The 72,089-nt window shown below is 42.3% G+C and overlaps 2 protein-coding genes, 1 long non-coding RNA gene and 2 pseudogenes across 6 annotated transcripts in view; 4 read left to right on the top strand and 1 right to left on the bottom strand.

Annotated features, from left to right (window-relative positions):
- Positions 1 to 4,098, top strand: part of ABHD4 (abhydrolase domain containing 4, N-acyl phospholipase B) — a 12,408-nt gene extending 8,310 nt beyond the window's left edge. For all 3 annotated transcript variants that reach the window (XM_055537111.1, XM_055537109.1, XM_055537110.1), the window contains exons 6-7: positions 1,721 to 1,907; positions 2,707 to 4,098. In XM_055537111.1, coding sequence (XP_055393086.1) covers positions 1,721 to 1,907; positions 2,707 to 2,796 — 277 coding nt within the window. In that variant the 3' untranslated portion in view covers positions 2,797 to 4,098. The remainder of the gene's footprint in view (positions 1 to 1,720; positions 1,908 to 2,706) is intronic.
- Positions 4,099 to 8,036: 3,938 nt separating this feature from the next.
- Positions 8,037 to 13,327, top strand: LOC129620743 (elongation factor 1-beta-like; annotated as a pseudogene).
- Positions 13,328 to 42,124: 28,797 nt separating this feature from the next.
- On the top strand, positions 42,125 to 42,681 carry LOC129621087 (NADH dehydrogenase [ubiquinone] 1 alpha subcomplex subunit 2-like; annotated as a pseudogene).
- A 7,749-nt stretch (positions 42,682 to 50,430) lies between these two features.
- On the bottom strand, positions 50,431 to 53,886 carry LOC129621088 (uncharacterized). 2 transcript variants are annotated; one of them, XR_008699006.1, is made up of 3 exons: positions 53,640 to 53,886; positions 53,173 to 53,238; positions 50,431 to 50,784 (listed from the first exon to the last, which is right to left on the bottom strand). It is a non-coding gene; the product is annotated as an uncharacterized LOC129621088 (long non-coding RNA). The 2 variants fall into 2 exon arrangements; XR_008699007.1 differs by having other exon boundaries at positions 50,431 to 50,779.
- A 6,895-nt stretch (positions 53,887 to 60,781) lies between these two features.
- LOC129621085 (olfactory receptor 49-like) lies at positions 60,782 to 61,887 on the top strand. Its single transcript, XM_055537113.1, has one exon. The coding sequence runs from the start codon at positions 60,782 to 60,784 to the stop codon at positions 61,754 to 61,756; it is 975 nt and encodes a 324-aa protein (XP_055393088.1). The 3' UTR covers positions 61,757 to 61,887.
- Positions 61,888 to 72,089: the final 10,202 nt, after the last annotated feature.

Here is a 72,089-nt window from a genome sequence, read left to right as displayed (position 1 = left end):
CCAAGCTGCTAGGAGGCGTCGCAGGCGAGCCAAGATCACTGGGAGCAGCAGCACTGCCCTGCCTCATTTCAGGCCTGTTCAGCCTGAAGCTGTGAAGCAACTGGGACTTTGCATTCCAGTAGCACTGTCTGAGCATTAACCTCAAATTCAGACTGCTTTCAGGCAGCGTGGGAACTGTCCATCTAGCGTTCCTCAGAAGCTCAACTGATGGAAAGGCCCTGCTTAAACAGCAGTCTAGAAACTCAGTTCAACAGTCAAATCAGCTTTCTGCTCGTGATCCCTCTCAACTGGGCTCGGTGCCAGTCTCATACCCCCTGAGGCCTTGCAGGCCCACCCCTAGTCCTTTCCCCAGAGTGTTCCCCAGTCTCAGTCCTACTTCAGTATAATGAATGGCCTCCCATCTAAGCCACAGAGTATGTTGTCACACAACTCACTCAGGTCCTGGAAGAAGCAGAGATGATATTGGTGATAACCAGCCGCTTCCCCCAAACACCATCACTCAATTTTATAAGCCCCTGAGTCTTTTTGAGTTGTAATCTTGAGTTCATGGTAACTGTTACCATTCCCTTGGAAAACATAATTTAGCCAAAGAATAATATTTGGGGGATGGGATACTTATTTCGCTTCACTAAACTTAGGGACTTTGTACGTATTTTCATTTTCCCCATAATGACCTCAAAAAGTGGGTATAATTTCTCTCCAGTTTGTAGATGAGAGAACTAAGGTGTATTCTGGTTCCACAACTTGCTAAGAAAGTAGAACCAGGATTTATAGGTATGTCTCTCTGACTCGAGAGTCCATGATTGTTCCACTGTGCTGCAGTGTCTTAGAAAAGGACTCTGTTCCTGGTGACCTGTGCAGAACTCAGGCTCCCCTTCATCTCAGGGATGCTAAGGAGACTGGGGACATAACCCCTGAACAGACTGAGCCTGCTGGGTGCCAGTCTCCCCAACCTTTCCTGCTTCCCACAGCAGTGACAGAGCCGTCCGGACAGCTGGCTTCCCCTCCAGCCTTGCAGACCCCTCCTGACACAGCCTCTGAAGGCTCTCCCTCAGGAAATGACCAGGGAGCAAAGTAGATTAGATTGGCCGTCCTTGCTTCTCAGGTAGCACGAACTGCTACTCCCCCTGGGTCCTCGCAAGCCTGACGTCTCATTCCCCAGGCTCCTCAGTTAACCCTCTGTGCTTCTGTAGTCCTTGCCCATCAGAGCCCACCTCAAGGAGCCCTTCGACCCTCTCCTCCAGCCCCAGCCAGCCAACTCCCTAGTCTGTGTTCTCCTAGAACTCCACTACCCTTTCATAATTCTTGGGAAATCTGAAGTTAAGTTAATTCATTATGTGATGCCTGAAGGATGAGGAAAATGGGAACTCTGGGAGGGCAGGCACTGCATGTGTCTTGTTCATATGTGCCCACCCTCCACCCAGGCTGCCACATCAATAGCTGTTAAATACATATTAACCTGTATTACATACAGGTTAATATGGCACTCCTCAGTGCCATGGGGTTTTCACAAGTGTGTCCCTCCTACCTCATCTGTGTGCAGACCCTCTGGAGATTCAGTCCTGTCTCGTAATCTTCCTAATATTTAATAAGCCTAATGCTGAGCTCGGAGGTAAACAAAAAGAGGCCAAAGATGCTGCCCCAGCCTCCGAGAGACCCGCAGATTGACATTTTATGCTGTGGCATTTACTCATCGCCTCACCCTGTTTTGCTTTTCCAGTGGGGAGACGGCATTCAAAGCCATGATGGAGTCCTTCGGCTGGGCCCGGCGCCCCATGTTAGAGCGAATTCACTTGATTCGAAAAGATGTGCCCATCACCATGATCTATGGGGCCAACACCTGGATAGACACCAGCACGGGAAAAAAGGTGAAGCTGCAGCGGCCGGATTCCTACGTCCGAGATTTGGTACGTTGCCACCAGGGCAGACAGACTGAGGTGGAAATCTTGCAACATGCAGCACATGCTGATTTGACTCAGTGTAGCTAAGAGACCAGGTAGCGAAGGGTGATGGGAGAGTCAAGGAGAAAGAGTGGAAAGTTTGAGATAGGGTCATGAATTTGAAAGGGTTGGCTCTCTGTAATATCATAATTCAGGGTTCCTTGCCTCTGTGTAGCCAGTCAAGCTAAAACGAAGGTTCTTGTCCAGTAGTCAGGCCTAGGGAGCATGCTGCCCTCTTCCCCTGTAATTCTCACTCCAAATCAGAGCTGGGTACAATAGAGGCTGCCAAGAAGCCTTCCCACCATTCTCCTGCCTCCACCTTCATTTGCTAAGGAGTGTGCTTACTTATGGCTACCCACTCCAGTATTCTTGCCTGGAGAAGTCCATGGACAGAGGGGCCTGGTGGGCTATAGTCCATGGGATCACAAAGAGACATGACTGAAGAATTTTCACTTCGTGCTTACTTAGACTGGTGCCTCACGGGTCCTGGGTATCGAACCTGTGGATGACATGAGCATGGTGGGACTAGTGTAGAAGGAAAGATACAATCAGGGACCATAGGAGAAGTAAGGATGAGATATTGGGATTCACTGGTTGCCACTGGGAAGTGCCAAGATATGGGGAGAAAGGTGGACAGTTGTCTTAGAGAAAATAAGTGCTTATGGCAGCAGGCGAGCAGGTTTACAAGAAAAATAAATGGTGTGGCCACTTTCCAGTGCCTAGAATAAAGGGCCATCCTGCCCCTGGCGGGGTCCTCCCTCCATAGGAGATCGAGGGTGCCTCGCACCACGTGTACGCAGACCAGCCGCACATCTTCAACGCGGTGGTGGAGGAGATCTGCGACTCAGTCGATTGAGCTGCTCTTCCTGGAGGACGAGGAGAAAGCCAGAGAGTTGCTCTCACCTTCCTGTCTCCTTACTTACCCCTCTGTCCTTTCCTCACCGACTAACATGTGCCAGCCAGGTGGAGTCTCGGGCTGTCCCCAGGGCAGGACCACAGAAGAACAAAGAGCACTATGACCCCACGCTGAAGGCTGGAGGCAAAAGCTGCTAGAGGCCTTGCGCTCCCCACCCCAGGGAAGCATAAAGGGTTGTAGAGTGCCACCCTATTCTCTCCATGCCAGCGTCACCAGGCAGTGGTTGTGAAGGGACTGCACCAAGCCATGCCTCCCTGTGCCAAGGGAGGGCAGCTGCTCCTCCTGGACAAAGGAGAGGCTCTTAACAGCTTGCCCAGGTCTGGAGTGTGTCTGCGGGAGGAGGGGGGAGGTTCCATGCAGGACATCTTTCTCCTCCATCACCCCAGCCCCCCAGCCCATGCCAGTTCTGTTCAGGGGCTGGTTGGGGAGCTACCAAGAGCAGGTCCTGGAGCTCTCATGACCTAAGAGGTCATATCCAAAGCTCTCATTAGCAGAGGAGGCAAAGGGCAGGGCATGGCTGGTCCATGGAGAAACAGCTCAGGGCTCCTGGCGGACTCTGTTTGCTAAGGTTTGAGGCAGGCATGGAGGCCACGGGGCAGGTCCTGGCCAAGGATAAGCCCACCTGGCCGCACATTCCAGCCTCTTTGTACGGGGATTCTGTTTTCCTGCTATGTCTCAGCCCTGGCTGCCTAAGCCGGGAACACTCAAGTGCTTCCTTCCCTGCCCCTTCTTTATCCCATTGGGAGGCCTCTGGGCCTCCCTCTGTGCCTTGGGCCCTGAAGCCCCACCCATAGTACTGAGAACAGTGACCCCTGATGGAGAGAAGGGAAGGCCCTTCGACCCCAAGCCGTGTCTGGATCCCCATCCTCTCTAGTATCTGCAGGGTTTTTTTGCCTGCTCACGTGAACCTCTGCCCAGGACCCAGTGGGGAGCCTCCAGCCAGCAGTTAGTTCCCTGTCCTCATCAGCCACAGGATGGTTCTCACTGCCTGGCCCTCCATCCCTTCTGCCTGTCCTTCTGGTCTCCAGCTCATCTGTCCCCGACCTACCTGTCACTCTCTCCCGGGGACTGGTTCTGGGCAGTAGGCGGGGCCTGGCCCCAGAACTAGGCTAGCTCCCACCTACTTCTTCACTTTTGTAAAGCCAACCCTTTCACCAGAATAGTATTAACTCCTGGTGCTTTGTACTACTGGTCCAGCTGCCTTGGGCTCCTTTTCTATATTAATAAAGAAATGAATAAAAATCGCTCATGGTGATGATGTTTAATATTGCTCTGACAAGAGTGCTGGGGGTGGTGCTGAATTCACAACCTCTCCTGTGATGTCTGAGTCAGAGGAGGGGCCCTGAGAGGTACCCATGCACAAGCCCCCCCGCCCCCATCCCATTTAGTGCATCATCTGCCCTCTGGACCCCGCCCAGTCTCCAGGTCAGCACAGGTCATCTCAGCCAACCACTTGAGAGGATCGATGAGGGGTGGGTGGGCCAAGCCCCAATTCATAAGAGAATTAGGCTGAACCGAGTGCTCCCTACTGTCCATTAAATAGCCCTGTCATCTGAAGTTCACCTTGGCCTCTACCTGGACAGCTCCCTCTGCCCTATTCTGCTTGCCCTCAGTATTAGCCACTCAGTGGTGTCCAGCTCATTCCGACCTCATAGACTGCACCCTGCCAGGCTCCTCTATCCATGGGATTCTCCAGGCAAGAATACTAGAGTGGGTTGCCATGCCCTTCTCCAGGTGATCTTCCAGGCCCAGGGATAGAACCCCAGTCTCCTGCAATACAGGCAGATTCTTTACCATCTGAGCCACCAGGGAAACCACTCATCCTCAACCTCAGTTCAAGTATTCCTTATGCATTATGCAGGGAAGCCTGCCACTGACCCCCTCCCCAGACGAGACCTGCATCCCTTCTTCTGTGTCTCTGTGGCTTACTCAAATGCCCCTTTGTAAAACTTACACTTGTAGTCACTTGTTTCATGTCTGTCTTTCCTCCCCAGACCACAAGCTGCTTAAGCAATAAGGGGCATGTCTGGCACCTAGTTCTTGTTCAGTAAATGTTTATTTTGATTGAGCCAAGAGAAGTGAGGTGTGCCAAGTGTCCAAACATGTTCAAATCATTACCAGCAGTGCCTGCTGTGCTGGCTGACTCCAGCTAGGCACAGAATTCAGCATCTCAAAATGGCACTTAATACTGCATTTGCCATTATGAATGAATAAATAGACAAATTAGTAATCTGTATGTGATTTTATTACATAATGTAATTTGGGTATAATTACAAAGCTCAGGTCCATCCCAGGACCTGCATCTTCTCTGTGACTGAAGATTGCTTGATTGCCAACACCTGCCATATGGAGGCCAGGATGGGGGGGTTGCTTTCTTTTTTTTTGGCCACATCACACTCCTTGTGAGATCTTAATGCCCCGACCAGGGATCGAACCTGGGACCCTGGCAGTGAGAGTACCGAGTCCTAACCACTGGACTGCCAAAGAATTCCCAAGGCAGGTATTTAGTGCTTACTGTGTGCTAAGCACTAGGGCTATGATAATGAAGAAACATGGTCCCTACCTTTATGGGAAATTACATTCTACATGGAAACTTGTGTTTAATCAGATCATTACATCAATCAGTATAAAACTGCAACTAAAAAGTGTGGCCCCTGAGAGGTTGGGAAGGCATACCTGGAGAGATGATGACCTCTGAGCCTGAAGGAAGGGCAGTGAAGGGCGTGGGGGCAGGTCTGTGGATTAGCAGGGACAATGGCTGGGAGATGAGGCTGGAGAGGTGGATGGGGATCTGGGCCTCTGGCTGTGAGAAGAATGTCGTGTTCATCTAAAAGCAATGGGAAGAAATAACCAGAGTGAAGGTCAGAATCTGGGGGAGTGTGACAGAATCTGAGACTAGAAATGACCACTCTCACTGCTGCTATGTGGAGTACTGACTGGTGGGGGGTGAGTCCCTGCAGGGGAAGCTTGGAGGCCACTTCAGTGGTCCAGGCCAGAGATGCTGGCAGCCTGGACTTGGCCAGGGACTAGTGGACACATAGAAGATTCAAGAAATGTTTAGGAGGTAAAGTCAAAAGGGCTTGATGCCAGCGCTGAGTGCTGCTACCATCCCCTTGGAGAAAAGGCCAAGTGAGACAGTAGTCAGCAAACCTGCTCACATCACAAAACAACTTGGGGTACTTTTTAAAATATAGATTCCCAGACTGTATACCCCAGAGTTTGATTCAGTCTACCTGTGTGGAGTTAGACCGTGACATCTGCATTTAAACACATGCCCTGGGAGATTCTGATGCCCCCGTCTGCAGGCACTGATCTAAGGGACTTTGTGTCTCTGACCCTTGATGCAGAAGATCCATGTACAGAAGTAGGGCCTATGGCCCTGAAAGTCCATCCCCTGTGTGCTCCAGAACCACTTCTCTTTGGGAGGCTGCATAACACACTGACCTGATTTTCCAACACAGCGCAAACACATTGCTCAGAAGCAGGTACAAGAAGGATCTGAGGGTATAAATGAACCTACTTACAAAACAGAAACAGATTCACAGAGGTAGAAAACAAACTTATGGCTACCAGGGGAGAAAAGAGGGAGGGGATAAATTGGGAAATTGTAATTGATATATAAAATAGATTGACTAATGTATAGTTATACACTAGTTATACAGGAAACTCTTCTCAATACTCCGTAATAACCTGTATGGGAAAAGAATCTAAAAAAAATGGATACATGTATATGTATAGTTGATTCACTTTGCTGTACAACAGAAACTAACACATTGTACATCAACGATACTCCACTCAAAAAAAATTTTTTTTTAAGTCTGAGGAAGGTCAGTCAGAGTGCCCTGTTTATACTACCACACCCAGCACATGAATGCATGCCAGCGTGTACACACACACACTCTATCTGACAGGGGCCTTCCTAACCTTCCCAGGGTGGGGACTAAGAAATCACTATGACCATACCACCCAATCGGCACCTTTCCTGGTAGGTTCTAAGGATTTATGGTTACAGTTCACGCTATAAATTCAGGCTCCTCACAGGCCTAGCAGTTTATAAGGAGACCGTCCACAGACAGACATAAAGGCCTGTGACTAACTCCAGACTCAGAAGGTCTTGCACTGTTCAGTGGCTAGCAGGAAATGTGCTAAATATAACTTCCTCCTCGAGGATAGACACCAAAATACGTGTGCTAAAAATGCAGTCTGATTTCATTGCCAAAAGGGTGATGAAATCTTGATGAATACCTCTCTTCACTCTGGCATGTCATACTGAAAGCCCACAGCTGCAGGTACAGTTTGTAACCAGATAGAAAATAATCCTACTGACTGATGATAGTGTGCAATAATTGGTGCAAGACACCACTTTTCTCATCATGTGACCTATCAGTTCACACTGAATCCTCCTTAGATGGGGTCTAGAGGGTCTTTTCTCTCTGAGCTCCACCCTCTCTACCAGGGTCCCGGTCTATCTATAACTCTCTCTTTTTAAAAAATATTTATTTGCTGTGTCAGGTCTTAGTTTCAGTACATGGGCTTCTCTTCAGTTATGGCAGTGCATGGGCTTAGTTGCCCCACAGCATGTGGGACCCTAGTTCCCTGACCAAGGATCAGACCCACATCCCCTGCATTGCAAGGTAGACTCTCAACCACTGGACCACCGGGGAAGTCCCCAGGGTCCTGGTCTAGCGGAAAGAAGCAAGTGAGGCACCTGAGATTTTGAGGGTCAGTCCCAACACCATCCAGGGGGAATAGCTCAAGACAAACCATTTCTTTATTTGCTCATGTTGACTGTTTTCCATAGAATAAGTTCACCATTATTATACCAGAGAAGTCTTTACCTTTATCCTACTAAATACCACTCTTCACTAGGGTTGAGGAGGAAAGACAATCCTAGTTTGACACTTGTGAGTATGATGAATTCCTAGATTAAGGAGGATCCGTTAATGCCAATAGATGCACAGAGCCCTCCTCCAACCCAGGAAGACAAGACCCCAGTCTGTTGGTTGGTGATTCTGTAAAAGGGTAGGAGGAACGCTCTGCAGACCTGACCTTGCTAATGATACTCCTTCCTCCAATGTGTTCTGAGGCCTGATGTGGAGTCTGTTATAATTAGGCAATCTCGTATTTGAGTTGATATGTGTGAAAACAAGTTATACAACCTTAAGAAGCCTGGGACAAAGATGACTCTGAAGGACATGGGGTTGTGGATGGTATTTTCATCTCTGTGTGAAGAGTCTGACTTTGGAAAAGAAAGAGCACAAGGCTGACACCCGATAATTGACATGGGGTCAGAGAACAGGATTTGGGGGAGGGCTTGTGACTTATAACAAAAGATTTATGGACCTCTGGTAAATTATATGGTAACTAAAAAAACCAGCATCATGTACTTCCCACAATTTTCAAGGAAAGAGAAGTGTCCAAATAAAGCTGCCTAAATATGTATTACAGGGACTTCCTTGGTGGTCCAGTGGCTAGGACTCTGGGCTCCCAATGCAGGGGGCCAGGGTTCAATCCCTGTCAAGGAACTAGATCCTACCTGCCGCAACTAAGAGTTCACATGCCTCAACTAAAGATCCCAGCCTGTGCGCCGCAATTAAGACCTGTGTGTGTGTGTGTGTGTGTGTGTGTGTGTGTGTGTGTGTGTTCAGTCACTCAGTCGTGTCTGACTCTTTGTGACCCATAGACTGTAGCCCACCAGGCTTCTCTACCCACTGAGTTTTCCAGGCAAGAATTCTGGAGTGGGTTGCCCTTTTCTTCTCCAGGAGATCTTCCCAACCCAAGGATCAAACCTGCGTCTCTTATGTCTCCTGCATTGGCAGGCAAATTCTTTACCACTGGACCACCTGGGAAGCCAAACTAAGACTTGGGAGAACCAAATAAGTAAATCAATATTCAAATGGAGACACAGACATACAGAACAGACTTACGGACATGCGGAGAGGGGAGGAGAGAATGAGATGTATGGAGAGAGTAACATGGAAGCTTACATTACCATATGTAAAATAGATAACCAATGGGAATTTGCTGTATGTCTCAGGGAACTCAAACAGGGGCTCTGCATCAATCTAGAGGAGTGGGATGGGGAGGGAGATGGGAGGGAGGTTCAAGAGGGAGGGGATATATGTACACCTATGGCTGATTCATGTTGAGGTTTGATGGAAAACAAAATTCTTTAAAGCAATTATCTTTAATTTAAAAATAAATAAATTAAAAACAAGCAAACAGGTATTACAGTAGTGGTTTCCTGCATGAATCTGCAGAATGGAGCTGGACCATGATAAAGGATTTCTGGTCTAAAATGAAATATTTTTTCAATACTTTTTAATTCTGAAATTATATCCTTTCTAACCCTACAAAGATTAAGCTATGTTCTTTTATGAAAAAATGGTGACATTCTAAGATTGTTTGGAATAAGAGGGAATATCATTTCTTTTTTATCAATTTCAAGGGATTTTCCTCTGTAATTAGTTAACTTTAATAAAATCCTAAAGCCTGGAAGTGCTGCATCAGAGAAGACCAGAATGGGAAAGGAACTTGAATCTTTTCACAAGAAGACAAATAGTTGATGTAGAACTCATGACTGGAGGATGCCCATGGAAAGATAACAGTGTTCAGAGGAAGCAGATCTAATTAAAGATTCAACAGTTAGTGTACAAGTCCAAAAGGAAATCACAAAACTGTAAGTGAAAGCATTTGGATGACAGGAAAATAACACCTGGCAGGAGTTACAGAATAGATGTTAGGATTAAAGGAAGACATGGAGGGATGATGCTTTTTAAATTCAGGTTGCAAAACTGTTCCAAGGCAAGATACCAAGGTGCCAGAGGTCCCAGAATCAGGGCATCAACTCCAAGTCTCCCTCTGCTGGAAGCAGAGCACCTAGTATATTCTTGCCCTATTGACAGTTTCACTTACTAGAATTTTTTTACATTGAATTATAATTGATATATTATACTAGTTTCAGGTATATGACATAGTGATTGATATTTTTATACATTATATAATGATCACCATGATAAGCCTAGTAACCATCTGTCACCAACACAGTTATTACAATATGATTGACACTAGCCCCTGAGCTGTACATTACACCCCATGACTTGTTTATTTTATAACTAGGAGCCTGTACCTCTTCATCCCATTCACCCATTTCACCTGCTCCCTCAGCCCTGTCCCCTCTGGCTACCACTCCTTTGTCCTCTGTGTCTATGAGTCTGTTTCTATTTTGTTTTTGTCACTTCCTGGAATGTCGAAGAAAGATGGTCAGACATAACTTTTACAGATTTCAAGTCAGATTTCAAAATGTTCCAAGAAAAATTACCTGAGGGGCTCAAAGGGGACAGCTAGTTCTCCCGTGTGAAGCTCCAGTATTTTGTTTCCCCCAAAGGATCCTGCTGAGGAAAAAAAAGAGCCTTCACCAATTACAAAACTGCACTGGTTGTTCTCTGATGTGATCAAACTATGAGCAGGGACAAATGACAAGTCTCTTACACTAAAAAATGAACCAAACAAGTAAAGCAAGGACGCAGTTCATGTGAAAATGTTAAACCAATATGAAGGTTTTAGTGGACTGAAAGGTCAGTTTGAAGTGGTAAAGGATGAGGCTGCCAAAAAAACTAATGCAATGTTAGGGCTCATTCCTTGCATTCCTAGGTAGATGTGATGGTTCCACTGGACTCTGACCTGAGCAGAAGTTCAGTTCTGGGAAATTTTTCCTTTTTTGTGTGAACAGAAAATTTTCATTTTAAAGAAATAAGGAGAAGCAGGACTTTAAAAAAATCATTCAGGGCTTCCCTGGTGGTCCAGTGGATAGGATTCTGCCTGCCAATACAGGGGACATCAGTTAGATCCGTGGTCCGGGAAGATTCCACGTGCCTTGGAGCAACTAAGCCTGTGAGCAGCAACTACTGTACTGAAGCCCGTGCACATAAAAGCAGAGTAACGCAACAAGAGAAGCCACCACAACGAGAAGCCCACGAACCGCAACTAGAGAGTAGCCCCCACTCGCCACGACTAGAGAAAGCTCAAGAGCAGCTGCAAAGACCCAGTGCAGCCAAAAATAAATAAATACATTAATTAATTAAAATATTTTCTAGGCAACATAATTCTCCTATAAGAAAAGGGGGGGATGAGAGAGTCATTTCCTAGGCAGGTTGATAGGGAGTCTAGGCGTCCCCAAGGAGAGAGGGGTCTGGAATTATCAAGGAGGAAGAAAGGACAAACTTTTTTTTTCCTTCTCTACATTCCTTAGGATTATATAACAATAATGTATCCTGCCTAAGGACAGTCTTTAGATTCAACCTTCGGTTATCTTAAAATGTAAATTATGGGAGTAGACCTGGTCTTTACAAGGATGTATCTTTCCTAAGGACAGTGTTATCTTAAAATGTAAATTATGGGAGTAGGTCTGATGAGGTCTTTACAACCTCCAGACATTCTTTGGATTATATAACTTCATTGTTAACACTAGCAAGCGGGTACTCTTTCTGCCCTCTTCTGATGCCTATGTCAGAAGCTTTCTCTATCTCCTTTATACTTTAATAAAACTTTATTACACACACACACAAAAAAAAATTTCTAAATCATCCATAATTACACTATCTAGAAATAACCACATTAAATATTTTAAACATTCTTTAAAATATTCTTTCTTTTAAAGGTTGTTCCCTGCCCCCTTCCCTCCTGTTTCACTTGTAGAACATGCACAATATAAAAGAAAGAAAAGAATACATATATACATATATTCTTTCTATATCAGTAAATATAGAATATAAAAATGCAGCCACCCTGTAATAGGGAAGAAACTTTTATATTCTATTACAAGATAATCAGGGCTTCCCTAGTGGCTCAGCAGTCAGAAATCCTGCCTGCAATGCAAGAGATGCAGTTTCAATCGCTGGGTTAGGAAGACTCCCTGGAGAAGAAATGGCAACCCACTCCAGTGATCTTGCCTGGGAAATCCCACGGACAGAGAAGCCTGACAGGCTACAGTTCATGGGGTTGCAAAGGAGTTGGACACAACTTAGTGACTAAACAACAACAAGAACTAAGAGTAGGAATTTATGCTAATAAATTTTAGCACCGTTAACAATATACTAGAAATCTCAGTGTCCATTGTTTATAAATGTGACATCTAAAAGTAAATTATGTAGTTTTGTTGGTATTGACATGCAATGATATTTTAGAATATCAGTTTGCAGACAATTCATATAATGCCATCCCATTTTTGTAAAATAAAAGTTTGTATAAATAAATATGTGCATGTTCTACAAGTGAAACAGGAGGGAAGGGGGCAGGGAACAACCTTTAAAAAAAAGACACAGCAGTAGGGCATGACAAAAACTGGTTAGAACCACCTTTTTTCCTCAGCGCTTGGCGCTGACCAGTTGCTCGCCTCTTTTCCTCCACTGCCTCCCAGTTCTAGATTAGCCATCGCCATGGGTTTTGAAAAGCCCTGCTGGCCTCCAGGTGCTCAATGACTACTTGGCGGACAAGAGTTACATGAGGGGTATGTGCCATCACAAGCAGATATGGCAGTATTTGAAGCCATCTCTGGCCCACCACCTGCCGACTTATGTCATGCCCTGCATTGGTATAATCACATCAAATCTTATGAGAAGGAAAAGGCCAGCCTGCCAGGAGTGAAGAAAGCTTTGGGCAAGTATGGCCCTGCCAATGTGGAAGACACCACAGAAAGAGGAGCTACAGATAGTAAAGATGATGATGGCATTGATCTCTTTGGATCTGAGGAGGAGGAGGAAAGTGAAGAAGCCAAGAGCTAAGAGAAGAACGCCTTGCCCAGTATGAGTCAAAGAAAGCCAAAAAACCAGCACTTGTCTCCAAGTCTTCCAACTTATTAGACATGAAACCTTGGGATGATGAGACTGATATGGCAAAACTAGAGGAATGCGTCAGAAGCATTCAAGCAGACGGCTTGGTCTGGGGCTCTTCTAAACTAGTTCCGGTTGGGTATGGCATTAAAAAACTTCAAATACAATGTGTAGTTGAAGATAACAAACTTGGAACAGACATGCTGGAGGAGCAGATCACCGCTTTTGACGAGTATGTACAGTCTATGGACGTGGCTGCATTCAACAAGATCTAAAATCCATCATGGATCAGTTCCCTTAAAAGTTTGAAAGACAAAAAAAACCCCACAAAACTGGTTAGAACCAACGCAGCTCAAGATGGCAGAAGATTTGACTTCCAGTGGACCTTGAGACTCATTATACATTCATTATAATTCATTAGCATGCTAAATGACACACCCACCAGTGTCATGACAGTTCTGAGGCCAATCATGAAAGTCCAAAAAGTGGGCAGTGGCCTAATTCCTGGAAATCTCCCACTTATTAGCCTATGAAATTACCCAACCCATAAAAACTTGTGGGGAGCCGCGTTAGGCATTACTGACAAAATGGAGGCACAGCCCCAACCCCCTCTCCTCATCTCGCAGGCACGGCCCCGGGATGAAGGAGTTAGGCCTTGTGATTCTGACTTGTTCTTTCCTTTCTTCAGTTGAGTTGGCTGGAAAGAATGTTAAGGTGCTTGAGAGAAGCATGAGAAAGCACAAAGCCTTCTACAGTTGTGCCCAGAAAATAATCTATAAAATAACCATTGACATTTGTTCAAGGATCTTTACAAAGAATGTCCCAGGATGAGCATGTAGGCTGCAGCTTGAGGCCATGGGAAGGATTGTTATCTGAGACCTGTTTGTGAGGGAAATATTTATGGCAAAAGAAGATTGCTGAGTTTCAGTTCAGTTCAGTTCAGTTTAGTCGCTCAGTCATGTCCGACTCTTTGCAACCCCATGAATCGCAGCATGCCAGGCCTCCCTGTCCATCACCAACTCCCGGAGTTCACTCAGACTCACGTCCAGTGATACCATCCAGCCATCTCATCCTCTGTCATCCCCTTTTCCTCCTGCCCCAAATCCCTCCCAGCAACAGAGTCTTTTCCAATGAGTCAACTCTTCACATGAGGTAACCAAAGTACTGGAGTTTCAGCTTTAGCATCATTCCTTCCAAAGAAATCTCAGGACTGATCTCCCTCAGAATGGACTGGTTGGATCTCCTTGCAGTCCAAGGGACTCTCAAGAGTCTTCTCCAACACCACAGTTCAAAAGCATCAATTCTTCGGCACTCAGCTTTCTTCACAGTCCAACTCTCACATCCATACATGACCACTGGAAAAACCATAGCTTTGACTAGATGGACCTTTGTTGGCAAAGTAATGTCTCTGCTTTTGAATATGCTATCTAGGTTGGTCATAACTTTCCTTCCAAGGAGTAAGCGTCTTTTAATTTCATGGCTGCAGTCACCATCTGCAGTGATTTTGGAGCCCAAAAAAATTAAGTCTGACTCTGTTTCCACTGTTTCCCCATCTATTTCCCATGAAGTGATGGGACCGGATGCCATGATCTTTGTTTTCTGAATGTTGAGCTTTAAGCCAACTTTTCACTCTCCTCTTTCATTTTCATCAAGAGGCTTTTTAGTTCCTCTTCACTTTCTGCCATAAGGGTGGTGTCATTTGCATATCAGAGGTTATTGATATTTCTCCCGGCAATCTTGATTCCAGCTTGTGCTTCTTCCAGCCCAGAGTTTCTCTGCATAGAAGTATGTACTCTGCATAGAAGTTAAATAAGCAGGGTGACAATATACAGCCCTGAGGTACTCCTTTTTCTATTTGGAACCAGTCTGTTGTTCCATGTCCAGTTCTAACTGTTGCTTCCTGACCTGCATATAGGTTTCTCAAGAGGCAGGTCAGGTGGTCTGGTATTCCCATCTCTTTCAGAATTTTCCAGTTTATTGTGATCCACACAGTCAAAGGCTTTGGCATAGTCAATAAAGCAGAAATAGATGTTTTTCTGGAACTCTCTTGCTTTTTCAATGATCCAGAGGATGTTGGCAATTTGATCTCTAGTTCCTCTGCCTTTTTTAAAACCAGCTTGAACATCTGGAAGTTCACGGTTCACATATTGCTAAAGCCTGGCTTGGAGAATTTTGAGCATTACTTTACTAGCATGTGAGATGAGTGCAATTGTGCAGTAGTTTGAGCATTCTTTGGCATTGCTGAGTTTAGGGCTTAGGAATAATTAAGAATAGCTAGAAGCCTTATTTAGGAGATAGTGATCTTAAGATGCTAGGGGCAAACAGGATTTAGAAAGAAAAGAAATAAACTGAGGAATGTAGCATGAGTTACAATGTAATCACAAGTTAAGAACAGTAAATTTGGGTGAAAGTGAAGTCACTCAGTCGTGTCCGACTCTTTGCGACCCCATGGACTGTAGCCTACCAGGCTCCTCCCTCCATGGGATTCTCCAGGCAAGAGTACTGGAGTGGGTTGCCATTTCCTTCTCCAGGGGATCTTCCCGACCCAGGGACAGAATCCAGGTCTCCCGCATTCCAGGCAGACGCTTTAACCTCTAAGCCACCAGGGAAGCCCCAAATCTGGGTGGGGGAAACTAAAAACGTCAGACCTCTGACCTAATGCTTTTTGTCAAAGTATAAAAGAGAAGCTGAAGCTTGAAATAAACATGTAGTTCCGTACAATGAGTCAGAGACTACATCATTGTCCACCAACACCCTCACCCCTTCAGGCTGATTCCCTGGCTGCTGGAGCTGGACTCCAGCAAAAACTAACCACCCCATATTTTAGGCCCCATATTTTAGGGCCTCTCACCTTCTGACAGTCCACAACCTGTCTGTGGAATGTGCTTCTCCTAAGTCCACTCCTTACCTATCACTGTCTCTAACTGAATTCTTTCTGTGACAAGACATCAAGAACCTAAGCTTTATTAAGTCCTAAGACCAAGTGTATAATCTCAGTTAAAAGATGTGGGTTCAAGACCCATCTGAGGTGCATGGTCTCAAAAGCACAAATTGCTTAATTAATAATGTTTGCTACTGGAGAGTAAAATTGGCTGATAAAATTCTCATGGTTTATTTTATGGTTTATTTTCGGTACTGGCTGAAATTTTACAATGAATGTGTATTTTTATAGTTAAAAATTAAAGATCAGAAACAAAAAAGCTCTCCAGTCAAAGGTGATCCTCATTTTGATTTATATTCATCTGTCACTATCAGACGGGAATCAGGTGTGCCCACTTTGATTCCTACCTAGCCCAGCACAGGCATTTACCTAATAGTTGACAAAGCTTGGAGAAGCAAAAAGCATTGCAGGAATGGACTCCCAGAGGGCTGGGTAAGGTCAAATAGAAGTAAAGTAAGAGGCTGTGAGGTAAAATTCATATGTTATAGCAAGACAAGATAAATTTAAACAGAAAAATTTCTTCTCTGCCCTTTAGCCTCCTCTCTTCCCCACTGTGCATTGTGTATCTGAATTATGCATCAACCAAACCTCCCCAGTTGGCAAGAATACCTGCTCAAACATAAAAAGCAACATTCTCTTAGAATCAACAGGACAACTTAAAGGTAGCATTTCTGGACTTCCCTGGTTGTCCAGTGGTTAAGACTCTGGGTTCCCAATGCAGGGGACATGGGTTCTATCCCTGATCAGGGAAGATCCCACTTGCCACTTAGGGAGGCCACACCCTCAAAAGATAACATTTCTTTTTGATCTTATAAGGTGTAACTTGATCTACCATGATGAAGTGTGTGTGTGTGTGTGTGTGTGTGTGTGTGTGTTAGTCGCTCAGTCGTGTCAAATTCTCTGTGACCCAATGGACTGTAGCTTGCCAGACTCCTCTGTCCATGGGATTTCCCAGGCAAGAATACTGGAGTGGGTTGCCATTCCTTTCTCCAGGGGATCTTACCAACCCAGGAAGTGAACCTAGGTCTCCCACATTGCAGGAAGATTCTTTGTCATTTGAGCCACCAGGGAAGCCCATAATGAAGTTTAGATCTGGATTACATAAACTGTCAATAATATGTCATTTGATATACAACCCTTTGTCGTATGTCATATGTCAAGAAACTCATAAAACTGTGTCTTGACTTCTTACTGGTTCAACAGTTCTCAGAGCTTTCTGAGATGCTCCTCCTGGGTTATAATCCTCAAAGTCAGCTCAAATAGAAGTTTCCATTTGTTTATTAGATTGACTGATTAATTTTTCATCTACAAGGCTAAATTCTCCCTGCTGAAAATAAGAGAAGAGCTGTCTCTTACCCTTTTCTGAGATATATACTTTAGAAAACTTGTGAGTTCTGCCTGTTCTTTGAAATGTACATAAATATTAAAGTATGTTTATGTACATAAATCTTAAATGTACATAAATCTTTAGTTTTAATTTTTAAATCAGCCTCTGGCCAGCTTTGTGACCCAGCAAGTCTTTCTTCAGGACCTTGGAACCATCTCTTTGAAGTAGAATCAAGAAAGATGTCACCCTTCCTCCCAGTCTCCATGGGAGAATAGGAACCTAGCTTGGAGGACGCCTCACTCTCAAACTACCTTTGGTCATAAAGATATGAGAAGTTTATTTTTCCTCTGGATAAAGCTAATTAGCTAACAGATGGCTATGCAATTACCAGATGAAGTTAGGATATTACCTGTGACAAATGTAAGAGGTCTTGACCACACCATTTGTCACCATTTGCGTTCTAGTTCCCTGACCAGTGATTGAATCTGGGCCCCCTGCCTCAGAAGCACAGAGTCTTAACCACTGGACCACCAGGGAAGTCCATAGCCCCTATTCTCATTTGAGTGGCCTTTGCTTCCACAGCACTCGACAGAGTTGCCTTAGGTGTGTGTTCCATGAAAAGCACAGGTGTTAATTCAGGCAAGGTGGATACTGCAGTGCTAGAGGTCAGGGAGGACAGGAATGTAAACCCTCGTGTTTCTGGTGACATTGAGAAAAGTCTGGCTTGAACTAACCTGAACCATAGACCTACATGGTGCCAGTCACATATCTCAGGCAGTGTTTGGGCACCAAGAATTCAAAAAGTTTAGTTAGAAATAGGCATCTTTCTAATTCCTCAGAAAGGGGGAAGGGCTACACTTGGTGCAGAGAGAGAGCTTTAGTCAAACTGTTTTTTAGTCATGAGAAATAATGACCTTCTCAAAAGTGCTCAATAAAGAGGGGTTTGATATATGAGTACTGGCAACTTCATCAAATCCAGGAATAGGAAATAAAGCTGTCACTGTCTTGACCTGGGAAGTCATTACAGAGGAGGGCCCTTCACTCTTATGTCTCTGCAACTGAGTTGACTCTCATCCATCTCTTCTCTATTTTCTATTTTCTCTATTATTCTCTATGATGGGCAGACTGGGCTCCTCATTATTCATCAGCTTGTTGCAATAACTTATAATGGAAAGTGTCTGAAAAAGAATATATATTCATATATACACATATGTGAATATACATAGCTGAATATGTATAACTGAATCACTTTGGTGTACACCTGAAACTAACATAAATTGTAAATCAACTACACTTCAATCACAAAAAAAAAAGAAGAGATGGAAGGACCCCTGCCCCCACCAAAGTAATTACTCATCAGCTTGTACCTGCCCCAAATGGCCACTCCAGGCACCAAGTCTCCTTGAGCTTCCAGAAAGAACATCACCATTGTCTGGTAGAATCACTACATCTCTTAGTTCAAACTCTCAAAAAAGAGACATTTGTTTGTATAATTTATCTGTCCTAAAGCCACACAGGTCATAGATCTGTGTGATCTATGAGCCCAAAAAAATAAAGTCTGACACTGTTTCCCCATCTATTTCCCATGAAGTGATGGGACCAGATGCCATGATCTTCGTTTTCTGAATGTTGAGCTTTAAGCCAACTTTTTCACTCTCCACTTTCACTTTCATCAAGAGGCTTTTTAGTTCCTCTTCACTTTCTGCCATAAGGGTGGTGTCATTTGCATATCTGAGGTTATTGATATTTCTCCCAGCAATCCTGATTCCAGCTTGTGCTTCTTCCAGCCCAGCATTTCTCATGATGTACTCTGCATAGAAGTTAAATAAGCAGGGTGACAATACACAGCCTTGACGTACTCCTTTTCCTATTTGGAACCAGTCTGTTGTTCCATGTCCCGTTCTAACTGTTGCTTCCTGACCTGCAAATAGGTTTCTCAAGAGGCAGGTCAGGTGGCCTGGTATTCCCATCTCTTGAAGAATTTTCCACAGTGTATTGTGACCCACACAGTCAAAGGCTTTGGCATAGTCAGTAAAGCAGAAATAGATGTTTTCCTGGAACTCTCTTGCTTTTTCGATGATCCAGTGGATGTCGGCAATTTGATCTCTGGTTCCTCTGCCTTTTCGAAAACCAGCTTGAACATCAAGAAGTTCACAGTTCACGTATTATTGAAGCCTGGCTTGGAGAATTTTGAGCATGAGCATTACTTCACTAGCGTGTGAGATGAGTGCAATTGTGCGGTAGTTTGAGCATTCTTTAGCATTGCCTTTCTTTGGGATTGGAATGAAAACTGACCTTTTCCAGTCCTGTGGCCACTGCTGAGTTTTCCAAATTTGCTGCCATATTGAGTGCAGCACTTTCACAGCATCATCTTTCAGGATTTGAACTAGCTCAACTGGAATTCCATCACCTCCACTAGCTTTGTTCATAGTGATGCTTTCTAAGGCCCACTTGACTTCACATTCCAGGATGCCTGGCTCTAGGTGAGTGATCACACCATCGTGATTATCTTGGTCATGAAGCTCTTTTTTGTACAGTTCTTCTGTGTATTCTTGCCACCTCTTCTTAATATCTTCTGCTTCTGTTAGGTCCATACCATTTCTGTTCTTTATTGAGCCCATCTTTGCATGAAATGTTCCCTTGGTATCTCTAATTTTCTTGAAGAGATCTCTAGTCTTTCCCATTCTGTTGTTTCCCTCTATTTCTTTCCATTGATCGCTGAGAAAGGCTTTCTTATCTCTTCTTGCTATTCTTTGGAAGTCTGCATTCAGATGCTTATATCTTTCCTTTTCTTCTTTGCTTTTTGCTTCTCTTCTTTTCACAGCTATCTGTAAGGCCTCCCCAGACGGCCATTTTGCCTTTTTGCATTTCTTTTCCATGGGGATGGTCTTGATCCCTGTCTCCTGTACAATGTCACGAACCTCAGTCCGTAGTTCATCAGGCACTCTATCTATCAGATCTAGTCCCTTAAATCTATTTCTCACTTCCACTGTAGAATCATAAGGGATTTGATTTAGGTCATACCTGAATGGTCTAGTGGTTTTCCCTACTTTCTTCAATTTAAGTCTGAATTTGGCAATAAGGAGCTCATGATCTGAGCCACAGTCAGCTCCTGGTCTTGTTTTTGCTGACTGTATAGAGCTTCTCCATCTTTGGCTGCAAAGGATATAATCAATCTGATTTGGTTGTTGACCATCTGGTGATGTCCAGATACTATTCTTATACCCCTTATATCGGTAAAGAGTCTGCCTGCAATGCAGGAGACCCGGGTTCAATCCCTGGGTCAGGAAGATCCCCTGGAGAAGGAAATGGCAACCCACTCCAGTATCCTTGCCTGGAGAATCCCTTGGACAGAGGAGCCTGGTGGGCTATATATAGTCCATGGGGTCACAAAAAATAGAAATATGATAAAAACAAATGTTGAAGAGATGGTGAATCCATATAAATTCTTTTTTTTAATTTTTAAAAAATGTTATTGAAGGGGACTCCCCTTCAGTAGGAAGGGAAGTGGTCTGGTGGTTAGGAATCCACCTTGCAATGCAGGGGACCTGGGTTCAATCTCTAGTCCTGGAACCCTGTTCAGGGAGCTCAGGGCCCACGTGCCACATGGGCATGGCCAAATTAGTAAAAAGAAAAAGTTTAATGAAGGCAAAAATACATGCATTAGATTGTAATAGGATCTTCTGTGCTTTAGGCAACCCAGAAATTATGCTACCTCTAAGCTCAGATCTGCTCATCCAGGTTTTGCAGACATCTAGAACCTTCTATAGTAATTACCTTGATTGAAAGCCACAGTGCACTCCACATCAGACCAGTAGCACCTAACAGGGGAAATTAACCCCTCCCTGGTGGCTCAAGTGGTAAAGAATCTGCCTGCAATGCAGGAGAGCCCGTTTCCATCCTTGGGTCGGGAAGATCCCCTGGAGAAGGAAATGGCAACCAACTCCAGTATTCCTGCCTGGGAAATCCCATGGACAGAGGAGCCTGGTGGGCTACAGTCCATGGGGTTGCAAAGAGTCTGACACAACTGAGCGACTAACACTTTCATTTTCCACTCATCTGGACTTCTGTCCTGGCTATAAAGTTGTCTCTAATGAGCATGCACACAGTGTAGACAGCTGAAACGTTTAGTCTGTTGGATTTTTATATTCTTTATGAAGTTACAGGGAGTGGCATCCATTCCAATACTGGGCCCATCCATTCCAGTAAGTAGCCGTCAGTCCAGCTGGGCCATCCATTGACCAACTGGCACCTCCCATGCTGTCTATACATTTGACCCGGCTACTGTCTATACATTTGGCCCGGCTAAGGAGTCAGGGGGTAGCCTCAACAGCAAGCTGCTGGATGGTGGTTTGCCCTCTCTGATGCTGCCATCTTCCTTGCTCCCTCTCCAGTCCACCCAAAGCCTATAGCCCACTCCTAGTTGCTTCTTAAGAAAAGGAACACTGCACTCACCTGATGGGCAGCAATTATTATTCTGCTTCTTTCATTTTCTTCTCTTCTGTCCCCTCAACCCAACACAGACCACCTTCCCATCAGTTGTTTTCGGAGACTGCTAAGCCAAGTATCCCTAGGGCTAAATGTCTCCTAGGATTACTGCAGGACAGCTGAATCCTGTCAGGGGAAATATAGCTAATGTACTCAGAAAAATCTGGACATGGAGCCAAAAGACCTGGTTTCAAATTCTACTTCTTACCACCTTTGAGACTGGACAAATCATCTCACCTTTCCAGACATCTGCACATAAATCCTCACATGATAAGCAGGGCTCTTTTCCCTATCTTTTGCACAGCCTGGTTGAGAAGCTCAAAATGGAAAAAAAGATAATTCCCATGAAGTGCCTTAGGAAATCATAAACATACCATAATCAAATGTTGCTGTTCTTTCAAGAAGCTCTACTACCCTGTAATACTGACAAAGAACAATTCCTGTTTTCCTTGTCTTTTTTGCTATTGTTTCAGTTGCTAAGTCATGTCCAACTCTTGGCAACTCCATGAACTGCAGCATGCCAGGTTTTCCTGTCCCTCATGTCCATTGAGTCAGTGATGCTATCTAACCATCTCATCCTCTGCCTCCCTCTTCTTCTCTTGTCCTCAATCTTTCCCAACATCAGGGTCTTTTCCAGTGAGTCGGCTCCTCACATCAGGTGGCCAAAGTATTGGAGTTTCGGCTTCAGTCCTTCCAATGAATATTCAGGGTTGATTTCCTTTAGGATTGACTGGTTTGATCTCCTTGCTGTCCAAGGGACTCTCAAGAGTCTTCTCCAACACCAGATTTCAAAAGTATCAATTCTTCAGTGCTCAACCTTTTTTATGGTCCAACTCTCACATCCATACATGACTACTGGAAAAACCATAGTTTTGACTATATAGACTTTTGTTGGCAATGTAATGTTTCTGGTTTTTAGTATGCTGTCTAGGTTTGTCATAGCTTTTCTTCCAAGGAGCAAGCGTTTTTATGAGATATTAAACATTCCACCTTGAAACACTGTCACTTCTGGCCCTGGAATACATCTCATCAGATCACAGTTCTGCCTTAATCTATTGTATTCTCCTTGGACAGCATATCTGGTTGTCTACAAACAACCAGAATGAAGACAATAGAAGATGGTTCTCTACATGAGAATTTTGCTGAACCCTTCTTGCCTGGGGTTCCTGAAATGAACTGTCCTCCACTGTCTGCATTCTACAGAGGGGGCTCAGCAATACTCACATTAGCCCAAATGAGGCACGCTGGCCAGTTTCCAGCATGTCCTGCCCACAGGGAAGCCCCAGGCTTGGGCACTGTCATGTGGAGGCTTCTATTGCCACAAATAGACTTGCACAATAAAGGCTGAGAGGGACAATACAATGGAAGGGTCTCATGTATGGGTCCCATGGTTGCTTTCACTGGAGTGGGGCGAGCAGGCTTGGCTCCGGTGACAGCACACACTTTCCAAGGAGGATCCAATCATGGGGGAGTCCTCAGGGGTGCAATTTACCAAGCTGCCCCTGAACACCGAGCCTGAGCCTGATGCCCCTGAAGCCCACTTAGGAAAGGATGCAAACCCAAACATGTCTACACTAGCAAGAACTGGAGTTGGAACACTAGCCAAGGTCAACACCACCAGACACATCTCAGAGAGTCTCAGAGTTCAGAGTCCTCATCTACCACTCTCCAGTCCCATCCTGACAACTGTGTCCACCCCTACCACTCTGTGCTCTGAACACCCCTCCTTTCCAACATCCTAAAGTTCTGCTATAAATAGGCCAAATCATCCATGATCTTCCATGAGCCAAAAGAAGAAACCAAGCTGCTCAGCTAGGTACTCAAAGCCCCCCCCCCCCCCCCCCTTGGTCTTTCCCAGAATTACCTCCCAGCCTCAGCTCCCACCTTACACACTCTGGTACACGTCTTTTACTTCAATCTAACCACTTTCTTCACTCTGTCTGCTGCTAGCCCAACTGGAATGTCTTCTCCACACACCTAATTTCCATAGCTCAGCTCTTGTGCTCCCCTGCTCTCACCTACGCTGGGTTCTCCCTACCTACACATACTTGTCTTGCACTTGGAATCAGGAATCTACCGTGTAGAGCTCAAGCGTTTTTAACATTTAAAACTTAAATATAACACAGACACAGACAAGCACACAAATCACAAGCTCCATGAATTGTTACGAACTGAACGCATGCCTGTAACCACCACCTAGGTCAAGAGATAGAACAATACTAACAACCCAGAAGACCCTCTCTAGCTCCTTCCCTACATTCTAAAGGTAACCTTTATCCTGGTTCTTAACATCATGGGTTAGTTTTGCCTGTTTTTGAAATTCATATAAATGGATCCATGTAGTACGTATTGCTCTATGTCTGGCATCTTCTGCTTAACCTTGTATTTGTAAGGTTGAAGAGTGCTGCATGTGACTTATTTTCATTGCCGTATAATATTTCATTCTTTCACATATGTACACATGACCCTTTAGTCAACTAATTTGAATGGACCTGTTTTTTAAATTCAAAATATCAATGACTAAGAAAACAATATTATTTTTCTAATCAAGAAGTTATTTTTCAAGATCCAAAGCAGAACTGTTACTCTACAGAAATGTACTTAACATGAATAACACATAAATTTATGGATTAAGGCACAAACTTACTATAAAAGCCAATGATCTCAGAACAGTCCCTATATGAAGACAGTCCCTACATAGCCTTCCAGAAAGTTCAAGGCTACCATCTTATCCTGCTTTAATGTCAACTCCTCCCATGCCTGCCTTCCTTTTATCTGAACATGTTACTAGCTCTGGCAACTGGCTAATTATAATAAGTGATAAAGATAAATATTTTCCAGACCAGCAAACAATTTTATGATGTGCTAGCAACCCCCACAAGGATGCTAAATTTTTCCAAAAAATGCATTAGCTTCACTATACAATTGCTGTTTTGTATTAGCCACCACCTTCCTCCAATCGTAAACGATCATAGCATTTTGGAGATGGAAGAATCCAGGTGCTACGACCTTCTTATCCCACAGATGAAGATATTAAGTCCAATACAGGTCAGATGAGTTCCCCAACCTAACTAAATTGAGGAAGGTATAAAACCCAGTTCTCCTGACTAGAACAGTTTGATGGAGAAGAAAATCAGTGAAGGATAGAGGTGTAGGCAAAGGAGTCATGGAAGACGTGAGATTAAAATTGAGTGTGCATGTGTACCTTAGGGTCTTTACACAGAGGGCAAAGAGCACTGGAATGTGTTCAAGACCCAGATACTGAGTCAGGCTACCACTTATTGGTTATATGACTCCCTGAAAGCAGAAACTGGATTTTATTCATCTTGGTGTTCTCTAAGCCGAGTACCACATAAGGGACATGAGAGAGGCTGAGTAATGAGTGAACAGGAGTAAGTGAGTGAGTGAGTGAGTGAGTGAGCAATGGGTAGATACAAATCTGTACACTGTGGAGAAGTTTGTGTAGAGAAGGAAAAACAGACTGGGGCTCAGTGAAAGCCCCTGGAGAATAAAAAGCAAACCAACAGAAGCAGAATCATGCAGGTTTAGCAAGCAGGGGAGGAGAAATTCAAGATGACAGGAGCGTCAACAGTGCCAAATATATGGAAAGGTAATGAAGAACAAGAATGAAGAAAAAGCCATTAGGTAATTTTTACCAATAAGGCATGGGACTTCCCTGGTGGTCCAGGGGTTAAGACTTTGCCTTCCAATTTAGGGGGATCAGGTTTGAACCCTGGTTGAGGAGCTAAGATCCCACATGGCTCATGGCCAAGAAAATAAATTAAGTAAAACAGAAACAATACTGTAACAAGTTAAATACTTTTTAAATGGCCCACATAAAAATTCCTAAAAAAGTAAAATATGGCAAACGTCTATTATTAAGCTAGACCAGCAGCATATTTCAGCTGGGCTAGAGTTGGGGTTTCAGTGCATCTGGGAAAAGCAAATAGCATCTATCTACCTACTGGCACACTTCCTGAGCTCAAACCCCAGAGCATCCATTATGTTAATTAGTGCCTTGAATTCTGTAGCAAATAGAGGTAAGAAGTGCCCCCCTTGTATCTCTTTGCATATGCAAAGTTGCATATAAAATAAGGGCTTTCCCAGGGGTTTAAAGGGATTCATTTTTGATTCAAGGACATAAAAATAGATCTGATAAACACAGGTGGCCCCAGACTGAGGATAACTCTCAGGGAAGGACTCTGGACTCCCTCACAGGGAGCTCACCACCAGGGAAGACGGTGTGTGAATGATGGGCTGTGTGCAGCACCAAACCTTCAGTTCACTGTGTATCTGTCATTCTGGCAGGACTTTGGGAGAATCTGAATTTGTGTACTTCCAAATTGTTAGACCCTTTTCAATTAAGCTTCTGATATTTGGGACTCAGTTCTCTTTACTATGGAGTCCCATCCCTTCCTGAACTTATAGAACTTACCCCTGAGCCAATTATGAGCAGCGTGACTATTCAGCATGGCTCACAGGGTGTCAGTGATATAGAAGTTTCTAAAAATGGCAGTGATAATAATGGTCTCTTGTTGCCTCTCTAGCAGTGGCAGAGGACTTTTAAGTGACCCAGACCAGCTGTTATGGTCATTCAGTCCTCAGCATTTATCAAGCTCAGTAAATGCAGCTGAATGATGACTTTAGAGAAGCATTCAGAATAAGTTGATATCATGCCATTGCAAAAACCAGGTAGCAGTGTGAGAGTCCTCAAAATTTCACCTCTCATCTCTTCCTCAGACCACCACTGACCTACATGTCTCAGGTCAGCACACTAGGTCAGGACCAGAGGGTCGGAAGGGTGAAGAGCTCACACACCATCAGGTCCAGAACAGTGACAGGGCTGTCACTATCAAAGCCCCTCATGACACTGATGCCACTGGCATTTGCACACCCTGGCCTGGCTTCTGTAAAGCAAATACAGGTTTGCTTCTGCCTTTTAGCTCTCAACAAATATTTATCAGCAATTCCCTTATCTCAGGCACTTTGGGTAGGCACAGGACATACATCAGCGCAGAAGCCCAGTCCTTGCCCTCCGGGAGTTCATAGTCTAAAGAAAAAGGTCTACAGATGAACTTCAGGGTATTCTGGGAAAACCCTTATATTGTATGCAAAATAGTGTGCCTATGTGATTAGGGTGGGAGTTGTTGTTCAGTAGCTCAGTCATGTCCGACTCTCTGCAGCCCCATGAACTGCAGCACACCAGGCTTCCCTGTCCTTCACCATCTCTTGGAGTTTGCTCAAACTCCTGTCCATTGAGTCGATAATGCCATCCAATCATCATGTCCTCTGTCGTCCCCTTCTCCTCCTGCCCCCAATCCCTCCCAGGATCAGAGTCTTTTCCAATGAGTAAGCTCTTTGTATCTGGCCAAAATATTGGAGCTTCAGCTTCAGTCCTTCCAATGAATATACAGTGTTGATTTCCTTTAGGATTGACTCGTTGGATCTCCTTGCAGTCCAAGGGACTCTCAAGAGTCTTCTCCACCACCACAATTCAAAAGCATCAATTCTTCGGTGCTCAGCCTTCTTTATGGTCCAACTCTCACATCTATGCATGACTACTGGAAAAACCATAGCTTTGCCTATACAGACCTTTGTCAGCAAAATAATGTCTCTGCTTTTTAATACACTGTCTAGATTGTCATAGCTTTTCTTCCAAGGAGAAATCATCTTTTAATTTCCATGGCTGCAGGGGTTGCTGCTGCTAAGTCGCTTCAGTCGTGCCCGACTCTGTGTGACCCCTGAGACGGCAGCCCACCAGGCTCCCCCGTCCCTGGGATTCTCCAGGCAAGAACACTGGAGTGGGTTGCCATTTCCTTCTCCAATGCATGAAAGTGAAAAGTGAAAGTGAAGTCACTCAGTCGTGTTGGACCCTCAGCGACCCCATGGACTGCAGCCCACCAGGCTCCTCCATCCATAGGATTTTCCAGGCAAGAGTACTGGAGTGGGGTGCCATGGCTGCAGGGGTGGGAAGAGTCAAACTCTCAAATGGGTTTGTGACTTGTAAAACGTTAAGAACCACTGATCAAGACCATCCATTTCCCTTATTTCTAAGTTCTTGGTAAGTAATCAAGCAATAGCACCTCCCCACCCCCTTCACCCGCCACGTCTCACCTTTTACTCTGCCCATGACTTGCCTTCCTCACCAGCTCATAGCAGACCTCTAGCGGTAGAGGAGGGGACCACACCTCAAGACTGCCATTGTCTCATAGTTTCCAGGGGCTCTGTCCCAGGAAGGATAATCTTATCCAGGGAGTGGCCACCCCTGCTCTTTTGGATGGTTTTGGGCTCATCCAAGTGAGCAGCCCAGTGCCTGCCCCCTGACAGGCAGAATGACCAAGGAGGAATTTTTATCTCTTTCTGAAGTATTGCTTGCTTCCCAAGATTTCTTCAGACTAGACATCCACTGTCTAAGAGGGAAGAACACATTTTTATTCTACAAAGGGTCAAAGAGATCTCAGGGAATGGTACTGACTAAGAGGAAGGGAGCAGAGGGAGAAAATGCACTGAGCAGAGAATTCTTTAGAATTTTCTAGAAATAGGTCTAGCAGTCCTATTTCTCGTGCAAATTAACAAAGTGTCATTCTGAAATGCTCATCAGTCCTAGGTACATTTTTTGATGTGACTCTCTTAAAACATGACACACACACACCCCAGACATTTTTGGAGCCTTTAAAAGGGAGGGACAGATTCCCCTGGCCTTTATCAGATGACACCATTAATCTCCTCCTAGATGAGCTGACTGTAGCTCAGATCATGAACTCCTTATTGCCAAATTCAAACTTAAATTGAAGAAAGCAGGGAAAACCACTAGACCATTCAGGTATGACCTAAATCAAATCCCTTATGATTCTACAGTGGAAGTGAGAAATAGATTTAAGGGACTAGATCTGATAGAGTGCCTGATGAACTATGGACGGAGGTTTGTGACATTGTACAGGAGACAGGGATCAAGACCATCCCCATGGAAAAGAAATGCAAAAAGGCAAAATGGCTGTCTGAGGAGGCCTTACAAATAGCTGTGAAAAGAAGAGAAGTGAAAAGCAAAGGAGAAAATGAAAGATATTCCCATTTGAATGCAGAATTCCAAAGAATAGCAAGGAGAGATAAGACAGCCTTCCTCAGCGATCAATGCAAAGAAATAGAGGGAAACAACAGAATGGGAAAGACTAGAGTTCTCTTCAAGAAAATTAGAGATACCAAGGGAACATTTCATGCAAAGATGGGCTCAATAAAGAACAGAAATGGTATGGACCTAACAGAAACAGAAGATATTGAAGATATTAAGAAGAGGTGGCAAGAATACACCAAAGAACTGTACAAAAAAGACCTTCATGACCAAAATAATCGTGATGGTATGATCACTCACCTAGAGCCAGGCATCCTGGAATGTAAAGTCAAGTGGGCCTTAGAAAGCATCACTACGAACAAAGCTAGTGGAAATGATGGAATTCCAGTTGAGCTATTTCAAATCCTGAAAGATGATGCTGTGAAAGAGCTCCATTCAATATGCCAGCAAATTTGGAAAACTCTGCAGTGGCCACAGGACTGGAAAAGGTCAGTTTTCATTCCAATCCCAAAGAAAGGCAATGCCAAAGAATGCTCAAACTACCGCATAATTGCACTCATCTCACACGCTAGTAAAGTAATGCTCAAAATTCTCCAAGCCAGGCTTCAGCAATATGTGAACCGTGAACTTCCAGATGCTCAAGCTCGTTTTAGAAAAGGCAGAGGAACCAGAGATCAAATTGCCAACATCCTCTGGATCATCGAAAAAGGAAGAGAGTTCCAGAAAAACATCTACTTCTACTTTATTGACTATGCCAAAGCCTTTGACTGTGTGGGTCACAATACACTGTGGAAAATTCTTCAAGAGATGGGAATACCAGGCCACCTGACCTGCCTCTTGAGAAACCTATATGCAGGTCAGGAAGCAACAGTTAGAACTGGACATGGAACAACAGACTGGTTCCAAATAGGAAAAGGAGTACGTCAAGGCTGTATATTGTCACCCTGCTTATTTAATTTATATGCAGAGTACATCATGAGAAATGCTGGGCTGGAAGAAGCACAAGCTGGAATCAAGATTGCCGGGAGAAATATCAGTAACCTCAGATATGCAGATGACACCACCCTTATGGCAGAAAGTGAAGAGGAACTCAAAAGCCTCTTGATGAAAGTGAAAGAGGAGAGTGAAAAAGTTGACTTAAAGCTCAACATTCAGAAAACGAAGATCATGGCATCTGGTCCCATCATTCCATAGGAAATAGATGGGGAAACAGTGGAAACAGTGTCAGACTTTATTTTGGGGCGCTCAAAAATCACTGCAGATGGTGACTGTAGCCATGAAATTAAAAGACGCTTACTCCTTGGAAGAAAAGTTATTACCAACCTAGATCAGATCATATCAGTCGATCAGTCGTGTCCGACTCTTTGCAACCCCATGAATCGCAGCATGCCAGGCCTCCCTGTCCATCACCAACTCCCGGAGTTCACTCAGACTCATGTCCATCGAGTCAGTGATGCCATCCAGCCATCTCATCCTCTGTCGTCCCCTTCTCCTCCTGCCCCCAATCCCTCCCAGGATCAGAGTCTTTTCCAATGAGTCAACTCTGGGCATGAGGTGGCCAAAGTACTGGAGTTTCAGCTTTAGCAGCATTCCTTCCAAAGAAATCCCAGGGCTGATCTCCTTCAGAATGGACTGGTTGGATCTCCTTGCAGTCCAAGGGACTCTCAAGAGTCTTCTCCAACACCACAGTTCAAAAGCATCAATTCTTCGGCGCTCAGCCTTCTTCACAGTCCAACTCTCACATCCATACATGACCACAGGAAAAACCATAGCCTTGACTAGATGAACCTTTGTTGGCAAAGTAATGTCTCTGCTTTTGAATATGCTATCTAGGTTGGTCATAACTTTCCTTCCAAGGAGTAAGCGTCTTTTAATTTCATGGCTGCAGTCACCATCTGTAGTGATTTTAGAGCCCAGAAAAATAAAGTCTGACACTGTTTCCACTGTTTCCCCATCTATTTCCCATGAAGTGGTGGGACCGGATGCCATGATCTTCGTTTTCTGAATGTTGAGCTTTAAGCCAACTTTTTCACTCTCCACTTTCACTTTCATCAAGAGGCTTTTGAGTTCCTCTTCACTTTCTGCCATAAGGGTGGTGTCATCTGCATATCTGAGGTTATTGATATTTCTCCCGGCAATCTTGATTCCAGTTTGTGTTTCTTCCAGTCCAGCGTTTCTCATGATGTACTCCGCATATAAGTTAAATAAACAGGGTAAGATAGCATATTGAAAAGCAGAGACATTACTTGGCCAAAGGTCCGTCTAGTCAAGCCTATGGTTTTTCCAGTGGTCATGTATGGATGTGAGAGTTGGACTGTGAAGAAAGCTGAGCACTGAAGAATTGATGCTTTTGAACTGTGGTGTTGGAGAAGACTCTTGAGAGTCCCTTGGACTGCATGGAGATCCAACCAGTCCATTCTGAAGGAGATCAGGCCTGGGTGTTCTTTGGAAGGACTGATGCTGAGGCTGAAACTCCAATACTTTGGCCACCTCATGCGAAGAGTTGACTCATTGGAAAAGACCTTGATGCTGGGAGGGATTGGGGGCAGGAGGAGAAGGGGATGACAAAGGATGAGATGGCTGGACAGCATCACCAACTCGATGCACATAAGTTTGGGTGAACTCTGGGAGTTGGTGATGGACAGGGAGGCCTGGTGTGCTGCGATTCATGGGTTCGCAAAGAGTCAGATACAACTGAGTGACTGAACTGAACTGAGATGCTTCACTATTCTGCTAATTTATGTAAGGTACAAACACAGTTAAAGAAACAAAAGTGTACTGGAGGGTTCTAATGAGATTGAATCCTCAGAGTTTTGAAAATGTAATGTCTAAAAGCCAGAATAATTTATTTAAAAATTATCAACAACTTTCAGATTCGATTTTGGGAAGAGAGTATGTTTGTTTGGGAAAACATTTCAATGGCTTTAATGGCAGCAAAGCCAAAACAATGATTTAAGACAGATAGAGCTACACTGCTCTCCTTCATGACATAGAAACAGCTTGCTTTATGGAATGAGATCTGTCTCTGCAGAATAAGATGTGTCCTGGGAAGTGAGTATGAGGTTAAAATGGGGTTTTACCTTCTTCCTGGGTCTCAAAGATCAGAATCCTGCACCCAGAGATGAAAGAAACAGCGAGAGATATAGGTAAGGGTCAGTTCAGTTCAGTTCAGTTCAGTCGCTCAGTCGTGTCCGACTCCTAGCGACCCCATGAATCGCAGCATGCCAGGCCTCCCTGTCCATCACCAACTCCTGGAGTTCACTCAGACTCACATCCATCGAGTCAGTGATGCCATCCAGCCATCTCATCCTCTGTCACCCCCTTCTCTTCCTGCTGCTGCTAAGTCGCTTCAGTCGTGCCCGACTCTGTGTGACCCCTGAGACGGCAGCCCACCAGGCTCCCCCGTCCCTGGGATTCTCCAGGCAAGAACACTGGAGTGGGTTGCCATTTCCTTCTCCAATGCATGAAAGTGAAAAGTGAAAGTGAAGTCGCTCAGTCGTGTCCGACTCTTAGCGACCCCATGGACTGCAGCCCACCAGGTTCCTCCATCCATGGGATTTTCCAGGCAGGAGTACTGGAGTGGGGTGCCATTGCCTTCTCCTCCTACTACATGGCAAAAGATAGGTTTATGGCCAGGTGGGAGCAGAATGAGATAAGCAAAGTACAGAAGAAAAAAATAGCCTGTGTAGGTAGGTGGCTGTTGGACACTAATAACTTCCTGTATCTTGGTCTATGGGATTTTCCTCCCTCTTTCCTATACTAGAATTCCTTCATTTCCCAAAGTTTTGGTAGGTACTATAGGTAGCCTCTGATGTGCTTGGACAGATAATAGAGGGGCCTTCATCTGAACTTGGGGTGAGGAGGTGTGGGTAAAGTGGGAGCAGTTGAAGAAGCTGGTCACAAGATGGCCTAGCAGAACTCCAGAACCAGCAGGAAAGTGTAAGCGTTCCTCTGGGAATTCCATGGGTGGGGAACCAGTCCATAGCTGAACTTTCAGTTGTGGAGCAGGGTCTGAGCTTGGGCACTTGTGATCTTAAGCACCAAAGGAAGGGTGACTTTCAAAGACTCGAGAAGCCAAAGACTTCAGTTAGTTAGTTAGCTAGTTAGTAAGTTAGTTGGTACTTGAGTTGCCCCCAAATTGTTCCTGGCCAAATGTCACTGCTGAGTCAAGATGGTGGAGGAATAGCAGGGGGAGACCACTTTCTACCCAACAAATTCATCAAAAGATCATCTGAATGCTGAGTAACCTCCACAAAACAACTTCTGAACACTGGCGGAGGACACCAGGCACCCAGAAAGGCAGCCCATTCTCTTCACAAGGAGGTAGGACAAAATAGAAAAGACAAAAAGAGAGACAAAAGAGTGACGGATGGAGACCTGGGGAGGGAGTCATGAAGGAGGAGAAGTTTCCACACAATAGGAAACCCTCTCACAGGCGGGTCTGTGGGGAGTTTTGGAATCTCAGAAGGCAACATCACATACTTGGGAGAGGAAAAAAAAAAAAAAAAACCCTACAGAATACACGCCTAACTGCAACTTTGGAAAAGAGAACTTTCCGCAAAAGGCTCTAATCTAACAGCCTAACACTGCCTGGCCTGCTCACAGAACAAAGGATTGAGCAAATACCAAAGGAATACTATCCGGCTTAGTACTAGCCCCTTCCCACCCGAAGGCAGAGAGGCAGGCTTGTGACAGCCAGAGCCGGAAGGCAAGGGGCTACTACATCTCAGCTCCAGAGATGGCATCTTCCACCAAACTGTGGCTCAGAGGTTAAAGCGTCTGCCTGCAATGTGGGAGGCCTGGGTTTGATCCCTGGGTCGGGAAGATCCCCTGGAGAAGGAAATGGCAACCCACTCTATTATTCTTGCCTGGAGAATCCCATGGACGGAGGAGCCTGGCGGGCTACAGTCCACCGGGTCGCAAAGAGTCGGACACGACTGAGCAACTTCACTTTCACTTTCACCAAACTGTGAGCAGGCTCCCAGCTGCTAACTACATCTTTCTGAGATCCTGGATGGTTGACATCTGCCAGGAGGGTAGCAGCCTGAGATCAGCTCTTCAAAGGAGACACAGAGCACACCTGAGACAATACTCTTGCAGCGCACCAGGGAAACCGAGCAGCCAGGACTGGGGAGGTGATTAAGACACACAGCCTCCTGGGACAGTGCGCTCACCAAGCACCTGGTTGCCTGAGATGCTCAGACCTGGGAAGGGCATGAAATGCATGCCCAACCCACAGAAACTGAGCCAGAACTGTGTCTGAGTGTCTCCTGCAGAGGTACGGGTCAGCAGTGGCCTGCTACAGGGGCTCTGGGTGCAGCATACCTGGGTATGGCATAAACCCTCTTGGAGGAGGTCGCCATTAACCCCACCATAGAGTTGCCAGAACTTACACAGAACTGAGGAAACAGACTCTAGGAGGGCACAAACAAAACCTTGTGCCCACCAGGACCCAGGAGAAAGAAGCAGTGACCCCACAAGAAACTGACCCAGACATGCCCATGAGTGTCCAGGAGGCTCCAGCTGAGGCATGGATTGGCAGTGGCCTGCTGCAGGGTCGGGGGCACTGTGTGCAGCAGTGTGTGCATTGGACCTTTTGAAGGAGGTTGCCATCATCTTCATTACCTTCACCATTGTTTGGCCTCAGGTCAAGCAACAGGGAGGGAACACAGCCCAGCCCATCAACAGAGAACTGGATTAAAGATTTACTGAACATGGCCCTACCCATCAGAACAAGACCCAGTTTCCCCCTCAGTCAGTCTCTCCCATCAGGAAGTTTCCATAAGCCTCTTATCCTTATTCATCAGAGGGCAGGCAGAACGAAAACCACAATCACAGAAAACTAACCAAACTGATCACGTGGACCACAGCCTTGTCTAGCTCACTGAAAGTATGAGCCATGTCGTGTAGGGCTACCCAAGACAGCTGAGTCAAGGCAGAGAGGTCTGACAAAACATGGTCCACTGGAGAAGGGAATAGCAAACCACTTCAGTATTCTTGCCTTGAGAACCCCATGAACAGCATGAAAAGGCAAAAAGATAGGACACTGAAAGATGAACTCCCCAGGTCAGTAGGTGCTCAATATGTTACTGGAGATCAGTGGAGAAATAACTCCAGTAAGAATGAAGAGACGGAACCAAAACAAATACAACACCCAGTTGTGGATGTGACGGGTGATGGAAGTAAAGTCCAATGCTGTAAAGTGCAATATTGCATAGGAACCTGGAATGTTAGGTCCATGAATCAATGCAAATTGGAAGTGGTCAAACAGGAGATGGTAAGAGTGAACGTCGACATTCTAGGAATCAGCGAACTAAAATGGACTGGAATAGGTGAATTTAACTCAGATGACCATTATATCTACTACTGTGGGCAGGAATCCTTAGAAGAAATGGAGTAGCCATCATGGTCAACAAAAGAGTCTGAAATGCAGTACTTGGATGCAATCTCAAAAATGGCAGAATGATCTTTGTTTGTTTCCAAGGCAAACCATTCACGGTATCCATCACAGTAATCCAAGTCTGTGCCCCGACCAGTAACGCTGAAGAAGCTGAAGTTGAACAGTGCTATAAAGACCTACAAGATCTACTAGAACACCCAAAAAAGATGTCCTCTTCATTATAAGGCACTGGAATGCAAAAGTAGGAAGTCAAGAGATACCTGGAGTAACAGGCAAATTTGGCTTTAGAGTACAAAATGAAGCATGTCAAAGGCTAACAGAGTTTTGCAAAAAGAACTCACCAGCCATACCAAACACCCTCTTCCAACAACACAAGAGAAGACTCTACACATGGACATCACCAAATGGTCAATACCAAAATCAGATTGATTATATTCTTTGCAGCCAAAGAGAAGAGAAGCTCTATACTGTCAGCAAAACCAAGACCAGGAGCTGACTGTGGCTCAGATCATGAACTGCTGCTAAGTCACTTCAGTCGTGTCCGACTCTCTGCAACCCCATAGATGGCAACCCACCAGGCTCTCCTGTCCCTGGGATTCTCCAGGCAACAACACTGGAGTGGGTTGCCATTTCCTTCTCCAATACATGAAAGTGAAAAGTCAAAGTGAAGTCGCTCAGTCATGTCTGACTCTTAGGGACCCCATGGGCTGCAGCCTACCAGGCTCCTCCATCCATGGGATTTTCCAGGCAAGAGTACTGGAGTGGGGTGCCATTGATCATAAACTCCTTATTGCCAAATCAGATCTAAACTGAAGAAAGTAGGGAAAACCACTAGACCATTCAGGTATGACCTAAATCAAATCCCTTACAATTATACATTGGAAGTGACAAATAGATTCAAGGGATTAGATCCGAGAGAGTGCCTGAAGAACTATGGACAGAAGTTCATGACATTGTAAAGGAGGCAATGATCAAGACCATCCCCAAGAAAAAGAAATGCAAAAAGACAAAATGGTTGTCTGAGGAGGCCCTACAAATAGCTGAAAAAAGAAGAGAAGCTAAAGGCAAAGGAAAAAAAGAAAGATATACCAATTTGAATGCAGAGTTCCAAAGAATAGCAAGGAGACATAAGAAAGCCTTCCTCAGTGATCAATGCAAAGAAATAGAGGAAAACAACAGAATGGGAAAGACTAGAGATCGCTTCAAGAAAACTAGAGATACCAAGAGAACATTTCATGCAAAGATGAGCACAGTAAAGGACAATAAAGGTATGGACCTAACAGAAGCAGAAGATATTAAGAGGGGCAAGACTATAGAGTGAAAGTTAAAGTCGCTCAATCGTGTCTGACTCTTTGCGACCCCATGGACTGTCCATGGAATTCTCCAGGGCAGAATAATGGAGTGGGTAGCCTTTCCCTTCTCCAGGGGATCTCCCAACCCAGGGATCAAACCCAGGTCTCCAGCAGTGCAGGCAGATTCTTTACCATCTGAGCCACAAGGGAAGCCCAAGAACACTGGAGTGAGTAGCCTATCCATTCTCCACGGGATCTTCCCAACCAAGGAATTGAACCGCGGTCTCCCACATTGCAGGCAGAGTCTTTACCAAGTGAACTATCAAGAAAGCCCAAGAATACACAGAAGATCACACCATCATGGTTATCTGGGTCATGAAGATCTTTTTTGTATAGTTCGTCTGTGTATTCTTTATAAAAAAAAGATCTTCATGACCCAGATAACCACGATGGTGTAATCACTCACCTAGAGCAGACATCCTGGAATGCGAAGTCAAGTGGGCCTTAGGAAGCATCACTATGAACAAAGTTAGTGGAAGTGATGGAATTCCAGTTGAGCTATTTCAAATCCTGAAAGATGATGCTGTGAAAGTGATGCACTCAATATGCCAGCAAATTTGGAAAACTCAGCAGTGGCCACAGGACTCGAAAAGGTCAGTTTTCATTCCAATGACAAAGAAAGGGAGTGCCAAAGAATGTTCTAACTACCACACAACTGTACTCATCTCACACGCTAGCAAAGTAATGCTCAAAATTCTCCAAGCCAGGCTTCAACAGTACGTGAACCATGAACTTCCAGATGATCAAGCTGGTTTTAGAAAAGGCAGAAGATCCAGAGATCAAATTGCCAACATCCACTGGATCATTGAAAAAGCAAGAGAGTTCCAGAAAAAGATCTACTTCTGCTTTATTGACTATGCCAAAGCCTTTGACTATGTGGATCACAATAAACTGTGGAAAATTCTGAAAGAGATGGGAATACCTGACCTGCTTCCTGAGAAATCTGTATGCAGGTCAAGAAGCAACAGTTAGAACTGGACATGGAACAACAGACTGGTTCCAAATCGGGAAAGGAGTATGTCAAGGCTGTATGTTGTCACCCCACTTATTTAACTTATATGCAGAGTACATCATGTGAAATGCTGGGCTGGATGAAGCACAAGCTGGAATCAAGAATGCCGGGAGAAATATCAGTAACCTCAGATATGCAGATGACACCACCCTTATGGCAGGAAGCAAAGAAGAACTAAAGAGCCTCCTGATGAAAGTGAATGAGGAGAGTGAAAAGTTGGCCTAAAACTCAATATTCAGAAAACTAAGATCATGGCATCTGTTCCCATCACTTCAGGCAAATAGATGGGGAAACAATGGAAACAGTGTCAGACTTTATTTTGGGGGGCTCCAAAATCATTGCAGATGGTGACAGCAGCCATGAAATTAAATGATGCTTGCTCCTTGGAAGAAAAGCTATGACCAACCTAGACAGCTTATTAAAAAGCAGAGACATTACTTTGCCAACAAAGGTCCATCTAGTCCAAGCTATGGTTTTTCCAGTGGTCATGTATGGGTGTGGGAGTTGGACCATAAAGAAAGCTGAGTGCCGAGAAATTGATGCTTTTGAACTGTGGTGTTGGAGAAGACTCTTGAGAATCCCTTGGATACAAGGAGATCCAACCAGTCCATCCTAAAGGAAATCAGTCCTAAATATTCATTGGAAGGATTGATGCTGAAGCTGAAACTCCAATACTCTGGCCACCTGATGTGAAGAACTGAGTCATTGGAAAAGACCCTGATCCTGGGAAAGATTGAAGGTGGGAGGAGAAGGGGATGACAGAGGATGAGATGGTTGGATGGCATCAGTGATGCGATGGACATGAGTTTGAGTAGGTTCTGGGTGTTGGTGATGGACAGGGAGGCCTGGTGTGCTGCAGTCCATGGTGTTGCAGAGTTGGACACAACCGAGCAACTGAACTGAAATGTCATGAATGCATGAATAGTAAGACTTAAAGGAGTTTAGAGGAAGAAAAGTTTGCTCTTGCCCATCATGGCTAGGAAAGCTTCACAAAAGAATTTGAACTTAGTCTAGAAGAGAGGGTAGCAGTTGGAAAGGGGGAGGAGCAGCAGGAAGGGCACTCTTGTTGGGAGAAATGGCAGAAGCAAAAGCAGGAAGACCAAAGGCAATTGTGCTCTAAATAATTTTATTTATTTATTTATGGTCGTGCTGGGTCTTCACTGTTGCTTATGGGCTTTCTCTAGTTGTGGAGAGTGGGGGCATCTCTCTAATTGCTTGCAAGGGCTTCCCATTGCAGTGTCTCCTCTTGTTGCAGAGCACGGCCTCTAGGGCACGCTGGCTTCAGTAGTTGTGGCACGTGGCTCAGTAGTTGCAGCTCCCAGACTCTAGAGCACAGGCTCTGTAGTTGTGGCACACAGGCTCGTTGCCCCGTGGCATGTGGGGTCTTTCCAGATCAGGGATTGAACTCGTGTTTCTGAGACTGGTAGGTAGATTCTTTACCACTGAGCCTCCAGGGAAGCCCACAATTGGGCTTTAAACAAGAAGTGGTCCTGTCTGGCTAGAAGCAAGCCTATATTCTTGAGTATTCATCCTCCATACTTCAGATCACTTTAGGTCCCATTTCTGAGGCCCAAATATGAGCACATATTAAGCTCATCTCATTGGAACAACCAAAGGTGCTGAAGACAACTCAAGTTAACTGGTATCATTCTCAAAGAGAGGTCAATCATCCCAAGAGGATGGGAATTGGTTTAGATGACTCACCCTTAGTTTTACCATGCCTCATATCCCTTTTCTCAAAAGGCACTCCTGAATCCCATACCCAAAGCTCCTGAAAAATGCTGCAAGAAATGTACATCTCCCCCTCCACCCCTACCCAACAGCTACTCTCCTCCATGCAACAGCTCCTCTGGGAAAGAGGTGTTTTACTTCCTTATTTTCATTTAAAAATGCCTACTTAGTACCTCCTCGATGCCAACCCTTTTCTAAGTACACAATGATGAACACACCCATCTGTGCCCCCACAGAGTTTTCCTTCTAGTAGGGAAAAGCAGAGACATTACTTTGCCAACAAAGGTCCGTCTAGTCAAAGCTATGGTTTTTCCAGTAGTCATGTATGGATGTGAGAGTTGGACTATAAAGAAAGCTGAGTGCCAAAGAATTGATGCTTCTGAACTGTGGTGTTAGAGAAGACTCTTGAGAGTCCCTTGCACTGCAAGGAGATCCAACCAGTCAATCCTAAAGGAAATCAGTCCTGAATATTCATTGGATGGACTGATGCTGAAGCTGAAACTCCAATACTTTGGCCACCTTATGCGAAGAGCTGATTCATTTGAAAAGACCCTGATGCTGGGAAAAATTGAAGGCAGGAGGAGAAGGGAACAACAGAGGATGAGATGGTTGGATAGCATCACCGATTCAATGGATGTGAGTTTGAGCAAGCTCCAGGAGTTGGTGATGAACAGGGAAGCCTGACGTACTGCAGTCCATGGGGTTGCAAAGAGTCAGACACGATTGAGTGACTGAACTGAACTGAACTGAGGGAAGACAGACAAATATAAATACATAAATAAAATATCAGGTAGGGTTATGAATAAAACTAAATAAGTAGTGGGAGATGGGAGGGCGTTCAAGAGGGAGGAGACATATGTACACCTGTGGCTGATTCATGTTGATGTATGGCAGAAACCAGCACAATGTTGTAAAGCCAATACGTTGCAATAAAAAATTTAAAGAAAAAAAAAAAAGCAGAGTAAGGGGACAGAAAAGGGAAGAGGGTCTGTCTTAAATAAGATGGGCAGGAAAAGCCCATCTAAAGAGGTGATATTGAACAGAGAAAGGCCATAGGTGTGGGGGCCCACACCTAGAATTGGGCCCAGGTTTTGAGAAGCCCACTCGGGGTGGGGCAAGCTCACTGAACAGGAACAGGGACAGGCAGAGATCTCTAGGAAAGAGACAGAGGGGAATTATCCTGCAGCTCTTTGAATGTGGTCCACTCCTGCCCATCACAGTCACACAATGCCCATGCTCATAGCCCTACTGCTCCAGCCCTTGGAAGGGACTTGCCTACCATTTTCCCCTCACTCTCTCAACCAGACTCATTCAACTTTTCCAAAGTTACTATGCTCTGCAACAGGGGGATGAAAGGGCAAACTTCCAGCTTGAAAGTTAGAGCAATCAACAGCCAAGGGATTTGAGGCAGCTGAGGCCTTGTTATCACAGTGCTGTAATGAGTCTCCAGAGAAACCTCACACCATCACTCCAGAGAGGGAGAAGTTTCCCTCAGTGAATCAGCACTTAGGGTTCCAAGTCTCAAAATTCCATAGAAATTGGGAAACCATCCAAACACATCTACGTACCACAGACACATGGAGTCACAAAGTCTCCCCCAAAATGGCTTATACCAAGGCCTTTTTAGGGATATTATTCCTGAATGCAGATGAAGGATAATCTAGCAGGACCCCTGGGGCCGTCTGTGGTTGCGCTAAGTGAATCTCATGACCCACAATTACACCCATAGCTCAGAAGGAAAAGGCAGGAGGACAGACTCCAAGGCCATTGCCATGGGATGGTGCACTTGCTCCCTCACCCACAGAACCCAAGAGCAAGGGTCAGAGTCCTCTCAGCTGAGAATGTTATGTTTTGGTTTGTTTTTCCAAGCTTTCACTTTTTCTTTTGTATTGAGGTATAGCCAGTTAACAATGTTGTGGCAGTTTCAGGTCAACAGCCAAGGGATTCAGCCATAAATATACATTTATCCATTCTCCCCCAAACTCCCTCCCATCCAGGCTGGCACATAACATTGAGCAGAGTTCCATGTGCTATACATAACTCCTTGTTAGTTATCCATTGTAAACATAGCTGTGTATGTACACGACCTTCCCAAAGTCCCCAACTAGTCCTTTCCCCCAGCAACCGTAACTTCATTTTCTAAGTCTGTGAGTCTCTGTTTTGTAAGTAAGTTCGTTTGTATAATTTATTTTTAGATTCCACCTATGTGCTATGCTGTGCTTAGTCTCTCATGTCTGACTCTTTGCAACCACATGGGCCCCTCCAGGTTTCTCTGTCCATGGGGACTCTCCAGGCAAGAATACTGGAGTGTGTTGCCATGCCCTCCTCCACGGGATCTTTCCAACGAAGGGATCGAACCCAGGTCTCCCAAATTGCAGGCAGATTCTTTACCATCTGAGCCACCAGGAAAGCCTATATTTCTCCTTTTCTGTCTGGAGAATGTAATGGTTTTGATGAACCTAAAAAGGCAAGAAGCTCCTGAGAGTCTGAAAACCCTCTGCAGCTGGGTGATCAGGAAGATCCAAGAGTAGCTGTTTCTCAGCCCTGAGAACTTGTTCTGTTTAAGGTAGCCAAGTGACCACAAAATGAAGAGCATGTGGCTTGTCAAAGAGGATGCAACACAACTAAGCTAAATAATAAAAGTGAACATTAACTGAATATTTACTATGTGCTGTTCCAAGTGTTTCACACGTTTCCTTGAATCCTCCAAGCAGACCCTATGAGTTAGGTGCTGTTATCATGATACTCAATCCACCAAGAAGACGGAGGCATACAGACTAATAAGGCACTTGCTTCCAAAGTTACATATTGATGGAAGAGTCAGGATTTAAATTCAGGTCAGAATCCAGAACCCACTCCCCTAGATGTTATCATGCGTGGCACTCTGGAAACGACCCTAAAGTCTGAATAGTCTCAGTATGGCTCTGAATATAGTGGGCACCAACTCTTTTTTGTGTGCATGACTTTTTACTGTCAGGGAAATTTGCCTGACCGATGTCTTAAAGTCTGTTTCTCTGACGGAAAATCCCCTACTTTTGTTAAGTGCTAGGTTGGTATGAACTGACCTTTCCCAGAAGAGTAATAACCTGGGCTCCACGAACTCCAGGGCCCCTCCCTGCCTTGTGCTTAAAGTTCTAATGGAGCGGATGATTGAGTACTAGCCGAGATGGCGGCGGCTGCAGCGATTCGTGGGGTCCGAGGCAAATTGGGTCTTCGTGAAATTCGTATCCATTTGTGCCAGCGCTCGCCTGGCAGCCAGGGCGTCAGGGACTTCATTGAGAAATGCTATGTGGAGCTGAAGAAAGCGAATCCCAACCTGCCCATCCTAATCCGCGAGTGCTCGGGTGTGCAGCCCAAGCTCTGGGCCCGCTACGCATTTGGCTAAGAGAAGAATGTCTCTCTGAACAACTTCAGTGCTGATCAGGTAACTAGAGCCCTGGAGAATGTGCTAAGTAGCAATGCCTGAAGTCTCCACTGAGGATTAAAAACAACAGCCCCAGAGTCTGGGCTCTGCTGGATTGAGTACAATGTGGAGAAATGTATTTTGTTCTGTATAAAGATTGTGCTGAAAATGCTGTCTAAAGATGATCTGATTCGCGTCCCACCAACTACCCATTATTGTGCAACCATCTGAGGGAAAGCAGTTGAATATAAAAATAAAACTTATTTTATTCTGTTCCACCCCCCCCCCCAAAAAAAAAAAAAGTTCTAATGGAATTGCTCTGGGCAAGATGCAAGGCAGAACCTTTACCACAGAGGGAACCTATGGAGCTCACCAGGTCCACTGTATAGGCAGAACCTAATTTATACCTGGACATGTGTGCTAAGTTGCTTTGGTCGTGTCCGACTCTTTGTAACCCTATGGACTGTTGCCCGCCAGGCTCCTCTGTCCATGGTATTTTCCAGGCAAAAATACTGGAGTGGGGTGCCATGCTCTCTTCCAGGGGATCTTCCCGACCCAGGGCTTCAAGCCCACATCTCTTACATCTCCTACATCGGCAGTTGAGTTCTTTACCACTAGCGCCACCTGGGAACCCTACTGGACACTGTCCTACTAACCCTGCATAGTTCTGTGAGTTGCAGCTGCTCCTGAATCTGTTTGAGAAACTATTCTCTGTCTCCTCCCTCCAGCCAAAGGGATAGCCATCTCGCTTGCACCATGCTACACCTGTAGCTCTTAAAGACAAGCAAGGGGAAGTAGCTGCATCAGTCAGTTCAGTTCAGTCACTCAGTTGTGTCCAACTATTTGCGACTCCATGAATCGCAGCACGCCTGGCCTCCCTGTCTATCACCAACTCCCAAAGTTCACTCAAACTCATGTCCATCGAGTCAGTGATGCCATCTAGCCATCTCATCCTCTGTTATCCCCTTCTCCTCCCGCCCTCAATCCCTCCCAGCATCAGGGTCTTTTCCAATGAGTCAACTCTTCACATGAGGTGGCCAAAGTATTGGAGTTTCAGCTTTAGCATCAGTCCCTTCAATGAACACCCAAGACTGATCTCCTTTAGAATGGACTGCATAGTCTCCTACAAAAAGTCATACCCTCCTGTACTCTCCAACCTAAATACTTCCTGTCACACATGAGCAATTTCCGCTGTCCATGAGGAAAAACAGAAGGCAACAACTGTCGGCTTTTAATTCAAACAGCTACTGTGTCCTTTCCCATGACTGACTGACTTTCTTCTTTTATCATTTCTGAAGCATTCCTAGATGTCTCATAATTATATAAACAGATCTAGTTTTTTCCGGCTTTTTACTATGAAAATGTTTAAATACACAGGAAAGCATTAAAAAAGAAATAGTGCAATGAACATCCCAAACCCACCACCTGATGCAATTTTATTAGTGACCATCTATGCTTCAATGGATATGTGAAATTCCTAAGGATCAGAAAAAGTTTCAAATATTCACAAGAAACCTAATTAATGACTATACTCAATGGTGAAATATTAAAATAATTCTAACACTGAAATCAGAAAAATATAAGCTTGATATGCACTAATTTGATCTTGGTTAGAAATTATGACTGAAGACAAACGTTGTAACCCTTAGTTAACAATGTAACAAATTGCCTTGAAAGAAAGGGAGCCCACTGACACAGAGGCTTTAAGAAAGCAGAGTCATAAACCAACCATTAAATCTTATAGATAGAAAACAGCAAAAATATTTACATATAAGTTACTCAAAAATTTAGTGAAATCTACTTTTTTTCTGGATCTTGTGCGTACAGAATTGACCGTTTGTCTGCATCAGTCAACTAAAAAGACCAAAGAGCATTCCCACAGTACTGAAAGATTTTTTTTCCCTCTTTTAATGATTTTTTAGCCACACCACATGACATGCAGGATCCTAATTTCCTGACCAGGGATTGAACTCTTGCTCCCTGAGGTGGAAGCTCAGGGTCTTAACCACTGGACCTCCAGGGAAGTCTCTACTGAAAGATTTTTTTTCTTAATACTTCCATGGATCATTGTCTTATAACACTGAAATTAAAAATATTTGTTATAGGAAACCATATGTGTGTAAAATGTTTGTTTTCAGAAGACTGTGTGTTCATACATAGTTGTAAACTGTTTTCATGAGAGGCTGATTTGTTCACCACTGTTAATGTTATTATCTTACATATTAAGTTATATAGTTAAATAAACACCAAGAGAAACATCATAGTCTAAAATGCTTATCTTAATAAACAAGAAAGAATAAAAATTACTGAATTGAGGATGCAAAAGAATATATTAGGAAGAAATGTTAGAAGGAAGAAATTAATATAAAGAAAAGCACAAAATAGTGAATTTTTATAACCAGAAACAGCAAATACAAGAACTGATTTTTGAAAATCAACTAATAGGTTAACTGTTAGTGAGCCTAACTTTTTATAAAAGGAGAAAGCACAAACACACCAAATAGGAAAGAAAGAAATAACCAGACACAGCAGAAATATATATGTGTGTGTGTGTATAAAGATATATACATATATATTTGGTTTTGCTCACATATATCCAAATATATTTGAAAACTGGTATGAAATGGATCAAAACTGACCCTAGAAAAGATGGCAAATCTAAATACAAGTAACATAGAATAAAGAAAGCTGTCATTTACCCTCTACACACTCTCTCCCCACCCCAAAATCACCAGCAGAGAATTCAGCAGAACTGTTAAAGGTACGCATGGGGAATCCGCTGCTCAAAAGGAAATAAGCAAGCCAGGTTGTTGGGAAGGAAAGTTTGCTTTATTTCAGATGCCGGCAATTGGTGGGAGAGGGTGGTGGACACTTGTCCAGAGGTCGACTCACCACCCACACCACCCCCTGCCCAGCACCCCCAAGCAGGGAGTGAGGGTATTTAAGGTGGGCTGGGGGGGGTGGGCAACATGCAGAAACAGCACAGTCATCTCTAGCAGTCATCTTCAAATTGGTCATCAGTGGTCTGACTAGCATCATCTTGGTTGTTTTAGGTACAGTTAGTCTTCAGTTCCAGGGTTCATTTGTTCCCCTTTCTTTGTGATCAATTCTCGGAATTGTGGCAACTCAAGTCCTGGGTACAGTCTGGTCATCAAGTAGTTAACTTTTTCACCTGGTGTTTTAGTATCTATAAGACAGCTCACAGGACATGGCTCAGAATATTTATCTACAGCCCTTGAGAAAGAACTAAAGGTGCTTGATTACGCTTGATGATGACATTATTATTGTTTGGTCTCAGACTGTTTTCCTTTGTTTCCACATTTCTCACTTCTCTGATTAAACTTATTCTTTGATTAAAGTTTTCCACACGCAAACGGCAGGCAGAGAACATGGTAGAAAGGCAAGGACCATACGGTCCTGCTCCGTTTCAGAACTAAGCACAGAAAATAAGGAAATCTTTCTAGCTATTTTCATACAGCAAGCACTGCATCAGTAGGAAACAGAAAAAATAATAATACAGAAAAGGAAAACTACCCACTTATAAATATCAGTGCAAATATCACAAAATATTTGCAATTAGAATCCAGTGAAGCAGTAAAAAATAAGATACCATGCTGCTGCTACTGCTGCTAAGTCGCTTCAGTCGTGTCCAACTCTGTGTGACCCCATAGACGGCAGCCCACCAGGCTCTGCCATCCCCAGGATTCTCCAGGCAAGAACACTGTAACCAAGTGTAATTTTTCAAGGAATGCAGGATGATTCAATATTAGGAAATCTATTAATATAACTCACCATATGAATAGGAAAAAGAGAAACAATTATTTCCATAGATGTTGGAAAAAAATTTTTTCTAAAAATCAATTTACATTCTTGATTTTTTTAGGTTAAAAGTTCTTAATAAAATGGGAAAAGATTAATATCTTCATAATGTTATATATCTGTAATCTCCAAAGTCAGAATTATTTTCAGTTGGGAAAGATAAAAAACTTCCCCACTAAAGTTAGAAAAACAACAAAATGTTCATTATTGCCTACCAATATAAGGTGAAAATATTTAAGAGAAATGAAGAAGGAATTAGCAAAGAGAAGTTGAAAACTGAACAGTTTTTAACTAGGAACTTCCAGAGAATTACCTGAAAAACTATTACTGCCAATAGAGTTAAGATGGCTCAATACAAAAACAATACACAAAAATCAATAGCTTTATTTTTAGTGAGAAATAGGTTACAGATAACAGAAATCATTCAAACTGATATAAGTAGAAGGTGATTTTGTGTGTGTGGTTCACAAAGTCACTGGAAGGGCTGGAGGAACAGGACCTCTGCTGTGATTGTGTGTGTGCTAAGTCACTTTAGTCGTGTCCAACCCTTTGCAACCCCATGAACTGTAGCCTGCCAGGCTCCTCTGTTCACGGGATTCTACAGGCAAGAATACTGGAGTGGGTTGCCATTTCCTCCTCCAGGGTATCTTTCCCACCCAGGAATCCAACCCATGTCTCATGTCTCACATCATATGCATTGGCCAGCGGATTTTTTACCACTAGCGCCACCTGGGAAACCCTGTGCTGTGATGGATGCACCGCAATTCTGCTGCAGGAAGTTGCTGGATCAGGAAAAATGACACCATCTGCTGGGAACCCCATTATCTCATGCCCTGCCACTCTACCCCACATAACAGAGCTCCAGTTGTATTTTCTGCATGTACAAAATCTAGATTCCATCCAGAATACTAGTTATTCTGGTCTTGGCAATGTAGTTTTCAGCTATAGAAAGTCAGCTCTAATGAAAAACTGTAAAAATAATCTCCTTGGACCTAAAAGACTTTTAACTTCAGATGCTGTATTATAAGATGCCTTGTTTTGTGCTGATAAGAAACTCAATTTTATAAGCTTTCAAAATTAAACACAGCTGGTTAATCAACCATAGGGAAAGAGTCAGATAAGAATAAATTTAACTGTGTTCTCAAACAAAAGGGATAAATTTCTCTGTTGCTTTCCTGCTCTTCAATACAAAAGTAAATAAGTAAATGTGATTCACTGTTACATTATTTCATTACTCATTTTAAATGAATACCTTAAAGTTTATCAAAAATCATGAACAGGGTTTAGTTAAACAGAAGTCGTGAGGCACAGCTAAGTGAAGGAGATAATAATAGCCTAATAACAATATTTGTGAATCACTTCCAGTAAATCTGACGTCTCAATGAACTCCTGTTTGATATTCAGATGCAGTTCTTCATAACTTATAACAAGCTCAAATGACTTTTAATTACTGAGGCTGGTACCAGAATTCACTGACTTCTTTCTGCAAAAGTAACAATCTAGACAGGATGACGAAATAGTTGATAATAATCTCCTTGTGCAAGTATTCCAGCTACTAAGTAAAGAAAGTATGAAAGAATTAGAATCCAACCATATGAAATTGTCTTGCCAAGATAATCAAACCTGAATCTGATCAAGCTTCTACACTGAATTAACCAGGCTTCAGGGAACACAGAGGGGCAGAGGAATGGGTTGCATAGGACAAATGACCAGTTCAGTCAAGTAAATCTTAAGAGAGAAAAAGAGGGAGAATGAGGATGAGGATCTAGATTTTAGAAGTTTCAGGGGAACATCAGAAAGTTGCAAAGTATGTTAGGTTATGTTATAAAATTTATCAAGATGATCAGAGAAATATGGACAGAAAATATGAGAGGCTATCTAATGTACTAAGCTTACTATGCTATATTAGATCAATCTCCTTGCAACCCCATGGACTGTAGCCTACCAGGCTCCTCCGTCCATGGGATTTTCCAGGCAAGAGTACTGGAGTGGGTTGCCATTTCCTTCTCCAATATATACTATATGGCACCCCACTCCAGCACTTTTGCCTAGAAAATCCCATGGACGGAGGAGCCTGGAATGCTGCAGTTCATGGGGTCGATAGAGTCAGACAGGACTGAGCGACTTCACTTTCACTTTTCACTTTCATGCATTGGAGAAGGAAATGGCAACCCACTCCAGTGTTCTTGCCTGGAGAATCCCAGGGACAGGAAAGCCTGGTGGGCGGCCATCTATGGGGTCGCACAGAGTCAGACACGACTGAAGCGGCTTAGCAGCAGAAGTATCATATATTAATATATAATATTAGTAGTATAACTATTAAGAAGTTATTACTAAACTTATGCTAAGAGAAATATATCAAGAGAGAAAAAGATAAAGTAAATGTGGTACATTGTTAACATATAGGGAATCTGGGTGAAGGACATACAGGAATTCCTCACAACTGCAAATCAAAAGTTATGTCAAAATGAAAAGCTAAAAGAAAATAAAATTGTGCCTCAATTCCACAAGTGTCAATTAAAAACAAAATAACCAAGACAGAGGAAATTGTCTTTCTAGAGCCACAAAGTCCTTGTTTACAAAAAAAGAAGCTTATATCTTCCACATGAATAGCCATCTGTGTACCATATTGCTTTGGGGTGTGTGCCTGTTTTTGTGCCAAATCCATACTTTTTTGATTCCTGTAGTTTCATAGTTTAGTTTGAAGTCAGTCGGTTGATTCCAGCTGTGCTCTCCTTTTGTAAGACCACTTTGCCTTTTGGGGGGGTCCTCTTTGGTTCCTCACACATGACAGAATTATTAGCTCTGTTTTGTGAAAAATGCCATTCTAATTGCATTCGAGATTGAATCGGATGTGTAAGGTGCTTTAACTGGAGGAACATCTTAACAATATTCTTCCAATGCCTGATTATAGAATATTTTTCTTTTTAGTATTTATTTACATATTTATTTACTTGACTGTGCTGGGTATTAGTTGCAATACATGGGATCTTTTTTTCAGTTGCAGCATGTGGTATCTAGTTCCCTGACCAGAGATTGATCCTAGGCCCCCTGCATGAGGAGCGGGGAGTCTTAGCCTCTGGACCACCAGGGAAGTTCTCAGGATATTTTTGTTTGTTTCTTCTTCAGTTTCTTTATTGAAGTGTCTTACAGTTTTCATTGTGCAGGTTTTTCACATCATTGGCTAAATTCATACCTAGGTATTTTGTTCTTTTTAATGCAATTGTAAATGTGTTGTTTTCTTAATTTTTATGATACTTCTTTATTAGTGTATAGAAACTCAGCTGATTTTTGTTTATTGCTTTTGTATCATGAAACTTTACTAAACTCATGTATTACCTGCAACTTTTGGTGGTTTGATGTGGAAAACTGTAATTCAAAAATCCCATTGTTCCTACCATATCCCAGCCATCCACAGCACTCAACACAGTAACTACTAATACAATCTTCCCACAGTAGAAATAAATAAATAATAAAAGTCTCATTTTCCCGTTTTATTTGATTGCAATACTTTTCGTATATATTTTTTAGTGGTTTTACCCTTTTTTTTTTTTTTTTTTTGGCTGCGCTGGGTCTTCATCGCTATGCACAGGTTTTCTCTACTTGCGGTGAGTGGGGGCTACTCCTTGCTGCGGTGCACGGTCTTCTCCCTGCGGTGGCTTCTCTTACTGTGGACCACAGGCTCTAGGTGTACAGGCTTCAGTAGCTACAGCACCTGGGCTCAGTAGTTGCGGCTCAAGAGCCCTAGAGCTCATGGGCTTCGGTAGTTGTGGCACACAGGCTCAGTGGTTGTGGTGCACAGGCTTAGTTGCCCCGAGGCATGTGGACTCTTGCCGGACCAGGGATTGAACCCCTGTTCCCTGCACTGGCACGTGGATTCTTATCCACTCTACCACCGGGGAAGTCCACTTTTCATGTATTTTAAGTCCTCACACACAATGGAATCTAATTTGGATATTTCATTCAATTTCCACCAATCTATTCCTACTCTATGTCTCTGTCATGCTGATTTGCTATGGAGCTTTGAAGTCCATTCTGATACATAGTAAGGCAAGCAGATCATTGCTAGTTTTTAACATTTCCTCACACAAAAAATTTCTTCCCTATTGTAATGCACTTATTCTTTTAGTCAAACATTGTTTTATTCATATACACACACATACACACAGGTTAGTATTCTTTTATGTATTTATTTTCTGCTGCACTGGGTGTTCATTGCTTTGTGAGGGCTTTCTCTTGCAGTGAGCAGGAGTTACTCTTTGTTTTGTTCTGGTGCTTGGGCTTCTCATTGTGATGGCTTCTCTTGCTGCAGAGCACAGGCTCTGGGCACACAGGCATTGGCGGTTGCGACACAAGGGCTCAGTAGTTTCAGTTCACGGGCTCCAGAGCTCAGGCTCAGTGGTTGCAGCACTCAGGCTCAGTCAAGGGCTCTAGAGCTCACGGGCTTCAGTAGTTGTGGTGCATGGGCTTAGTTGCTCTGAGTCATGTGGAATCTTTCCAAACCAGGGATCCAACCCATGTCCGCTGCATTGGCAGGCAGATTCCTATCCACTGCACTACCAGGAAAGTCCCAAGTTAGTATTCCAATTAAAATGACATTGGATTAACTTTACAAAAAATATTTATTTGTCTGTACTGGGCCTTAGTTGTAGCATGTGGAATCTTTAGTTGAGGCATGGTGGGATCCAGCTCCCTGATCAGGGATGAAACTCAGGCCCCTGCACTGAGAGTTCAGAGTCTTAGCTCTGGGTTTACTTTTGAAAGAATCAACTTTTTTAATATCAAGGCTTCCCAAGAGCATGGTATGTCTTTCCATTTGTTCAGGTTTTGTATAAAATAATTTTCTTCATAAAGATGTTCCTTTTCTTGTTTAAAACAAGTATTTTATAGTTTTTATTGTTATAGTTCTTGCTATGAATACATTATTTTTCCTATTGGCTTATTCTTTATTAACTACAGTGATATAGTACTAAATCTCTGGGGTTTTAATGTAGTCATATCACCAGCTTATGTTTATCTCTTCTTTTCCAACATCTTGACCAGCTATTTCATTTTGTGTGACTGTATTTGCTAGAAATAATAATGTTAATAGCAAGCATTCTTATCTGGTTCCTAATTTTAATTGAAATCATATTTCAATTAGCTCTACTGGCATGTTTGGTAATTGGTTTTTGCTATATTTTAAAAATCTGCTTTTGTTCCTATTTTTATAGAGTTTTTAAATTAAGAATGCTGCTAAATTTTATCAGAAGTTTTCAGCATCTATTGTTATGATCATATCATTTTTATTTAATTTTTTATTGTTCTAGCTTATGTTGCTAGATTTTCTGATATTGAATTTCTTGTATTTCTAAAATAAACTTTTCTAGACATTATTTATTATCCTTTTGATAAATACCAGATTTTACTTACTAGTATTTAATTTAGAGAGTTTCTTCTTATATTCAAAAGCAAGCTTGTTTTATATTCCTTTCCCTAATTTTTAAGTTTTAGGTTCAAGTTATGGTGGCTTCTCAAAAGGAATCATAGAGATTTCCATCTTTTTCTTTTTTTTTCATCTTTTTCTATGACCTTATTGAGATTATCTTGTCTTGAAATGTTAGACAAAATAGAGCTGTGACTCTATCTGGTTCTGCCCCTTTTTATTATTGAATCTTTAATTACCTTTCCAGTCTTCAAAATGTAATTGGACTACTCAGCAACCACATGTGTGCAGGCATGCTTAGTCATTTTGTAACCCCATGAACTGTAGCCCATCAGCTCCTCTATCCAAGGGATTTCCCAGGCAAGAATACTGGAGTGGGCTGCCGTTTCCTCCTCCAAGGGATCTTCCTGACCCAAGGATTGAACCCAGGTCTCCTGCATCTCCAGCACTGGCAGGTGGATTCTTTACCACTCTGCCACCCGGGAAGCCCCACCTGGCTGCCACTGGTCTGCCTAGTTTATACCTTCCCACCCTAGAGAGAAGTCTACCTCTTGACAAACCTAGCCAGCTCACACAGAGCCAACAGTTGGCTTTCTCATCCAAGTGACCTATTCCTCTTAGGAGAAAAACCCACACCAGCTACCCTTATTTAACAGTGTTTGTTCATAAATATAATCGGATTTTCAAGTACCACCAAATATTTGAATAAAAATCAATAGCATGAAGAAAGAGGCACAAAGATGAACAAAAGGGCAACAAACATCAGAGAAACCTGAGGTGATTAGGAAACTAAAATTTTTATTTAATTTATGCAATATTTGGGAAGTCCAGTGGTTAGGGCTCTGCGTGCTCAGTGCTGAAGACCCAGGTTCAATCCCAGGTTGGGTAAATAAGATCCCACAAGCTATGCAGAAGAGCACCACCCCCAAATTCATGAAGTACTCAAAATGATTGAGTAAGTATGACTCTCATTAAAGCATATAGTCTGTAAGGAAAAAGGAGCAATCAGAGGGGAAAAAAATGTTTTGGAACATTAAAAATACAAATGTCAAAAAATTACACTGAACTGTGTGAATAATAAAATGAAAATAAGATCATAAGAAATCATATTTAAATTTAATGTCCTATAGTGGAAACTAGAAGGTAAATAATTCAAAAATAAGAAGAAAAAAAAAAACACACACACACATGGAAGATGGATCCAAAAGTCAAAGATCTAAGAGAAGTTTCAAACAGAGACAATGGCAGAAAAGAAATAATCTAAGAAATAGCAGAAGAGAATCTCCCCAAACTTCATGAAGTCTTCATTTTTAAATGATCTATGTAGAGGCAAATAAAATTAATTTTTAAAAGACCCACTCCTAGGCTCAATCTAGTAAAATTTCAGAACTCCAAGAGTAGAGAAAATCCTGAAAATTCTGAGAGAGGCAGTGAGAAAATAGGTTACTAGAAGAAACAAGGATAAGGATGGCACCAAGGACTTTCTTGGCAGTTCAGTGCTTAAGACCCCCCCACTTACATTGCATGGAACACGAGTTCCATCCCTGGTCCAGGAACTAAGATCCTGCATGCTGCTCAAAGTGGCCTAAATAAATAAATAAACAAATTTCAAAAAAAGAGAATGGCACCAAACTTCTCATCAACACTTAATGCTCAAAGACAATTGGATAATATTTCAAACTTTCGAGGATACGGAAAGGTTGGAATGTTTATATTACTCAAATAATATTTTTACTTGGTAAAAGAATGAAACTATATTAAAAAACATTTAGAGTATCACTCTCATCCCTATTTGCTCCATTCTCCACTCATCTGTCCCCAAAGGTAATAATCATTTCTGTTAGTTTCTCATTTATCCTCCAAGTTTGGAAAACAATTTTGAACTTAAATTTCTAAACAATCAACCCAAATCAAGCCCCCAAAATCAAACAAGTTTAGGCAAAATAATTGCATATGCAACACACAAGCACTCAGAGTATAGCGTACCATGGGGTTTTTGTGAAATAAAATGCTAGAGAAAGATTCTAGCAAAATGAAAAGGGAGCCAAGAAAGGGGACACACGGGATAGACACTAGATATACAGCAGCAGCTGATGTGACTTATGAGAAGTGATTCTGAAAAGAAGTTGAAAAGGATCTGCTAGACCTAGAGACAGGTTTTCTAGGAAACTAGTAATAATAAGCTTCAGGGCTTCCCACTCACTAAAGACCATTCCAAGGCCAAGGCATAGCCCTTAACTGCAAGTATTTGTAATTTTGTATTTCTTCTCTTGAAATACAGCTCCCCAGTGGTATAAGATTCAAGACCTACAAAACTTGGACCCATCCTTGATTAGACTTTAATATTTGAAGGATTTTCCTTCAAGCAACGAAGTTTTAATGACATTAATTACATTTCTTTCTTTGGGTTGAATCAAACTCTTATAATGGTATTTATCTAATCACATGAAAAATGTTTTTGCTTATTGATTTTCCATTTCTAAAATTAACCTAGAGATGAGATATGAAGATTTAATTGGAGTTATAGAACAGAACAGGAATGTTATAAATCTAGTCAATATAAAATTACAATATAGCTAAAAATATTAGAAAAGAGAGATGGAAGGATAATCAATTTATTAATCTTTGATTACAGAAATTCTAGGAACACTAAAGTTAACAATAAGAATAGAGACGCAATTATACTATATATTGTTAACTACATAAAAAAGTAACTACTGCATTCTGGAGTTGGAGGGGTTACGGAAGTGGGAGGTACTGCTAAATGGCTAAGACTCTTGCAATGCAGGAGGCCAGAGGAATTTACAGTGATAAATTCCTCATCTTTGAGAATATAGCCCAGGACACTGTTAAAAGCTGATGAACCAAGGAAAAAGACAGAGATATTACTAAAGACAGAAATATTAATTAAAGATATAATTAACCAAAGGCATTAATTAAAGCTAAAATAATAATCTTGTGAGCAATCCCAGCCAGAAAGAATTATCAGATGCTTGTTTTTAATTGAAGTAGAGGAAGAGGAAAGAAAACTTTTTACCTTTCATTTTATAATTCTCTATAATATTTGAATTTTTAAATGTGTACTACCTCTATAATTTTTTAAACAAAATTTTAAATATCTGTACAAGTACACACTCTATAATTGTGGGAATGGGAAACAATCTAAATGCAGAGAGACAAACAGGAAACTGATTAAAATCATTTAAATTGATTTTATGTAATTACTGACATGGAAAGACCTCCACACTCTATTATTTGTTTTGTTTTTGTTTGTTTGTTTGTTTGTTTGTTGTTTTAGTTGCAGCATTCAAACTCTTTTTTCAGTTGCAACATGCAAACTCTTAGTTGGAGCATGTGGAATCTAGTTCCCTAACCGGGGATCGAACCCTGGCCTCCTGCATTGCAAGCACAGAGTCTTAGCCACTGGACTCCTAGGGAAGTCCCTCTATCAAGTTTTTTTGTTTAAACAAATCCAAATACTAAATAACATGTGCGTCATGACCAATTTTTAAAAAAATCTGCGGTGTATGTAAATGTATGTATGCAAAAATGCTTATTCTAAAACGTGAATAATTATTTTATCCAGGTGATAAGAATGCAGGTGGATTTTTATTTTTCTCTCTTTGCTTGGCTTTTCTAAAACTTCCTAGGAGGAACATAAACTATATTGTAGCAAAAGGAAACCAATAATGTTATTTTAATATATTTTTCCCTAATTCATTCCACATTTTTCTGAACTGAAACAAGGTCACAAGATTCTATTTGTAATTCTTGGCACAACTGAATATTTTATTTGCATCAAAATCTGTTTGACATCACCTTCAAATCAAAGTGCTGAGGTACAAAGATGTCCTTCTTTGTCCACAGTGATAAAAAGAACAAATTTTCACAGCTTAAAAACAGATAAAAAGGAGATCATTTGCCTGGTAGCTAGTGCAGGTGTGACACCAATTTCAGAGCCAAGGAGAGGGGAATTTAAGTTATCAGAATTGACAACAAAGCACAAGCTGAGTTTGTCAGCGGTTGTTCATTGTCTCCATGTTCATCTCAAAACGCTTTGGGAAGCCAAAGTTACTGCTGCTAGATTTCAAAAGCCTGAAAATCTATGACTTTTCCAGTCATAAAAAACAGTTCTGCAAGCCTTGATAAGGAAGTTTATACTGATTTCATTGCAACAGATTTAACACTGAGAAAACAAAGTCAAAAGCAATAGGTGCTAATGTTCTGGTGCAAGTTCAGATCCAAAGCATTTTCACCACTTCAAAGCAAGTAAGAGGGTCACAAAGTAAGTGGGTCACAAAGCATTTTCCCGTGGTTTGGGACATCTTAGTTCCACATCAGGCTGCCCTGTATTTCAGAATTTTTATTTTTTTCTTTTTTGGCCTTCTGGCGTGTGGGATCTTAATTCCTCCACCAGGGGTTAAACCCGTGCCCCTTGCATTGGAAGGACAGAGTCCTAACCATTGAACCACCAGGAAATTCCCAACTTCAGAATTTTTAAAGTGACAAGAAGACATTTCAAAGGTAACCACAATACACTTTTACTCAATTTCACTTGTATTTTTTTTTTTTTGCACATTGTCTACTCTTAATCAGATTTCTCTGAGAACCAGAATTCAGAAAATCAAAAACCGTCCAAAGGGCAAGGTTCAAGTAATAATTATGGTAACACTTACTGAGCCTTTCCAATGCACCAGGAACTACGTTAAGTACTGATTAACTACTTAAGTGTTGATTAAGTGGTTAATCAATATTTAAGCACTTAATTTAAGCAAGTAAATCAATACTTAAGAGCTGATTAAGTCCTATACTAAGAACAGTTCTCATTTGATACTCACAGAGCCTCATGAAATAGGCAATAATATTACCCGCACATGGCAGATTGTATTTTCTAAATATGGCCAGAACTATATCTCTCATCCCAAATGCTTTTCTACAATGTGACTTTGCCAAAATTTCCATCAACAGGTTGGGCCCTCTATACCCTCACTTAAGCTTTTTTTTAATATTTAATATTTGTATTTCCTTATTCAGCTGCGTGGAATCTTAGTTGTGGCATGTGAGATTCTCATTCCTCAACCAGGGATCAGACCCAGGCCTCCTGCGTTGGACGCACAGAATCTTAGCCACTGGACCACCAAGGAAATCTCAAGGTTCTACATTGCTTGTGATGGCTTCTTACATCCCTGTAATAATAGGACTATCTAATGTTAGACAGGAGCCTCAACTTCAGAAGAATAATTAGATGTATCATTTTAAAAGTAACTCTTATTCTTGACTTGAACAAACAGCTGAAACTTTTATTTGAAAAGTTGTAATAACAAACAGTAGGAACAGGCAAGAGAGTTGGGCAGAAGCTGAGTGAGGCTCATTATACTAATTCTCCAGGGAACCCAGGGACCATAAATCTTAGGTTAAGAATAGGTCCCTGAAGAAAACAAAGCTGCCATCCAAATCTTCCAACCCTTATGTCACTTCCACAAGGAGATGTGTTTATTCCAGGAGTAGCTCATTCACTGTCTTATAGAGCCCCATTATCCACAGGAGAAATATCTCACAGAGACTGGCCCAACGTGGAGAATGTAATAGAAGTCTTTATCAGTCAAAATCACCCTCAATTAGTCCAAAAGGAGGATAAAGGAAGATTCCACTAAATGGTAACTGAATGCTTCCCAGGCTTTTCCCAGGATGAGCTTGCTGAACTTGGAAATTTTCAAGACATTCTGGCCTCATCAGATCCTGTGAATTGAATGATGACAAAGTTAAGGAAATCATTCTCCCACCCAGGAAAACCCAAATGACCATTCAGGATACTTTGGAAAAGAACTGTTGTTCTTAAAGGATGCCATCAAATTCATGAGAGATAGGGGTCTCATACCAACGGTATAAGATCTGCACTCAGATCAAGCTCAAGACATACTCATGTGAACCAGGTTATCTTCTGAAATCCTGTGAGTAGTGTATTTTAGATAGCCTGATTGGAACCTCCCTAGAGGGCTGCCTGGTGGCTCAGACAGCAAAGAATCTGCCTGCAATGCAGGAGCTGCTGCTGCTGCTAAGTCACATCAGTCGTGTCCGACTCTTTGTGACCCCATGGACTGTAGCCTACCAGGCTCCTCCGTCCATGGGATTTCCCAGACAAGAGTACTGGAGTGGGTTGCCATTGCCTTCTCCGCAATGCAGGAGACCTGGGTTCAATCCCTGGGTCGGGAAGATCCCCTGAAGAAGGAAATGGCAACCCACTCCAGTATTCTTGCCAGGAGAATTCCATGGACAGAAGAGCCTGGTGGGCTACAGTCCATGGGGTCCCAAAAAGTTGTACACAACTGAGCAACTAACACTTTGACTTTTCAGAGGGCAGCTAGAAACCTAACCCTGGGCCAAAGGGTAATCTCCACTATGGCCTTGCACAGATGGCAGAGCAACAGTGACTTCCCCAGACCATGCTTTTCTTGGCACTTAGCTTCTATATTTGAGCACACTGAGCACACACACACTGGGTCTCATCTGTAGCTTCAGTCCCACCATCCAGGTCAGTGCTAGGCAAGCCAATGTTTATCCAGGCAGAACCATTAAGCTACTCACATTGAGGAAATTTGTCTGTCCTGCCTTGTGCTCTGTGTAGCTGTCCCCTTGAAAAACCCAAAGCTCTGGAGAGCATCAGGTCTGCCTGAAACTCTTAATGATTTTCCTTAGAAGGAGAAGATCTCACCCTCCTTCTAAGTACTAGAACTATCAAGAGGCAGGACAAACCTCCAGGGCACCCACAAAGACTTTCCTACCGGGTACTGCATAACTGACCCTTAAAACAATGAATAGTCTGGGTGAATAGTGCAGTCATGCCTAGGCTCTCAGGGTGCCAGGCAAGTCTCCCAGTTCACTCACCAGGTCTGAAGGATAAAGGGAGAAATACCCGAACTCATGAAGTGGACCCCTTCCCTTTGTATCTGGAAGACTGTCCCACCCAGATGTTGACCTCCGATTTGAAGTAGGGAAAAAATCAAAAGTTTATTAGCCACCCTGTCTGTGAGACATATCCTTGGGCTAATCACAGTGTCTTTTCATGATTTATCTGTGCTAACTTCATGATTCAGTATGAGCCCAGAGCTTTCTCCTTCCACACCCAGCCAATTCTTCTTCATCTTAGTCTCTATTCCCATTTCTTTCCCAATATGTTCCATCAGGACTTTGCCTAAATGATACTCATTCTATTAGCTCCTGATGATGTGTCTGGATATCATATTCATATTGGATCCTGCTTCTCTTCTAAAATGAGTCAACCACCTGGACTCATCTGTGAACTGCATGATTGGGCCACAGAGAGCTCTTTCTCAAATCACTGAGAAGCTAAATGATATTGAGCCTAGAAATAACCCCTTGTGAAGAGCCCTTAGTTATATTCTCTGAGGCTGATCAACTATTTTGTGCTCTTTAATACCTGCAAACAAATGTTAGATACAATAGTAGTTTTGGAATAATTTTGACTAGTGTAGCCTGAGCTGAAGAGAAGGCAAAATCATAAGAAAGGTAAAGCTTATATATTTTGCCATTTCATCCTCTCTACTAATATCCCCTAGCATTTCCTTCATCCCAGGTACCTAAACTGGGTCCCAATCTTATTCTCCAATGACTGAAAAATAATTGTTGCTACAGTTCTGTCTGATAATTAAGGGAGTAGTTGATAATGCTTAAGGAAGGAAACTTGTAGGGAGGCAGACTTTTAAAAAGAGCTGTTTTTTAGGTTTGGGGTTTTGCTTTTGTTTTGTTTTCTGCTGGAAGCATTCTAGCAGACCCAAACAGACCTCTGTTTACTAGCTCAAACTCCAGACTATCTCAAAGATGGAGAGTTACTCCTTAGAGAATGTTTGTGGGGAGACATCTCCACCTTCTCATGAGGAAAAGCAAACCCTCTTCAGATGGGCCAATTTCACAGACTACTTGGCACATGACAGCAAGAGTTCTGTCTTCTATGAAGTACCACGTAAGTGACACATCCTCAATCTATTGTGTGTCAAAAACCACCAAATCCATCCCACAGATATTTGAGGTGTTGTTCACTCATTCAATACATGCTTATCAAAGCTGATTGTTTCAAGAAACTTGTTCTAAGGGCTATATAAAATACAAAGATGAAAAACAACTATAAAACACAATAAAAGTTGTGATATATAATAAAATTATGAGGGATACAGAGACTCATGCATTCAAAAGAGAAGATTTTATGGAAATGATAGCACTCATTAAGGAGAGACTTAAAGGATAAATAGGATTTGAAAAGCTGATGGTTCCAAGCTGAAATGCCATGTGCTGAAACCTATGTATATGAAACAGCTACAAAATTTTAAAAAACAAAGGGTCTATTGTATCTTGAGTCTATGGGAATATGTAATCAGGAGACTATGGATCTATCACATTAGGACAAATCCAATGTCCACATTAGGATAAATACCAAATTCCCATTAACAAATTTTTTTCCACTAATACATTTTTATTTGTGCATACATTACTTGGATTATTCTCTTTTTGATTTTTTTGATTGATAAGCATTGTGCTTTTCTCTCACAGATTTCCTCTTCTCTTTATTAATCCAAAAACTAGTGAAAGGCATCACATTTTCAGGTAATACTGAAATAGCAATAGAGTGTCTATGAATAATCAGTTTACCCAAGAATATGGATCTGTATAGTGAATGACTAAGTAAAATGGCTTAACTTAGCCATTTTGCTATTTATCCAGCCTCAAATATTTGTCAGCCTCAAATAGGAATTACTTATGAATGAAGACCCAATATTAGAATAAAGATAAAAATGAAAGGTAGTGAAAGGTAATGAAAGTCAGAGGCAAAGGAATTGTTGAGGAACAGAAATAAAATTTCAGTTAACAAAAACAAGCAAGAATAACTTTTGGTTTAGGATGTTTACTTAGCATCCCTGGCAACACCACTCTTTACCATGTAGAAACACCAGGGGCAATAAAAGAGACAGGTAGCCCCAAAGAGGCTCTGTAAAAAAAAAAAAAAAGAAAGAAAGAAAGAACAAAAAAAGGACTCCTACAACTCTAAATGGTACATTCAGCACTTTTTCCTATAAATTCCAAATGTCCTCAGATCCAGAACATCACAACTCTTGATGCTGCACACCGCTGATTGGGCATCCCCAGCAGAGGCCAGAGGAGCCACGGGGAACCACACCACTGTCACCGAGTTCATCCTGCTGGGGCTCTCAGAGGCCTGTGAGCTGCAGATGCTCCTCTTCCTGGGGCTCCTCCTGACCTACCTGCTCACTCTACTGGGGAACCTCCTCATCGTGGTCCTCACCCTCATGGACAGGCGCCTCCATACCCCCATGTACTACTTCCTCCGCAACTTTGCTGTCCTAGAGATCTGGTTCACCTCGGTCATCTTCCCCAAGATGCTGACCAACATCCTGACTGGAAACAGGACCATCTCCCTGGAAGGCTGTTTCCTACAGTGTTTCCTCTATTTCTTCCTGGGCACCACGGAGTTCTTCCTACTGGCAGTGATGTCCTTTGACAGGTATGTGGCCATATGTAACCCCTTGCGTTATGTCACCACCATGAGCAAAAGGGTCTGTGTCCAGTTAGCTCTATTTTCATGGATCATGGGATTCCTTCTTATAGCCATTCCATGTTCCATCATATTTCAGCAACCATTCTGTGGTCCCAATATCATTGATCATTTCTTCTGTGATAGCTTTCCACTCCTGGAACTCATATGTGCAGACACAAGTCTGATCGAGCTTCTGGGTTTCATCCTGGCCAATGTCAGTCTCCTGGGCACTCTGTCCATGACGGCTACCTGCTATGGTCACATCCTCCACACCATCCTGCACCTCCCCGCAGCCAAGGAGAGGCAGAAAGCCTTCTCAACCTGTTCCTCCCACATCACTGTTGTCTCTCTCTTCTATGGCAGCTGCATCTTCATGTATGTCCGGTCGGGCAAGGGCGGCCAGGGGGAGGACAGGAACAAGGTGGTGGCCTTGCTCAACACTGTGGTGACCCCAGTGCTCAATCCCTTCATCTACACCCTCAGGAACAAACAGGTGAAGCAGGTGTTTAGGGAGCAGGTGAACAAGCTCTTCTAATAAACCTGTGGATCCAAGAGGCTGCACATAAGATCCCCAGTCAAGCTAAGGGAGCATGAGGCCTCTGCAACAGGTGGAGGCTGTCTCATCCACAAAAAGCTTGATGACATGTTTCTGGGGTGCCAGTCACTGTGAAACTCAGCATCAACTCATAAGCTCTGTGGCCCCTCAAGGCATTTTTAGTAATTATCAGATATGAATATTTCTCTTCATTCCATCAACGTCTGCTTGGCTTCCCAGCAGAATATAAGCTCTCTGATAGCAGGTACTAGCTCTTTAGAGAAGGGCATGGCAACCCACTCCTATATTCTTGCCTGGAGAATCCCATTACAGAGGAGTCTGGCAGGCTACAATCCATAGGGTCACAAAGACTCGGACATGACTGAAGCAGCTTAGCAGGCACGCATGCATGCACTAGCTCTGTAATTCACCATAAGCCTCTAACACCAATCTGTAGTCATAGGTAATATCCATACTCAGAAAGTACTTTCAGGCATATTGCTTTGTGTCTGTTTATCTAACAACTTTGAGGAGAGGAGACCAGTCCTCATTTAGCACTGTTCTCATTTCACACTTATATTCTTGCCACAGATCCATATCAGTAAAAATTCAAAAAAAAAAAAAAAGGCTAGCTGCTTATTATCTTGCACATAACCTACTTATGCTTTGTTTAGTATAAAAATTCATAGAAATTCTTCATTCCTATTTAGAAAGACTCTTCCTCTTTCCGGTTGTTTACTTCCCTGAGCCCCAGTTTTCTCATCTGTAAAATGGGGATGACAATGGCCATTCCAAAGGATTATGATAAAAGTCAAATGAGATACTCTATGCAAGAAACTTAAATAGTGACAGGAACCTAATAAGTCTCACTAAATGTTGGTTTTTTCCATTTATCTCTCATCTTACCTTTCCTCTCTTCCTTTTGAATTTCACACCAGTTGCTAACAAAAGCTTTTCTGTTTGAAATGCTATAAATTTTATATTCTGAATTTCATATTAATCTTATACAAAGCTAAATACAGTATTTAACCTATGAAACTTGTTGCTAACATGTTCAATATTTTAATGAAATTTAAGTCATTGGTAAATCAAATATTAATTAAATAATGGAATTCACATGTTAATTTATTCTGAAATAATTATTATATGAATACTATATTCAAGGAAATGCACATTTCATTGATAATACTTAATTTATCCTTTGAATAGAAGTTGAAATCTAATAAGGAAGATATACATAAATAACTATAATTTAGGGTATAAAATGATCTATGTAAGAAAATACCATGGGTAGCTCTTCAGTAACAAATAGGAAAATCAGGAGGAAATAGATGAATCCCTAAAGAAAGAGAATTTTTAAAAATCTAAACAGAAATAGAAAACTTAACTGGCCCAATTACAATGGAAAGATTTCAAAAAAAGGGTTATATAGCCACTATAAACTAAAAAACTATGTTCTCAACAACAAAAACAAACAATCCTTCTACAAATGGCTAACAAGTACATGAAAAGATGTGTAGCATCACTAATGATTACAGAAATGCAAATTAAAATCACAATGAAATATTACTTTATATCCATTAAGATGAATATTATTTAAAACATTTTTATGAACAGATTATACCAACTATTGTCAAGAATGTGGATAAATTAGAACTCTCATGCATTGCTGATGAGAGTGCAAAATGATGCAGCCACTGTGGAAAACAATATGGCAGTTCCTAAATAAAGTAAATGTAGATTTATCATATCATCCAGCAATCTCACTTCTAGACATAAACCCAAAAGAATTGAAAGGGCTTGAACAGATATTTTTATATCCATGTTCATAGCAACATTATTCACAATAGCCAAAAAGGTAGAAATAACTCAAATGTCCACAGACTGAATGAGTGGATAAACAAAATGTGGTATGTACATACAATGGAATATTATTCAGCCTTAAAAGAAATGGAACTCTGATAAATAAAACTCTACAACATGAAGGAAACTTGAAGACATTATACTCAGTGAAATAAACAAGACATAAAAGGAAAAATATAGTAGGATTCCATTAATATGAGGTATCACTTCAGTTCAGTTGCTCAGTCATGTCCGACTCTTTGCAACCCCATGAACCACAGCACGCCAGGCCTCCCTGTCTGTCAGCAACTCCCGGAGTCCACCCAAACTCATGTCCATTGAGTCGGTGATGACATCCAACCATCTCATCCTCTGTCATCCCCTTCTCCTCCTGCCCTCAATCATTCCCAGCATCAGGGTCTTTTCAAATGAGTCAGCTCTTCACATTAGGTGGCCAAAGTATTGTTGTTTCAGCTTCAGCATCAGTCCTTCCCATGAATATTCAGGACTGATTTCCTTTAGGATGGACTGGTTGGATCTCCTTGCAGTCCAAGGGACTCTCAAGAGTCTTCTCCAACACCACAGTTTAAAAGCACCAATTCTTCGGCACTCAGCTTTCTTTATAGTCCAACTCTCACATCCATATATGACCACTGGAAAAACCATAGCCTTGACTAGACGGACCTTTGTTGGCAAAGTAATGTCTCTGCTTTTTAATATGCTGTCTAGGTTGGTCATAACTTTAAATAATGTTTCTCCAAGGAGAAACCGTCTTTTAATTTCATGGCTGCAATCACCATCTGCAGTGATTTTGGAGCCCAGAAAAAATAAAGTCAGCCACTATTTCCACTGTTTCCCCATCTATTTCCCATGAAGTGATGGGACCAAATGCCATGATCTTAGTTTTCTGAATGTTGAGCTTTAAGTCAACTTTTTCACTCTCCTCTTTCACTTTCATCAAGAGGCTCTTTAGTTCTTTTTCACTTTCTGCCATAAGGGTGGTGTAATCTGCATATCTGAAGTTATTGATATTTCTCCCGGCAATCTTGATTCCAGCTTGTGCTTCCTCCAGTCCAGCGTTTCTCATGATGTACTCTGCATATAAGTTAAATAAACAGGGTGACAATATACAGCCTTGACGTACTCCTTTTTCTATTTGGAAACAGTCTGTTGTTCCATGTCCAGCTCTAACTGTTGCTTCCTGAACTGCATACAGGTTTCTCAAGAGGCAGGTCAGGTGGTCTGGTATTCCCACCTCTTTCATAATTTTCCACAGTTTATTATAGACTGATCAAAATCATAGAGATAGAATGTAGAATGGTGGTTACCAGGAATTGTGGGTAGGAATAGAGAGTCACTATTTAATGGATATGGAATTTCAGTCTGGGATGATGAAAAAGTTCTGGAGATGCATAATGGTGATGATTTCACAACAATGTGAATGTACTTGATGCCAACAAACAGTACACTTTAAAGTGGTTAAAATGATAAATCTGGGGCATGCAAGAGCAAGCGCGCAGTGGGATGGCCCAGGATGGTCAGTGAGTTTCACATGAGCGGATAGGCAAGCAGGTGGTATGAGGGTTTGGCTCCTGGTCACCATCAGGGTGGGCTCCTGCAGTCCCTGGGGAGGGGGCTCCTGCCAGAGATCAAGCCCTGAGCCTTTGGAGTGGGAGCATTGACCCCAAGGGCTTCTAAGAGTCCCAGAAGAAGAGAACTAACCCTAGGGAGTATCAAATAATGAGAACTCATACAAAGGAAACCACTTCAATAATTACTTTAAATGTAAATGGATTAAATGCTCCAACCAAAAGACACAGACTGACTGAATGGATACAAAAACAAGACCCATATGTATGCTGTCTACAAGAAACCCACTTCAGACCTAAAGATACATATAGACTGAAAGTGAGAGGATGGAAAAATATATTCCATGCAAATGGGAAGCAAAAGAAAGCTGGAGTAGCAATCCTCATATGAGACAAAATAGACCTTAAAATAAAAATTACAAGAGACAATGAAGGACAATACATAATGATCAAGGGATCAGTCCAAGAGGAAGACATAACAATTGTAAATATCTATGCACCTAACATGGAGAAGGCAATGGCACCCCACTCCAGTACTCTTGCCTGGAAAATCCCATGGGCAGAGGAGCCTGGTAGGCTGCAGTCTATGGGGTCGCTCAGAGTCAGACACGACTGAGTGACTTCACTTTCACTTTCCACGTTCATGCATTGGAGAAGGAAATTGCAACCCACTCCAGTGTTCTTGCCTGGAGAATCCCAGGGACAGGGGAGCCTGGTTGGCTGCCATCTCAGGGGTCGCACAGAGTCAAACATGACTGAAGCGACTTAGCAGCAGCAGCAGCAGCAGCATGCACCTAACATAGGAGCACCTCAACACAGAAGACAAACACTAACAGACATAAAAGGAGAAATTGACAGTAACACAATAATAGTAGGAGACTTTAACACCCCACTCATACCAATGGACAAATCATCAAGACAGAATATTAATAAGTAAACACAAGTCTTAAATAATACATTAGATAAGATGGATTTCATTGATATCTTCAGGACATTCCATCCAAATGCAAAAGAATACACCTTCTTCTCAAATGCACATGAAACATTCTCCAGGATAGACCATATCTTGGGTGACAAATCAAACCTCAGTAAATTTAAGAATATTGAAATCGTATCAAGCATCTTCTCTGACCACAATGCAATGAGACTAGATATCAATTACAAGAAAAAAACTGTAAGAAGCACAAACACATGAAGATTAAACAACACATTTCTAAATAACCAACAGGTTACTGAAGAAATCAAAAGGGAAATCAAAAAATTTCTAGAAATAAATGATAATGAAAACATGACAACTCAAAACCTATGGGATTCAGCAAAAGCAGTTCTAAGAGGGAAGTTTATAGCAATACAATCCTACCTCAAGAAACAAGAGAAACATCAAATAGACAACTTAATTTTACACCTAAAACCTAAAACAACTGGAAAAAGAAGAACAAAAAAAATATTAGTAGAACGTAAGAAATCATAAAGATCCAAGAAGAAATAAATGAAAAAGAAAATGAAAGAAACAACAGTAAAGATTAATAAAACTAAAAGCTGGTTCTTTGAGAAAATAAACAAAATTGACAAACCTCTAGCCAAACTCATCAAGAAAAAAAGAGAGAAGGATCAAATCAACAAAATTAGAAATGAAAAAGGAAAGGTTACAACAGACAATGAAGAAATACAAAGGATTATAAGAGACTATTATGAACGATCATATGGCAAGAAAATGGATAACCTGGACAGATTCTTAGGAAAGTTCAATATTCCAAGACTGAACCAGGAAGAAATAGAAATTATGAACCACCCAATTACAAGCACTGAAATGGAAGCTGTGATAAAAAAAATCTCCCATAAAACAAAACCCCAGGACCAGACGGCTTCACAGGAGAATTCTATCAAACATTTAAAGAAGAGCTAATGACTATCCTTCTAAAACTCTTTCCAAAAATTGCAGAGGAAGGAACACTTCCAAACTCACTCTATGAGGCCACATCACCCTGATACCAAAACCAGACAAAGACAACACAAAAAAAGAAAACTACAGGCCAATAGCACTGATGAACATAGATGCAAAAATCCTCAACAAAATTTTAGCAAACAGAATTCAGCAACACATCCAAAAGCTCATACACCATGATCAAATTGGGTTTATTCCAGGGATGCAAGGATTCTTCAATATATGCAAATCAATCAATGTGATACACAAATTGTATAACAAATTGAAAGATAAAAACCATATGATAATCTCAATAGATTCAGAAAAAGCCTTTGACAAAAGTCAGCACCCATTTATGATTAAAAGTCTTCAAAAAATGGGCAAAGAAGTAACCTACCTCAACATAGTAAAGGCCAGACATGATAAGCCTACAGCAAACATTCTCAATGGCGAAAAACTGAAAGCATTCCCCCTAGGATCAGGAACAAGATAAGGGTGTCCACTTTTGCCACTATTATGCAACATAGTTCTGGAAGTCCTAGCTACAGCAATCAGAGAAGAAAAAGAAATAAAAGGAATCCAGATCAGAAAAGAAGAAGTAAAGCTCTCACTGTTTGCAGATGACATGATACTGTACATAGAAAACTCTAAAGACAGTATCAGAAAATTACTAAAGCTAATCAGTGAATTTAGCAAAGTTGCAGGATACAAAATTAATACACAGAAATCACTTTCATTTCTATATACTAACAATGAAAAATCAGAAAGAGAAATTAAGGAATCAATCCCATTCACCATTGCAACAAAAAGAATTAAATATCTAGGAATAAACTTACCTAAGGAGACAAAAGAACTGTACACATAAAATTATAAGACAACTGATGAAAGAAATCAAAGACAACATAAATGGACAGAGAGATATTTCATGTTCCTGGGTAGGAAGAATCAATATTGTGAAAATAACTATACTGCCAAACACAATCTACAGATTCAATGTGATCCCTATCAAATTACCAATGGCATTCTTCACAGAACTAGAACAAAAAATTTCACAATTCATATGGAAACACAAAAGACCCCAAATAGCCAAAGCAGTATTGAAAAAGAAGAATGGAGCTGGAGGAATCATCCTTCCTGACTTCAGGTTATACTACAAAGCTACAGTCATCAAGACAGTATGGTACTGGCACAAAAACAGAAATATAGACAAATGGAACAAGATAGAAAGCCCAGAAATAAACCCATGCACCTATGGGTACCTTATTTTTGACAAAGGAGGCAAGAATATACGATGGGTCAGAGACAGGCTCTTCAATAAATGGTGCTGGAAAAACTAGATGGCTATGTGCAAAAGGATGAAATTAGCACACTTCCTAACACCATACACAAAGATAAACTCAAAATGGATTAAAGACCTAAATGTAAGACCAGAAACTATAAAACTCTTAGAGGAAAGTATAGGCAGAACACTTGATGACATAAATCAAAGCAAGATCCTCTATGATCCACCTCCTAGGGTAATGGAAATAAAAACAAAAGTAAACAAGTGGGACCTGATTAAACTTAAAAGCTTTTGCACAGCAAAAGAAACTATAAGCAAGGTGAAAAGACAACCCTCAGAATGAGAGAAAATAATAGCAAATGAAACAACTGACAAAGTACTAATTTCCAAAATATACAAGCAGCTCATACAACTCAATACCAGAAAAACAAACAAACCAATCAAAAAGTGGGGAAAAGACCTAAACAGACATCTCTCCAAAGAAGACATACAGATGGCAAACAAACACATGAAAAGATGCCCAACATCACTCATTATTAGAGAAATGCAAATCAAAACTACAGTGAGACATCACTTCACACCAGTCATAATGGCCATCATCAAAAAGTCTACAAATAATAAATGCTGGAGAGGGTGCAGAGAAAACAGAATGTTCTTGCACTATTGGTGGGAATGTAAATTGATACAGCCACTATGGAAGATGATATGGAGATTCCTTTAAAAACTAGGGGAAAAAAATACCATATGACCCAGCAATCCCACTCCTAGGCATATACCCTGAGGAAACCAAAACTGAAAGAAACACACATATCCCATTGTTCACTGCACCCCTATTGACAATAGCTGGAACATGGAAGCAACCTAGATGTCCATCGACAGATGAATAGATTAAAAAGTTGTGGTACATATACACAAAGGAATATTACTCAGCCATAAAAAAGAAACTCATTTGTGTCAGTTCTAATAGGTGGATGAACCTAGAACCTATTATACCGAATGAAGTCATAAAGAGAAAGATAAATATCGTATTCTAATGCATATATACAGAATCCAAAATCATGATACTGAAGAATTTATTTACAGGGAAACAATGGAGACACTGGGATTTTGGAGAAATTGGGATTCAGTCCAATCCCAAAGAAAGGCAATGCCAAAGAACACTCAAACTACCACACAACTGCACTCATTTCACACGCTAGTAAAGTAATGCTTCAAATTCTCCAAGCCAGGCTTTAGCAATACGCGAATCATGAACTTCCAGATGTTCAAGCTGGCTTTGGAAAAGGCAGAGGAACCAGAGATCAAACTGCTAACATCTGCTAGACCATCGAAAAAGCAAGAAAGTTCCAGAAAAACATCTATTTCTACTTTATTGACTATGCCAAAGCCTTTGACTGTGTGGATCACAATAAACTGTGGAAAATTCTGAAAGAGATGGGAATACCAGACCACCTGATCCGCCTCTTGAGAAAGCTGTATGCAGGTCAGGAAGCAACAGTTAGAACTGGACATGGAACAACAGACTGTTTCCAAATAAGAAAAGGAGTACATCAAGGCTGTATATTGTCACCCTGTTTATTTAACTTATATGCAGAGTACATCATGAGAAACGCTGGACTGGAGGAAGCACAAGCTGAAATCAAGATTGCCGGGAGAAATACCAATAACCTCAGATATGCAGATGACACCACCCTTATGGCAGTAAGTGAAGAAGAACTAAAGAGCCTCTTGATGAAAGTGAAAGAAGAGAGTGAAAAAGTTGACTTAAAGCTCAACATTCAGAAAACTAAGATCATGGCATCTGGTCCCATCACTTCATGGGAAATAGATGGGGAAACAGTGGCTGACTTTATTTTTCTGGGCTCCAAAATCACTGCATATGGTGATTGCAGCCATGAAATTAAAAGCCACTTACTCCTTGGAAGGAAAGTTATGACCAACCTAGATAGCATATTCAAAAGCAGAAACATTACTTTGTAACAAATGTCCATCTAGTCAAGGCCATGGTTTTTCCAGTAGTCATGTATGGATGTGTGAGTTGGACTATAAAGAAAGCTGAGTGCCAAAGAATTGGTACTTTTGAACGGTGGTGTTGGAGAAGACTCTTGAGAGTCCCTTGGACTGAAAGGAGATCTAACCAGTCCATCCTAAAGGAGATCAGTCCTGGGTGTTCATTGGAAGGACTGATGTTGAAGCTGAAACTCCAATACTTTGGCTACCTGATGCAAAGAGCTGACTCATTGGAAAAGACCCTGATGCTGGGAATGATTTAGGGCAGGAGGAGAAGGGGACGACAGAGGATGAGATGGTTGGATGACATCACCGACTCAATGGACATGAGTTTGGGTGGACTCCGGGAGTTGGTGATTGACAGGGAGGCCTGACGTGCTGCAGTTCATGGCATTGCAAAGAGTCGGACATGACTGAGCGACTGAACTGAACTGAATGGAGAAACAGACATAGAGAATAGACTTATGGACATGGGGAGAGGGGAGGAGAGGGCGAGATGTAAGGAAAGAGTAACATGGAAACTTACATTACTGTATGTAAAATAGATAGCCAATGGGAATTTTCTGTATGGCTCAGGAAACTCAATCAGGGGCTCTGTATCAACCTAGAGTGGTGGGATGGGGACAGATATGGGAGGGAGTTTCAAAACAGAGGGAATATATGTATACCTATGGCTGATTCACGTTGAGGTTTGACAGAAAACAGCAAAATTCTGTAAAGCAATTATCCTTCAATTAAAAAAATAAAATTTTTTAAAAATGATAAATTTTATATTATTATGCATTTTACCACAATAAGAAAAGTACTTATTGCTCCAGATCAAAAGCAAAACTACATTACTTTTGACTCTTTCTCTTTCATTTCCCAAAGTCAATACATTAGCAAATTCTGTGGATTATACATTCAAAATAGATATCAAATTTATCACCTCCTACCACCATACTAACATCTTTGTCCATACCACCTTCCCCTTCCTCTAGGATATCTATCCACTACATGCCAACTCAATCCCATCCCATATCCCTGGTGGAGGACAAAGTTAGCAAACACAGATAAAGGGAAGGTCTACTTGCATAGTAAACAGAGAGGATGCCAAAGCCACACACCCTTTCTCTCTGAAGTTCTCCTGCCTGAAATAGGCCTTATGTGAAGAAATGAATACATTTTCACTTTAAGTGACATTCAAAATTTAACAATTACATGGGTTCAGACAATTTAATAATTCCATTCTTTGAACAAATGGTAAATGAAGGACTTCTAAAATTATATGTATGCCCAGAAAATTTGCATAGCTGTCCTGAATTCTATCCAAGGTCAAGGAAGAAATAACTACATGAACAGGTTTAAATGGGCATTTGAGAAGGAGGTAGACAGAAGAATGTAAATTACAAATAAAAGATTATTTTCTATAATAAACAAAGACAAACAACCCAAGAGATAAATGAGATAAGTATATACATAGACAACTGACAGAAAAGTAAATCCAAAGGGCCCATATACAAGTGAAAAGACGTTCAACTTACTAACTGTTGCTGTTGTTTAGGCAGTAACTTGTGTCCAACCCTTTGGTGACCCCCATGGAATGGTACCTGCCAAACTCCTCTTGTCCATGGGATTTCCCAGGCAAGAACACTTAAGTATGTTGCCATTTCTTTCTCCAGGGGATCTTCCTAACTCAGGGAACCA

The sequence above is a fragment of the Bubalus kerabau genome, chromosome 10 (assembly GCF_029407905.1).
Source record: "Bubalus kerabau isolate K-KA32 ecotype Philippines breed swamp buffalo chromosome 10, PCC_UOA_SB_1v2, whole genome shotgun sequence".
Lineage (NCBI taxonomy): Eukaryota > Metazoa > Chordata > Mammalia > Artiodactyla > Bovidae > Bubalus > Bubalus kerabau.
The sequence above is the reverse complement of the archived record's forward strand: the minus strand, read 5'-3'. Positions and strand labels throughout refer to the sequence as shown.

Excerpts from the sequence above, each read along its gene's own strand:
- LOC129621085 (XM_055537113.1), top strand. The coding sequence starts at position 60,782 with ATGCTGCACACCGCTGATTGGGCATCCCCAGCAGAGGCCAGAGGAGCC.